The 54531-nt window shown below is 45.0% G+C and overlaps 1 protein-coding gene across 1 annotated transcript; it reads left to right on the top strand.

Moving 5' to 3' along the window:
* The first annotated feature begins 11312 nt into the window (after positions 1-11312).
* LOC137421506 (molybdopterin synthase catalytic subunit-like) lies at positions 11313-50536 on the top strand. Its single transcript, XM_068107631.2, has 5 exons — positions 11313-11445; positions 35615-35768; positions 44056-44179; positions 47472-47537; positions 50422-50536. The coding sequence occupies exons 1-5, from the start codon at positions 11325-11327 to the stop codon at positions 50425-50427; spliced, it is 471 nt and encodes a 156-aa protein (XP_067963732.1). The 5' UTR covers positions 11313-11324; the 3' UTR covers positions 50428-50536.
* The last annotated feature ends 3995 nt before the right edge of the window (positions 50537-54531 follow it).

The raw sequence follows: 54531 nt of genomic DNA, 5'->3' as shown, positions 1-54531 counted from the left end.
ACACAAAATTTGATGCAGTAGCGTTGTTCAAGTTTTTCCGTCATTTTGTCAAAAACGAAAATCCGACGGCACTCACTTACACTTCCTCACTCATCGGCGGTCTGCCGGCGAATGACAGCTTCTGCAGGTGGGAAAAAATTCACACGTGCGCATTAGGATCACCTACATACGTGCACCAATCAACGCATCCCTAGCTTCATTTGTTTACGCACGACAAATTAAGATCGCATACTTTTTGAACACACCTCGTATATATTGTTGCGGATATGAGGACTGTATTTTTTTTTTGATTGTGTGCTGTATTATTATTATTATTGTTTATTCTGCGCCCCCCTACCTCCGGAGCTGTGTAAAGGTGAAAGGGCATCCCATAATTAGTCCACAAGCATACACGTCAGCCAAATAATAGAATACCCCTGTTTGATAGTTATCTCTTATTCTGTGTTTTAGAGTAAGGCTGTGTCTCCCATTAATTGAAGTACTCCATTGCACCAGTGAAAGAGAATAGATCCCCTTTCATTCCCATCCCCAAAATCCCCATTTCCTTCACATCCCCTTTCGTCATTGCCGAGCCTCGATTGCCAATTACCTCCCCTCCAATAACCGCCATTGACCACGAGGCAGGGTCGGAGAAGAAAGGCGTGTCTCCACCTCGTCATAGAGGGGAAGAGGGGCGTGCCCGCCCGTCGTCATCAAGGGCGGAGCGAGAGGGTCGCGTGACCAACCAGGGCCGAGGTGAGCACACCGATGGGCGTGTCCTGAAGGCCGGCGGCTTGATCGCTAGAGGCGCTATAAAGGCGCGCGCGCAAGAAGCGTTGAGTGAGTCGTGAGTTGGTCGTCAGAGGAGGGTCAGGGGTTGCGTTGGTTGCGGTGGCAAGAAGTCGGTGGTGAGAAGTGGTGGCGTCGAGTGGTCAGTGGTTGCGTTGGTTGACGTTGAGTTGTCGATGGTGAGGAGACACCAGGGCCAAGAGAGAGAAGGTTCCAGGTCAATTACCAGCAGTTGCGCCAGAGACGGCAGACGCGCCCTGAGGTGAGCCAGAGAAGCAGCTTTGGCTCCACAAGCAGCGTTGACTCCACCAGGCAGCTTCAACCAGGCAACAATTCCACCAGGCAACAATTGCACTGTGTCTCTGATTCTTCTGTATATTATTTTATTATCTTTCCTTCTCCTTGGTTACTTTGAGCATGTAAATAGTAGGAATAAATTTAGTAGTATTTCCAACCTTTTTGTCTTCTTCTTCTTCTTCACATCCGTGTCGCCTTTGTCTTTTCCCTATTGAATAGCTGCGGTGCGATCCGGCCAACGTTTGGGTGGAATCGGGTTCTAATCGGGGAATAACTGTTCGGTCGCGGAGCCTTCGCTCGGCAAAGTAACATCTAAACCGCGATCAGTAACAATATATATTGTTATGGATATGAGAATTGTGTTTAATTGTTGAAATATCACCCTCCTTCCTCCATTTGGTGTATAAAGGTCAAAGGTCGTGCCCGTAGTTATTCCATATACAATCACGTAGCAAATCATAGATTTCCTTTTTTTGGTAGTTATCTCCTTATTATGTGTATTAGATTAAGGCTTTGTCTTCCATTAATTAACATTCCATTGCACCGAATTCAAATAAGGTCGATTCCCTTCACATTACCCCTTTGTCATCAATTGCCAACTGCATTGGGCGGTTTTCTGCATTCGCCGCTGCTGCTTTGGGACCATGTTTTTCGCTGCAAGACTCCATTGAGCACGAGGTCATCTCGGAGCGGAAGGTGGGAGGAGTCAGCCCAGCGCCAGGAACAAGGCGTGGCCTTGCCAACGCCTCCTCTGGGGGCAGGATCGGTGGGCCCTCGCGGCCAATCAGGGCCGAGGTGAGCTCGCCGAAGGGGCGTGTCCTGGAGGCCGGTGGCTTGATCGCCCCAGGCGCAATAAAAGCGCGCGCGGAAGCCTTTGAGAAAGTCGGAGAGAGAGCATCCAGGCGGTCAAGTGCTTGTGGCTTGATTCTCACCTCTTCCGCAAGCGACTCGACAGATTGGGCAAGAACAGTGCTGCAGTGAGTCAGAGGGAAGAGAGAGATGCGGCAGATGAGTCCAGAGGCAGTACCACGAGCAGTACCACGCAGCTTTGACTCCACCAGGCAGCTTTGACTCCACCAGCGGAGCTCGAACAGCAGCAACAGCTTGAACCGGCGGAGCTTGTACCGTGGCAGCTCGCACGACCGCAGCTTGGGCGTTGACGGCGGTGCCGACCGTGGCCGCGGAGGAACGGAGCTGCCGCTCCCGGCCCGACCGTGACCCAGTTCCCATGGACCTTCCTCTCCCTCCAGCTATCCACCTCCAGCATTCGTTCCTGCCATCATCCCCCGTGTAAGTGTGCTCGTAGTCTGTCTTTGTTCTGTCCTGGGTTAAGTAAGACTGTATAATATAAGCTAATAATTGCACTGTGTCTTCTTCTTCTGTAAATTCTTTTATTATCTTTCCTTCTCCTTGGTTATTTTTGGTCTTGTAAATAATAGTAATAAATTATATTTGTTCTTCCTACCTTCGTCTTATTCTTCACATTCGGTCGCTTTAGTAAGTTCCTTCATTGAATACCTGTGGCACGATTTGGCCAACGTTTAGGATCGGGTTTAGTACTGTTAATGGCTCGAACTTCGGGTTGCTAAAACCGCTCGGCAACTAGTCCATCTAAAACCGGGGTTCGAGCGGTACTTGTCTCCCTGGTCTGCGGAGGGACGGATAAAGGTATTCGGGATAAACCCTGGACCCATAACCCTGATCCGTTCCATCCTGCGGGAGAGCGTTATAAGTACCAGGACCGGGGAGACGGCCAGTTTAACAGGACAAGGGGCTAATCACCCCTTGCTAATGGGAGAGCCGTCCCCCGTATCCGTAACTATATATATACTAGCGGGGTCACCCGTGGGAATCCCACGGGCATGGATGTGTGTGACATTTCGACATATTGAGTTATATGCTGCACATTCATTTTTACAAAATGGTTACTGGCAAGTCATCAGATCCAGAAATGGTGTGAATTTAGTTATTTCACATAACTAGGGCATTGCCCGTACTATATCTATATCTAAAATTATATCCCCCCCCTCTATTTACATGAAATGGTTTGGTCCAAAGCGAACGGCTTGCGAGTACGGTGACAATCCCCCCCCTCTATTTACATGCAATGGTTTGGTCCAAAGCGAACGGCTTCCGGAGTTTGGTAAAGAAATCGCCATCGCGTGCACAAACGCGCAGGAAAGCGAATGAATCGCAAATTCGGTTTTATTAGTTTTAAAACATAGTTTAACGCCAACATAGTTTGCAAACGTGAAATAAATGAATACGCTCTCAAATGTGCCATCCGAGGCAGAGTGTGTCCTCCACGTTCGGCACACGCGATCGTTCGCTGCTCTCTGATTGGTTCAATCGTTTTTTGGACATAGCTCGGTAAGTAATTGTCCGATTAATATGAAACCTTGAAAAGGCACATCCTCGGGTCCCCAGCAATATACCTGGCAAGTTAAAAGTATATCGGACCCGTGGTTGTCGAGAAACAGCGGTCACAGACAAACAGACGTACAAACGTACAGAGATTACTGGAATTATAGATAGATATGTGACCCCTCACTCCTCTCCACCTGACACTCTCCTGTCTCCACCTGACACTCTCCTGTCTCCACCTGACACTCTCCTCTCTCCACCTAGCACTCCTCTCCTCTCCAAACCCTCACATCCCTCTCCTTTCCAATCCCTCACCTCTCCAATCCCTCACACTCCTCTCCTCTCCAATCCTTCACACGCCTCTCCAATCGCGCCTCACACTCCTCTCCAATCGCGCCTCACACTCCTCTCCAATCGCGCCTCACACTCCTCTCCAATCGTGCCTCACACTCCTCTCCAATCGTGCCTCACACTCCCCTCCAATCACTCCTCTCCAATCGTGCCTCACACTCCTCTCCAATCACGCCTCACACTCCTCTCCAATCACGCCTCACACTCCTCTCCAATCGTGCCTCACACTCCTCTCCAATCGCGCCTCACACTCCTCTCCAATCGCGCCTCACTCGCCTCTCCAATCGGCTTTCCCCGTCTCGTTTCTCTCCTTTTTCTCCCGTCTCGTTCTTTTTCTTGCTCCAAATCGGCCCGTCGGAATCGGAAATCGACCCGTCTCGCCCGTCGGCCCGTCGGAATCGGAAATCGGCCCGTCTTGCTTTTGTGCTTGTGCGTAAATAAATTGTGTTCATGACACCATTTCTGGTGTTGGGCTAGCGGCTAGGGTGCCGGCTTAGGATCCTGGGTTCGAATCTCGGTCGATCGCCGAATTAATGCCAGGGGGGTTGACTCAGCCTGTCATCCTTCCGAGGTCGGCTAATTGAGTACCAGTTCACTGGTAATTCCCTGTTTGTCGTTGAAGGTGGCAAAAAGGGTTGGCGTCAGGAAGGGCATCCGGCCGTAAAACATTGCTTCAAAAAGGGGACAAAAAAACAACAACTACCACGGTCCCCGAAAAGGCCAACCCCCGCTTTGCGGGGAAAAATGGCCTCTAAACGGTGGTTTTTACACCATTTATGGATCTGATGACTTGCCAGTAACCATTTTGTAAAAATGAATGTGCAGCATCTAACTCAATATGTCGAAATGTCACACACATCCATGCCCGTGGGATTCCCACGGGTGACCCCGCAAGTTTGCATTGACGTTCGTCGATGGACTCGTTCGCCCGTCTCATTCGTTTTCTTGCTGCATCCTGTTCAAGTCTGCGTTCTTCATCGATCGTCTCATTCATTTTGGAAATAGAAGTTTCCACGCAGCGCATGAATTGTCACGATCCTCAAGAGGAATTTGTCTCGTAATCATCAAATGATAAATGGCAAGTAAATTATATTGTGGAAAATTAAAGATTTCAAATAAACCTATTTAAAGTGTATTCGCACATAACTAATTTTAAAAAACGAAGAAATATCTCTCGGTAATTTCCTGAAACATATTTTACTTCCGGCTAATAATGTTGAATTAAATAAAAACGAAGAAATATATGTCGGCATCATTGTTGACGTTTTTGTGACGACTGTCATCAAACGAAAAAGTAATATATCTTAACGGAAAAGCAAAAGCGAATTTTTAATATATATCGACACGTTGCCGTCGGTGTCATGTTGGGCGGTGTATGATACACCATGACGCGATTTTTAAAAATATATCTCTGCATTTTCCCGCGTGTGTGGAATGTTCTCAATTATTGCTGACACCGAGTCCAAAACCATCGATAAAAATGAAATCATATGGTGAGTTAGATTGGAGATAAAGGCGTGAGAGAGACTCAATGGCCTTGAAGTTGAAGTTACAGGCGTTTGAGAATTCATTTCGTTCTATAAACGGCAACTTTCATTGGATTTCCTTCCCGTTTTTTTTCAACCGAGTCGAAAACTATGTTAGCGACTGTGAAAAATGAAATGATATATCGAATTTTTAATATGTATCGACACGTTGCCGTCGGTGTCATGTTAGGCGGTGTATGATACACCATGACGCGATTTTAAAAAATATATCTGCATTTTCCCGCGTGTGTGGAATGTTCTCAATTATTGCTGACACCGACTCTAAAACCATCGATAAAAATGAAATCATATGGTGAGTTAGATTGGAGATAAAGGCGTGAGAGAGACTCAATGGCCTTGAAGTTACAGGCATTTGAGAATTCATTTCGTTCTATAAACGGCAACTTTCATCGGATTTTCTTCTCGTTTTTTTTCAACCGAGTCTAAAACTATGTTAGCGACTGTGAAAAATGAAATGATATATCGAATTTAAAATAGATATCGACACATTGCCGTCGGTGTCATGTTGGGCGGTGTATGATACACCATGACGCGATTTTAAAAAATATATCTCTGCATTTTCCCGCGTGTGTGGAATGTTTGTGGAAAATTAAAGATTTCAAATAAACCTATTTAAAGTGTATGCGCACATAACTAATAAAAAAAACGAAGAAATATCTCTCGGTAATTTCCTGAAACATATTTTACTTCCGGCTAATATGTTGAATGAAATAAAAACGAAGAAATATATGTCGGCATCATTGTTGACGTTTTTGTGACGACTATCATCAAACGAAATAGTAATATATCATAACGGAAAAGCAAAAGCGAATTTTTAATATATATCGACACATTGCCGGCGGTGTCATGTTGGGCGGTGTATGATACACCATGACGCGATTTTAAAAAATATATCTCTGCATTTTCCCGCGTGTGTGGATTGTTCTCAATTATTGCTGACACCGAGTCTAAAAGTAAAACCATCGATAAAAATGAAATCATATGGTGAGTTAGATTGGAGATAAAGGCGTGAGAGAGACTCAATGGCCTTGAAGTTACAGGCCTTTGAGAATTCATTTCGTTCTATAAACGGCAACTTTCATCGGATTTTCTTCCCGTTTTTTTTCAACCGAGTCTAAAACTATGTTAGCGACTGTGAAAAATGAAATGATTTATCGAATTTGATTTGAAATAAAACTGGGGGAGAGCAAGACACCACGGGCCTACAAAACAGGACTCAAAGCTATGCGAGTTAATAAAATGGTGGATATTTGTTTATAGCCACTCCCAGAATGGGTGGAGCTATGGGTGGAGCTACTCTGCAAACCGAGTAAGCCACACCCCGGACAGACACCCAACAGATAGACAGACAGACAGACAGAATCATCTACGGCTATTATAATATAGATATATATATAGATATATAGATATATAGATATATATATAGATATATATATACACAAAGAATTAAGTTAAGCACCCCCCCCGTTTTTTTACAACCTCGCACATTACAAGTTTGTTGTCGTCAAAACAGTGTAATATACCCATGATATTGCTATATTTTCTGGAGAAGTGATATTATGGTCACATAAAAACATAACAATCATGCCGTTTTCAATATTTTATTCTGAATAATTTAAGGTGAAATTTTTTGGGAATTTTAGGCATATTTTCACCTCAATTTAAGTATGGAGCTATAGGTCCATCACGGACAGTGTGGATGACGTTTATGTTTTCTAACGTACAGTCGTTGTTCTGAGAAGACCTCTAGCGATCTTTGCGTCAATAACGTGTGTAGGACCCACGTGATCGGATCACTGACTCAACCAATCACTTTTTTTCACTTTGATCACTCAATTTCATCAATGGGTAATTGCTAATGTCATACCAATCATTATTTGATCTCACATACCTTAGAATATATGCCAATGTATACATATACACAAAGAATATATATTAGGGGGTGCTTACCTTAATTCGTTGTGTAGGGGTGCTTAACTTAATTCTTTGTGTATAGATATATATTTGACATTTACCACCAATTTTTGTTGGTTGAACATTACTTTTTCGTTTTCTCTGATCTCAATATGGCAATGATTATAAAAATGATTCTCTCCAGTGTTGTCCTCCCCAATATCAAAGGGAGTTCAATTCTTGTGCTTAAACAATAAATAAACAAGAAGACGTCATGCGTAGCACGATACTTGCAAAATCCGCCCCCCCCCCCAACCCACCCCAAAAAAGTTTTCCAATGATACAGCAAATTGACCATTTCATGAAGATTAAAATTTACAATCTTGATCAAAGCTCGGGTCAACAGGATGAAAAGTGACGATTTTTCAGATGAAAAATGATGATTTTGGAAGGTTGACCTTGAGTTGATCTTTGATCTTTTGACCTCAAAAATAATTAGTTTCCCTATTTGGTGACTCAATGTGCAAATGCTGTTCAATTTTCAAGTCAATCGGATGAAAATTGAGGATATTAAAAATTTGGCGTATGTTGACCTTTTGGCCTCTGTTGACCTCAAAAATAGATGGTGGTTGAATTCAGTGACCATATATATAAATCCTCTTAGAAGTTCAAGTCAATCAAATGAAAATTGGTGATTTTAGAAATTTGGCCTATGTTGACCTTTTGGCCTGTGTTTACCTAAATTATAATACGTGGTTGAATTCAGTGACCAGATATGCAAGTCCTCTTCAAATTTCATGTCAATTGGATGAAAATTGGTGATTTTAGAAATTTTGCCTATGTTGACCTTTTGGCCTGTGTTTACCTAAATTATAATACGTGGTTGAATTCAGTGACCAGATATGCAAGTCCTCTTCAAATTTCATGTCAATTGGATGAAAATTGAGGATTTTAGAAATTTGGCCTATGTTGACCTTTTTGCCTATGTTGACCTCAAATATACTTGGTGGTTGAATTCAGTGACCAGATATGCAAGTCCTCTTCAAATTTCAAGTCAATTGGATGAAAATTGAGGATTTTAGAAATTTGGCCTATGTTGACCTTTTGGCCTATGTTGACCTCAAGAATACTTGGTGGTTGAATTCAGTGACCAGATATGCAAGTTATCTTCAAATTTCAAGTCAATTGGATGAAAATTGAGGATTTTAGAAATTTGGCCTATGTTGACCTTTTGGCCTATGTTGACCTTTTGGCCTATGTTCACGTAAAATATAATTTGTGGTTGAATTCAGTGACCAGATATGCAAGTCCTTTTCAAATTTCAAGTCAATTGGATGAGAATTTAGGATTTTAGAAATTTGGCCTATGTAGGCCTTTGGCCTTTTGGCCTATTTTAGAAATTTGGCCTATCCTTTTGGCCTATGTTGACCTCAAGAATACTTGGTGGTTGAATTCAGTGACCAGATATGCAAGTCCTCTTCAAATTTCAAGTCAATTGGATGAAAATTGAGGATTCTAGAAATTTGGCCTATGTTGACCATTTGGCCTATGTTGACCTCAAACATACTTGGTGGTTGAATTCAGTGACCAGATATGCAAGTGGTCTTCAAATTTCAAGTCAATCGGATGAAAATTGAGGATTTTAGAAATTTAGCAAATTTGGTGACCTTTGGCCTATGTTGACCTTTTGACCTATTGACCCCAAAAACAATAGGCTTCTTGCTTTTGACCAACTCTACCACTTGGTGAAGTTTCGTGAAGATTGGTTGAAAATTGTGACCTGTAGGCCAGTGACAAACAAACAAACAGACAGACAGAACCACAAGCACAACCGACCAATATACTGTACTTGAAAAATCTTCGATTTTGCAAGTAATAAGTACATAGATGACAAATATCCTACTTACACCAAATTAAATGATCCTACCGGGTTGGAGCAGTGCCTTGGCCTGCATTAGGACTGGAGGGCAGCCACAGTGCTGTAATGCCAAAGGCAGTTTAACAGCAAAAGACAAAACTGCACATGATGTCAGCACAGACGCACAGCTATCGTTAACACGTGATGGTTAATTTGATGCAGCTGCCATCATGAGTGCTTGCTTGTAATTTGCAAGTGACATCAGGTCAACACCACTTCACTCTCTTCGTGACTGCATCTTAAATGCCCCCTATTGTATGACGGATGACTTAGAACTTCCCATCCATCACGGCTAGACTAGCATCATATTTGCCCGTTGAGGGTAGGCATGATCGTGCAGTAAAATCATGTTTTGAGACGGCACACCTGGTTGTCTTTTGCGTATTTCTTGTTTCGCTTCATTGTGGAACAATTTATTGTCTTTATTTATCTATATAAATTTATTAAATTTATTGGAACAATTTATCGCTCTTGTGTTGCACATTTATTTATTTATTTTCTCATATTCAATACTTTCCGCATTAATTAAACTGCTACAGTCGCAAAACAGTATTGCAGGGGTGGATTCAGGAATTTCAAGATGGGGGGGGGGGGTGCATGAAACTATAGCGCTGGGGGGGTGATAAAGGGGGGGGGGGGTTGTCCCCCAGGGAAAAAAAAAAAAAGATCGTCAGAAATGGCATTTCGTGCATTCTTGGAAGTTTCTGCAGTTCCTTGTGTTCTTCCCTGGTCCAACAGATTCGCACCGCCTGCACCCTCATCCTGGATCGAAGGGGGGGGGTGCGCACCCCCTGCACCCCCCCCCCCCTGGATCCGCCCCTGTATTGCCATAAGTTTATGGCTGATGACTGAACTTTGTATGTTTTTTTTTTTGTGTACCAAGTCGAGGCTCGTGTAAGATCTAACACATATAACAATAATAAACGGAGCGGATATAATAGGGGAGGGGGGGGGGGGGCACAACAACAGTAGAGAACAAGGACATTGGCAGATCTGTGGAAAAGAAAGGGCTGGGGAGGGGTAAACGGGATAAACAGGATGGACACTACAAGGACTTTCAGGAAAGAAAACAGGGAATCTGAAGGAGGTGCATTTAGGGTGGATTAACGGGGGTAGAAAAGATGAAGGTTTTGGATGGGGGTGATGGGGTTTTTCATAAGAGATGGTGGTGGACAGCTGTTTTGAAGACCCGGAGGAAGAAGTGGAATTGAAGAGAGTGAGGGAGTTTGTTCCAGAGGAGGGAGAAAAGAGGAAAGGAGTGAAGGTGAATAGAGTGTCTTGATTTTGGCAGTTTCACCATAAGAGGGTTGCTGGCAATTCTTGTGCGTCCTGTAGGAATATTTGGTGGAGAGAGCACAGATAGAGCTGGGGAAGCTCGGCCAGAGAGGAGTCGGTAGAAGACAGAAAGACCACCAACCTGCCTGCGGTGATTGAGTGAAAGGCCCTCGGAGTTAGCTTCATCGCGGGAGATTCCAATGATTCTAAAATATTTGGTTTGTACAGCGTGAAGACGAGCTAGGTGTGAGGCAGGAGCACCAGCCCAGAGCAGTGCTTCATCAAACGGTAGTGGTGTGGAACAAGAATATCTCCCATGCCAGCTCAATTTGACAAATTGTGAACCCACCTCTCATCATATGTCACAATCTCTTCAATAAATCATCTCGCTCCATCTGGTAGCATTCCAATAACTCTATTGCATTGACCACACGATTTGCCTTTTCTTCAAACATGAGGTCCTTGGGTAACATGAGGTCCTTGGGCAACATGAGGTCCTTGGGCAACATGAGGTCCTTGGGTACCATGAGATCCTTGGGTACCATGAGATCCTTGGGTAACATGAGGTCCTTGGGTAACATGAGATCCTTGCACAAACCTTATTGAATTTCAAGTGACAATACATTATTGTTTTCACACTGCCATCCAATTCTTATCAAACTATTCTCCAAAATTTACTGTTCGGCATGCCTAATGTTCGCATGAGTCATTGCATATACATTTCAGGATATAACCCTTATTTTTACGGGTTCTTTAGTTAAAAAATAGTCCACATCAATATTGAACCACCCTCATAAATCTATCTATTGTTTATTTGATCGTTTTGATATCTTTGTCTTTCCTCAAACATATATCTGATTGTTTTGCGTTTTGGTTGTTGCAGTAGATCCGTTCTTTCGTTGGAAATCGTGATGGCAGCAAGCAAAGTGCCTGTGATGGATCACGTGACATTGTCCCACGAACAGCTGAACGTGAATGCAGCTGTGGAAGCTGTGACGTCACCGTCATGTGGGGCTGTTTCTTTATTTGTTGGTGTGTATGATGTAATCCCAAACATAGGCTGCCATGCAAGTTATGGCCTCTTGATGTTGATTGTCCAGGTTCAATTTTATTACCAAAGCATTGTGAATTATGTTTCACAACATCTTAGGGTCAGTGTATTTGTATGCATTATAAACTTGACTAGAAGAGACATGTGGAAATTGCACGTAATGTAAAATACGACTTCAAGTCGTCCATTTTCCCAACTCCTTCCTCCACCCTCCACTCCCTCAGTCCTCACCCTCTCCCTCCAAACCCGAAGGCGTCAATCCTCTGACGGGAGGGGGAGGGAAGGGGGTAGGAGAGGGGGAGGGGAGGTGGAGGAGGGAGGGCGCGCGAATCGTCGAATCAGCGCGCTGCTCTGCCACCGATTCAGATTTCGTGTATAATATTCCTCGCTGAAAAAAAATATGGATCTAAAGATGAAAGAAAAAAAAAACCTATGTGGTGTGAATGGCAATGTTCCTCGCTGAAATGTGAAAAAACGCAATCACGCGGCAAGGAACATCACGTGATCGCTCTGAGCGATCGATTGCAACTCTGCATCGTGTCGTGGGCGTGGCCAACATGGCCTCATGCTCCCAGGTGATTGGCTAACTCGAGCTCGGGAGAGCCATAATGCGCTACGTTATGGCAAAAAATATGGATCTAAAGATGAAAGAAAAAAAAACCTACTGTCTTTGTCTTTCCCTCGCGGTCCCCATGTGCTGTCTTTGTCTTTCCCTCGTGGTCCCCATGTACTGTCTTTGTCTTTCCCTCGCGGTCCCCATGTGCTGTTTTTGTCTTTCCCTCGCGGTCCCCATGTACTGTCTTTGTCTTTCCCTCGTGGTCCCCATGTACTGTCTTTGTCTTTCCCTCGCGGTCCCCATGTGCTGTTTTTGTCTTTCCCTCGCGGTCCCCATGTGCTGTTTTTGTCTTTCCCTCGCGGTCCCCATGTACTGTCTTTCCCTCGCGGTCCCCATGTGCTGTTTTTGTCTTTCCCTCGCGGTCCCCATGTGCTGTTATTGTCTTTCCCTCGCGGTCCCCATGTGCTGTTTTTGTCTTTCCCTCGCGGTCCCCATGTACTGTCTTTCCCTCGCGGTCCCCATGTACTGTCTTTGTCTTTCCCTCGCGGTCCCTATGTGCTGTCTTTGTCTTTCCCTCGCGGTCCCCATGTGCTGTTTTTGTCTTTCCCTCGCGGTCACCATGTACTGTCTTTCCCTCGCGGTCCCCATGTACTGTTTTTGTCTTTCCCTCGCGGTCCCCATGTACTGTCTTTGTCTTTCCCTCGCGGTCCCTATGTGCTGTCTTTGTCTTTCCCTCGCGGTCCCCATGTGCTGTTTTTGTCTTTCCCTCGCGGTCCCCATGTACTGTCTTTCCCTCGCGGTCCCCATGTACTGTCTTTGTCTTTCCCTCGCGGTCCCCATGTACTGTCTTTGTCTTTCCCTCGCGGTCCCCATGTACTGTCTTTGTCTTTCCCTCGCGGTCCCTATGTGCTGTCTTTGTCTTTCCCTCGCGGTCCCCATGTGCTGTTTTTGTCTTTCCCTCGCGGTCCCCATGTACTGTCTTTCCCTCGCGGTCCCCATGTACTGTTTTTGTCTTTCCCTCGCGGTCCCCATGTACTGTCTTTGTCTTTCCCTCGCGGTCCCTATGTGCTGTCTTTGTCTTTCCCTCGCGGTCCCCATGTGCTGTTTTTGTCTTTCCCTCGCGGTCCCCATGTACTGTCTTTCCCTCGCGGTCCCCATGTACTGTCTTTGTCTTTCCCTCGCGGTCCCCATGTACTGTCTTTGTCTTTCCCTCGCGGTCCCCATGTGCTGTTTTTGTCTTTCCCTCGCGGTCCCCATGTACTGTCTTTGTCTTTCCCTCGCGGTCCCTATGTGCTGTCTTTGTCTTTCCCTCGCGGTCCCCATGTGCTGTTTTTGTCTTTCCCTCGCGGTCCCCATGTACTGTCTTTCCCTCGCGGTCCCCATGTACTGTCTTTGTCTTTCCCTCGCGGTCCCCATGTACTGTCTTTGTCTTTCACTCGCGGTTGTCAGCTCTTTCACGAGCCTCGATTCAGTATAGAAAAAAAAAAAAAAAAAAAAAAAAAAAACGCAATCGCGCGGCAAGGAACATCACGTGATCGCTCCGAGCGATCGATTGCAACTCTGCGTCCTGTCGTGGGTGTGGCCAATGTGGCCTCATGCTCCCAGGTGATTGGCTAACTCGAGCTCGAGAGAGCCATAATGCGCTACGTTATGGCAAAAAATATGGATCCAAAGATGAAAGGGGAAAAAACCTATGTGGTGTGAATGGCAATGTTCGTCGCTGAAATGTGAAAAAAGGCAATTGCTTTTCGCTCTGAAATACGTGCGAACGCGTAACTGAGTTAATGGCGGCAAGGAACATCACGTGATCGCTCTGAGTGAATCACAGCGCTGCTCTGCGACCGGTCAGATTCCGTGCATAATATTCCTCACTGAAATGCGCTGAGGTAAAAATATGGTTTAAAAATATTATGAAATCAATTTTTAGTTCGGCCATGTTCTTACCAGGCTCAATGGCCATGTCTGTGCCAAATATCAAGTACGTGAGCCTCTCCGTTTAGGAGTCTATCGGTAACATTACACACACACACACACACACACACACACACACACACACACACACACACACACACACACACAAACTGTGTTTTATATATATATATAATAATAATAATAATTCATTTATTTTGTATAGCGCTTTTCATGAAGCCCAAAGGCGCTTTGACAGAGTGCAAAACATAATGCATAACAAAACATGAAAACAACAATTGCAAAAAGACAAGAATCAATAGGGAAATATTTAAAGCAAAAGGAGGGAGAAGGAGAAGTGATAGTCAGGGGTTAAATGCTGTGGGTTGAATGTTGAATGCAGTGCTGAACAGGTGGGTCTTGAGTGATGTTTTGAATGTGGTGAGTGAGGAGGAGTCTCTGATGGTGTGAGGTAGTGAGTTCCAGAGGGTGGGAGCAGCGATGGAGAAGGCCCTGTCCCCCCAGGATCTGAATTTGGTCCGGATGGGGGGGGGGGGGGGGGGGTCAGGAGGTTGGTACCAGCAGAGCGGAGGTTGCGGGTGGGAGTGTGTCTGGAGAGGAGGTCAGCCAGGTAGGATGGGGCCAGGTTATGGAGGGCTTTGTAGGTCAAGAGGAGGATTTTGTACTGGATTCTCTGGGAGATGGGGAGCCAGTGAAGCTTGTAAAGGACGGGGGTGATGTGGTCACGGGTCCGGGAATGGGTGAGTAGACGGGCAGCGGAGTTCTGAATGTATTGGAGTTTATTGGTGATTGTTGAGGGTGAACCATGGAGGAGGCTATTGCAGTAGTCCAGACGGGAGGTGATGAAGGCATGGATGAGGGTTTCTGCAGCCGCGGAGGAGAGGGATGAGCGGAGACGGGCGATGTTTTTCAGGTGAAAGAAGGCTGTCTTTGTGATCTGTTTAGTGTATTTGTCGATGGAGAGGGTTTGGTCAAAGATGACGCCAAGATTCCGGATGAGAGGGGAGGTGGATACTGGGATACCGTCGATGTTGAGGGCAACGTTATGGGTGGATTTTGTGAGCGTTTTTGGGCCAATGATGATTATTTCAGATTTATCACAGTAAAGTTTGAGGAAGTTGATTTGAAGCCAGGATTTTATTTCAGAGATGCAGTTTGTCAGGATAGAGTGGGTGTCGGTGGAGGCGGACTTGGTGGAGATGAAAAGCTGGATGTCATCGGCGAAGCAGTGGAATTGGAGACCATGACGGCGGATTAAGTGACCGAGGGGGGACAGGTAAAGGATGAAGAGGAGGGGGCCAAGAACTGAACCTTGGGGGACACCTTGGGGGAGGGGAGCAGTGGGGGATTTGCAGTTATTGATGGAGATGAACTGGCGTCTGTCAGAGAGGTATGATTTAATCCAAGAGAGGGCAGTGCCGGTAACGTTAAAGGTGGATTCAAGTCGGGTGAGGAGGATGGTGTGATCGATGGTGTCAAAGGCAGCGCTGAGGTCGAGGAGGACGAGAATGTTGAGGTTGCCAGCGTCGGAGGAGAGGAGAAGGTCGTTGGTGATTTTGAGGAGAGCAGTTTCAGTACTGTGGTTGGAGCGGAATCCGAATTGGAATGTTTCATACAGGTTATTGGCAGAGAGGTGATGTTTGAGTTGAGCGGCTACAGCACGTTCCAAAACTTTTGACAGAAAGGGTAGGTTGGAGATGGGTCTGAAGTTATTTAGGGTGTCAGGGTTTAGACCAGGTTTTTTTAGAATGGGGGTAACAGCAGCAATTTTGAGGGATGGTGGGACGATGCCTGTAGACAGGGAGGAGTTTATTGTTGCAATGATAAGTGGAGAGAGAGCAGGGAGGGAGGCCTTGACAAAGCTGGAGGGGATGGGGTCAAGAGTGCAGGTGGCAGTTTTCATTCCTATGAGGAGTTCAGAGAGGTCAGTAGGGGAGACCGGGGAGAATTGAGACAGGGGAAGGCAGGATAAGGGGGGGCAGGTGTTTGGAGGGGGAGCGGGTGCGGCGGTGGTCAAGCTGTTGTAGATGTTGTCAATTTTGCGTTGGAAGAAAGAAAGGAAGGAGATGCAGTTGTCTACTGTGAATGACTGGGTGGTGGTGTCCAGGGGGCGGAGGAGTTTGTTTATTGTCGAGAAGAGTGCTTTTGGGTTTCTGGAGCCAGAGTGGATAATTTGAGAGTAGTAGGCGGAGCGGGCGCGGGAGAGGGCATCTTTGTAGTGTTGTAGGTGGTCCTTGTAGGCTTGGGAGTGAACTGTGAGACATGTTTTATTGCGGAGTCTTTCAAGTTGGCGAGCACGAATTTTCATCAGGCGGAGTTCAGGGGTAAACCAGGGAGCAGAATGGGTGAAAGAAACTGTTTTGGTTTTTACAGGCGCAAGCTGGTCAAGGCAGGAGGAGAGAGTGTGGTTGTAGTAGTCAGTGAGTCAGTATATATATATATAATAATATATATATATATAATAATATATATATATATATATAATAATATATAATAATATATATATATATATATATATATATATATATATATATATATATATATATATATACACAAAGAATTAAGTTAAGCACCCCCCCCGTTTTTTTACAACCTCGCACATTACAAGTTTGTTGTCGTCAAAACAGTGTAATATACCCATGATATTGCTATATTTTCTGGAGAAGTGATATTATGGTCACATAAAAACATAACAATCATGCCGTTTTCAATATTTTATTCTGAATAATTTAAGGTGAAAATTTTTGGGAATTTTAGGCATATTTTCACCTCAATTTAAGTATGGAGCTATAGGTCCATCACGGACAGTGTGGATGACGTTTATGTTTTCTAACGTACAGTCATTGTTCTGAGAAGACCTCTAGCGATCTTTGCGTCAATAACGTGTGTAGGACCCACGTGATCGGATCACTGACTCAACCCTACGTCTCATAGACCCTGTAAGCCGTCGTATGCGTTGCTGTGGCAGGTTGAACCCCCTCGAGCACGTTTGGGACATGTTGGGACGACAAATTGCGAAGATGGTCCCTCCAATAGCCAATCTGGATGAATTGGAACGTGCATTACATCGGGAATGGAACAACCTGCCACAGCAACGCATACGACGGCTTACAGGGTCTATGAGACGTAGGGTTGAGTCAGTGATCCGATCACGTGGGTCCTACACACGTTATTGACGCAAAGATCGCTAGAGGTCTTCTCAGAACAATGACTGTACGTTAGAAAACATAAACGTCATCCACACTGTCCATGATGGACCTATAGCTCCATACTTAAATTGAGGTGAAAATATGCCTAAAATTCCCAAAAAATTTCACCTTAAATTATTCAGAATAAAATATTGAAAACGGCATGATTGTTATGTTTTTATGTGACCATAATATCACTTCTCCAGAAAATATAGCAATATCATGGGTATATTACACTGTTTTGACGACAACAAACTTGTAATGTGCGAGGTTGTAAAAAAACGGGGGGGGTGCTTAACTTAATTCTTTGTGTATACATATACGTATATAAATATTGTTACTGATCGCGGTTTAGGATGTTGTTTGCCGAGCGAAGGCTCCGCGACCGAACAGTTGTTCCCCGACTCACCCGATTCACCCAGAACTTTGGCCGTATCGCACCGCAGCTGCCCAATCTGGAAAAGACTAAAACGACGAAATGCAAAGAGGAAAAGGAATAAGACGAGAAGACGGACAGAAGAGTAATTGGATTTATTATACACACAAGCAAAAAGAAAGCAGTCACGTTTATTTACAACACATAAGACGCAGGTGACACAGTGCAAATACTAGCTTATACAGACTTAATTAAATACCCAGGGACAAGACACACAGAACAAACTCACGTACACAAGAAGGGTGGAAAGGCAGGAGGTGGATGGCTGGAGGGAGAGGAAGGTCCAAGGGGGTCCTGCAGCACGATCGGCGCGTTTAGCAGCCGCCGTTCCTTCGCGGCCCTGCTCAAAACCGCCGTCCAGGCCCCAAGCGGCTGTTGGGTGTTGTTGCTGCTGTGGCCGCCGCTTGCTTTGCCAGGACTCGTCTGACTCGTCTGGTCCAAACCCTCAACTCAACAACACTCTTGCACGTCTCCCTGTCCAACCACTCTTTCTCTCTTGGTCCAACCACTCTTTCTCTCTTGGTCCAACCACTCTTTCTCTCTCTTGGTCCAACCACTCTTTCTCTCTCTTGGTCCACTCACTCCTCACCACCGACTCCCCCCGCTTCTTGCGCGCGCGCCTTTATAGCGCCTCCGGCGATCAAGCCGCCGGCCTTCAGGACATGCCCATCGGTGTGCTCACCTCGGCCCTGGTTGGTCACGTGACCCTCTGGCTCCGCCCTTGATGACGACGGGCGGGCACGCCCCTCTTCCCCGACCCGAGCACATGTTCAATGGTGGTTTTGGAGGGGATGTAATTGGCAATCGAGGCTTGGCAATGACGAAAGGGGATGTGAAAGGAAATGGAGATTTTGGGGATGGGAATGAAAGGGGATCTATTCTCTTTCACTGGTGCAATGGAGTACTTCAATTAATGGGAGACACAGCCTTACCCTAAAACACAGAATAAGATATAACTCTCGAACAGGGGTATTCTATTATTGGCTGACGTGTATGCTTGTGGACTAATTATGGGATGCCCTTTTACCTTTACACAGCTCCGGAGGCAGGGGGCGCAGAATAAACAATAATAATAATAATAAAGCACACAACCAAAAAAATACAGTCCTCATATCCGCAACACTGCACCCTCCTCCTCTTAGGCACGTCCCGGGCCTACAACTTTTATTTAGTGTGACACGTAGGTGTAGTTCCCTCTACTTTTAACCTGACCCTGAGTGCGACAGTTTTAAAACATAAATAAATGTGTCCGCTGCTCCATTGCACCCTGCCTAACAGACTTACGCCCACAGTTAACCGAATTGCGGAATGGTCTTCAAACTATACACTGACGGTGGGGAGCATTATTTACAATGACGCTATTTTTATTTACAAAACTAACCCAGGACCTGTGATTGTTCTTTCTGGGGGGGAGACAGTCTGCTCTGCATCAATGCACCATGAAAGCACCCAAAAACGCACCAATACACACCCAAGCACCAATCGGTGCAGTCACCATTGTTCATCAATGTTCAACAATAAAAAATAAATCAACAACCCCTAACCCTGCAGGTGATCTCTTGCTCTTCGGCTCCCTTTGCTGGTTATTATTATTTGTTCTTCCAGATGTTGTCATTCTTTCATTTTCTTACTGGCGGCCTATTTGCAATAAAGTGTGCCCAATGTGTCCATTTTTATTTATTTTATTTATGGCCCACAGGGCCGACTACGTGTGGTTCACCTGTGGGGCATCGGTGCCCTGTGGCCAAGGTCCGCCAGCAAGATTTCGGGCCCTCATGGCCGGTTCCAGCAGAGGGGCCATGTCCCAACCCATGGGGTCCATAAGTGGTGCTCGGCCACAGACATGTGGTCCATAATGTGGTGCATCGATGCAGACAGCTGGTTCTGGGAATTCCGGGCGCACAATGGAGGACTCACGCACGCTCCCCTCGGCACCCAATGGCGCACAGGTCATGTGGGAGACAAAAGAGACAATTGAGCGAGGGGTAAGGTCACAAGGGTACACATCAATAAGGCAATGCAAGGCGAAATGCGTACGGAGGGCGAAGTGAGAAAGCTCGTCCCTACCGTACGTCACCCCCCTGTCACCTACGCTACCCTTGCCCTTACCCCATATTTACAAAATCTACCCATTTACAAATTCGTCACTACTGTCACGTCTTCCCCATATTTCTCCTATACCAAATTCGTCTCCACAATCCCTCTACTTCAAAATTTGCCATCACCAAATTCATCATCAATCCTCATAAGGAGGAAGAGATGGAACATCAAAGCACAATGTCACACCCACGTCATGATGCGTCTCACAATCCAAAACATTTGCATCAAAAATAATTAAACATGGCATGGTGCGGAGTACCTGTCACCCCAGGTGAGTGGATGCAGATGGTGCGAGGAGATCCTTCATCCTAACTATCCTCTAAATGATTTTAACACACTTTACACTACCCGGGGTCTCTCCCTGACAATCCATTGGCCACTTACACTATGGGTTCTAACAACCAATTCCCATTGACCAAACTGTGGTGCTTCTCAATTTGGGGTCTCACTCCCCCGATTCATCTCCCGGTGCCCTCGCACAATTTCTGGGCTGCGACGTGTAGCTCTCCCAGCAGGTCTACCCACCTGCACACCTCCCCCACTGTAGTTGCCACCCGAGCTTACCTAGCTCCTCACCCTAACCTATCCAACTGGGGAAGACCCCTCCTGGTTCTGTCACCCCTTGGTGCCCTCTGGCACTGGGCTACCCGGGTCCGTCCTCCGGATCCTCGGGCCCCATCCACAACAACTACCGGCTCCCAGAGCCCACCTGCGGCCTCACCTGGCCGACATCCTCACAGTGGTGGAGTGCCCAAACCAACTACACACACTAACAGGCTACACGCCCAGCCATTTCCACCACACTAATGCACCCATCCAAACATCATTCTTCCACCCGCACCACAGATGCCAATATCCAACCACAATTTACCTATACCCTCTACCTAACACTTACACTACCCGCCCCGGGTATTCGTGATGGGGGTCCACTCTTCCCCCATTCACACCTTCGCACCATCCACTCCACTCCACAATTTCCACCATACTCACTCCACGACCATCCATTCCAATACTCCACATACTCCACACTACCATTTATTCCATACACCTGTCCTCCATTCACCTGTCGTTGCACACCTGTGCAATCATACCTGGTGCCACCTGCACCCTCCTCCTCTTCCTGGACCAGTTGGTCAACACAACACACAATCACCACTACTCCCTCATACACTGCTCCATTCACCTGTCCAGTTGCACACCTGTGCAATCACACCTGTTCAATCCTCAAACACACGGCATCATCTCAGCTAACTACTCCCCTCTGAAACTTGCGCTTCCCAGTCGTCCCTTTAAACTATTGCGCTCCCTCGTCATTATAATCCACACTAATCTACCTGCGTCCCCACTACAGGTATCCTTGTCACTACCTAACCTTAACGTTGCCTAATGTCATCTTCTAGGTCCCTACACACGATATCCTAACCCACCCGGGCTAGTTTTCACTGCCATCAACCCCATAAACTAGTGCTCCTTTGCCCCCCATCTGTGAGGGATGGTGGATTTGCCATCCCACCACATCGGGGAGGTCCTACTATCAATTTCGCTCGTCCAAATCCAACAAATCAAAAATTTGCCATTTACTGCTTATCACCGTACCAATCATAAAATTTTGCCTTTTTCTAATTTTGGGTCCAAAACACTAACCTCATCACCCGTCTACTTATTAGATCCTCTCGGTGCGCCAATTCACGTCTACAGCCCGGCTTCGTACAGCCGAGCAATGAATGCGGGTTGTTTTGTGCCAGCGGCTGGATACGTCCCGCATTCGGGGCAGGGACGGGGGCTTACCCGGGCCGAGATCCCACGCACCACCTCGGCGTGGAGCCATCCAATGTCCCGATCTCGACCTGCCGGCACGTCTCAACAAAAAGTGGTCGCCATGACGACCCTTCCTATCGAGCTGCCCGCTCCGCCTAGTGGAGCACGGACGCGGCCGTTCCAAGCGAGGCCCAGCGTGGATTGCGTACGGCGGTCCTTTCGAACCCGCCGTGGCTCGGATCCCCGCTGGTTCTCGCGGCACGCGAAGCCCGGCACGCACCGAGGGCCCGATTCGGCTAAAAGTCGCTCTAACCGCTAACCCGGTTACCGTCGATGCCTCACCTGCATGCTTACACACATACGCTACCCCTTTCTTGCTCATACCTCCAGCTGTTCCCATGCTCCTCGTACCTTTCCTTACACACCTCGGTACACTCATTCCGCTCACAGACTTGGTCACACACCTGACCACCGAACACCTTGGCACACATTCGTCGCTCGCACACCTCACCAACACACCTCTTCGCGCCCCCTCCTCGGTCACCTCCTCTGTGACAATCACAGGTGTGCTTTCACTCGCACACCCAACCACGTGCCTCACGACCAACTCAAGTGTGCATTCCCACACACGCTCTACCATTCCAGGTGTGCATCCTTCCATTCCAGGTGTACATCCTCGCTCACCTGTCATAACCAACTCACGCTCCGTGTCACTCTCACCTCCACTCTTGACAGCGCACTCACCCTTACTCTCGACAGCACACTCTTTCCTCATGCACCCGTCCGTTACACACCTTTCTCGCGCACACTCTTGCGCACACTCTCCCGTTACATCCTCTGTAACACTCACCACAGGCGTGCATTCTCCCTTACTCTTGACAGCATGCGCTTTCCCCATGCACCAGTCCGTTACACACCTTTCTCGCGCATCCTCTTGCGCACCCTTTTTCGTTACTTCCTCCGTAACACTCCCCACACCGCGCTTCCATGTGCTCCCTCGCACACGCGCTACTACCGACTCACTCTCGACAGCACACTCACTGGTCGGCGCGCACTTTTTCCTCACACACCCCATGGTCGGACATTCTCGCACACCTCTTTTTTCGCACACCAGACCTGTCGCACACTTCACCAACGGCCTTTCACGAACACCCGGATCCAAACCAATCCCCAAGCCGACTGACTCTCCCCTCACATCATATACATTGCCACTCACCTCCGTACCTCGTCGTCGCACCTCCTCTGCCACCTGCAAACTTTTTATTTGGTTAGTGAGAACCTCATCATGATTTGAACACAGACCTTGTACATATTCCATGACTTCCTCCTTTATCTCCCTCTTAGTTTCTGTCCGTCCCTTCTTAATTTCACTCACCCCCTCTTCCACTTCCTCTAATTTTTGCTTCACCTCTTTTATTTCCCGGTGCGTCTCCTCAATTTCGTCCTCTAAGGCTACCGTGACCGTCTCTATGTGCTTCCTCACCTGCCGGTCCTTTGTCTCCATTACCTCTGTCACCTCGTCCAACCTCATTGTCAGCCCCTCACGTACCATCTGACATTCCTTTTGTGTTGCTATTAATTCGTTTTTAATGTCCTTTTGTGTCGCTTTTAAACCCCCGATGATTGCAGTGTTCTTTTCCACTTTGTCCGCTAGTTCCCTTTGTCCGACTGTCAGCTGCTCTACTTCCTCCGTCAGGTCCTCTATGCCCCCTTGTAACCTAGCCGTATTATTCCTCACCTCTTTCTCCATACGCTTCTCACCTCGCTTTACCTCCTCGCGTAGCCCCGAAACCTCCTCACCTACACCTCGTCGTATCCCCTCTTTCATCTCCTCCATCTCTTTTGTAGATGCCACCCTCATCTGTCCCAATTCATCCCTCTGAGCATCCAGTTTACTTTCTAACCCGATTTGCACCTCCTCTATCTGGTTCCCCATTCGTTTGATTTCCCGGGCAGATTGTTCCCCTATTTCCCGCAATTTGTCCTCCATCCTATTTTCTAACCCCATTAACCCATTTTTCACCCCCTCTAACTGATTCTCCTGGGCAGCCATTCTATTTTCCACCCCCGTTAACCCATGTTTCACCTCTTTTATCCCGTTGTCTAACCCCTCAAATTTATCGTCTAACTTCCCAAATTTCTTGTCTAATTCCCCGATTTGATTTCCTAGTCGCTCCCCCATTCTGTTTTCCATTTTCTCACTATCAGCCCTCCTTCTGTCTTCCATTTCCTCCATTTCCCTGGCTCTTTTTTCGTTGTCGCACTTCGACTCTGCCATGTATTCGCTAAACCGTGCCATGAACTGCTGCATGTCAAACGGCTGCATGTTAAAGCCCGCTGATACAGCGGGCTTGGCTACCGCGCGCTCGTGCGAGGCGCCTTTTTGCGCGCCTGAAACCTCGTGCGCGAGAGCGCCATTTTGTGCGCCTGATACCCCCTCAACCACATTGCCAATGTTCTCCTCCTCTCTTTCATCCACATACATTTCCCCGAGGTCCTGGGTCGATTCTACCCCGTCTATCTCTCCCACCGGCATCCCGTCGCCTTGACCAGCCATGGCGCGATTTCAAAATTCGGGTTTTGTAAAACAAAAGCAATTTCGGTACTTTGTAATTTTGAGCGCGTTAAGCGCGCTTCGGGTCCAATCCCACTTCCCGACACCAATTGTTACTGTCAATAACACAATTGGTGTTCCAAAATTTGGGCCTAACAAATTTAGTCCCAGGTCCGAATCCCAACTCCTGACTACCAATTGTTACTGATCGCGGTTTAGGATGTTGTTTGCCGAGCGAAGGCTCCGCGACCGAACAGTTGTTCCCCGACTCACCCGATTCACCCAGAACTTTGGCCGTATCGCACCGCAGCTGCCCAATCTGGAAAAGACTAAAACGACGACGAAATGCAAAGAGGAAAAGGAATAAGACGAGAAGACGGACAGAAGAGTAATTGGATTTATTATACACACAAGCAAAAAGAAAGCAGTCACGTTTATTTACAACACATAAGACGCAGGTGACACAGTGCAAATACTAGCTTATACAGACTTAATTAAATACCCAGGGACAAGACACACAGAACAAACTCACGTACACAAGAAGGGTGGAAAGGCAGGAGGTGGATGGCTGGAGGGAGAGGAAGGTCCAAGGGGGTCCTGCAGCACGATCGGCGCGTTTAGCAGCCGCCGTTCCTTCGCGGCCCTGCTCAAAACCGCCGTCCAGGCCCCAAGCGGCTGTTGGGTGTTGTTGCTGCTGTGGCCGCCGCTTGCTTTGCCAGGACTCGTCTGACTCGTCTGGTCCAAACCCTCAACTCAACAACACTCTTGCACGTCACCCTGTCCAACCACTCTTTCTCTCTTGGTCCAACCACTCTTTCTCTCTCTTGGTCCAACCACTCTTTCTCTCTCTTGGTCCACCACTCCTCACCACCGACTCCCCCCGCTTCTTGCGCGCGCGCCTTTATAGCGCCTCCGGCGATCAAGCCGCCGGCCTTCAGGACACGCCCATCGGTGTGCTCACCTCGGCCCTGGTTGGTCACGCGACCCTCTGGCTCCGCCCTTGATGACGACGGGCGGGCACGCCCCTCTTCCCCGACCCGAGCACATGTTCAATGGTGGTTTTGGAGGGGATGTAATTGGCAATCGAGGCTTGGCAATGACGAAAGGGGATGTGAAAGGAAATGGAGATTTTGGGGATGGGAATGAAAGGGGATCTATTCTCTTTCACTGGTGCAATGGAGTACTTCAATTAATGGGAGACACAGCCTTACCCTAAAACACAGAATAAGATATAACTATCGAACAGGGGTATTCTATTATTGGCTGACGTGTATGCTTGTGGACTAATTATGGAATGCCCTTTTACCTTTACACAGCTCCGGAGGCAGGGGGCGCAGAATAAACAATAATAATAATAATAAAGCACACAATCAAAAAAATAGTCCTCATATCCGCAACAATATATATATATATATATATATAATAATATATATATATATATAATAATATATATATATATAATAATATATATATATAATAATAATATATATATATATATAATTATATATATATATGTATGTGTATATATATATATATATGTGCATATATATATGTATGTGTATATATATATATATATGTGCATATATATATATGTGTATATATATATATATATATATATATATGTGCATATATATATATGTGTATATATATATATATATATATATATATATGTGCATATATATATATGTGTATAATATATATATATATATATATATATATATATATATATATATATATATATATATGTGCATATATATATATATGTGTATATATATATATATATATATATATATATATATATATATATATATATATATATATATATATATATATATATATATATGTGCATATATATATATATATGTGTATATATATATATATATATATATATATATATATATATGTGCATATATATATATGTGTATATATATATATATATATATATATATATATATATATATATATATATATATATATATATATATATATATTTATATATATATATATATATATATATATATATATGTGCATATATATATATGTGCATATATATATATGTGTATATATATATATATATATGTGCATATATATATATGTGTATATATATATATATATATGTGCATATATATATATGTGTATATATATATATATATATATGTGCATATATATATATGTGTGTATATATATATATGTGTGTATATATATATATATATGTGTGTATATATATATATATGTGTATATATATATATATGTGTATATATATATATATGTGTGTATATATATATATATATATGTGTATATATATAGATATATATCTATATATAATATATATATATATATATATATATATATATATGTGTATGTATATATATATATATGTGTATATATATATATATATATATATATATATATATATATATATATATATATACACACATGTGTATATATATGTGTGTGTATATATGTGTGTGTATATATATATGTGTATATATATATATATATATGTGTATATATGTATCTATATATATATAAAACACAGTTTGTGTGTGTGTGTGTAATGTTACCGATAGACTCCTAAACGGAGAGGCTTACGTGCTTGATATTTGACATAGACATGGCCATTGAGCGTGGGACGAACATGGCCGAACTCAAAATATTTGACGATCCATATTTTTTATTCATATTTACCTCAGCGCATTTCAGCGAAGTACCCGCTAATCTCAGCCGGTTCCAGAGCAGCTCGCTGATTCGCTCAGAGCGATCACGTGATGTTCCATTCCCGCCGCCAGACTGATTCGCTCAGAGCGATCACGTGATGTTCCATCCCGTCACACGTCACTTCACCTTTTATGCGATCGTGTTTTGTATCGATTTTGTGCGATATGAATTAAATGACTTTGAAACAGCTGTGAAACGTCTTTCCACAACCCTTACGTAACCGATTGGAGCAGTTTCTTGCCGCACAAAACGAGATCCGCGAAGCGAGTTGGTCGAGTCGTGCTGACCAAGATGGCGACACGGCGGCTTCACTTTTCACGGAGTATGAGCGTTCTATATATTTTCAATTCAGTGCGCCCGTGATTTGTGGCATAGACATGATCATTGGGCCTTCACGGTGTAATATGTGCGAGGCTTTTGTCCGAGTGAGCTTGATTCGAGAGAGCGAATGTACGGGTTGGGAATGTACGGGTCTCCCTTCCCCCGCCCGGCAACGCCGGTACTGGAGGACGTCACAGGATCGGTGAGTCTCCAAAATCCGCTTCGTGCTGTTGCGAATATGCAGGACTATGTCCGATTGTTGTGCTGCTCTCCGACCATGAGAACTGCAACGTCATTGTTGACTGGCCATCCCCTTCCCTCCCCCTTCCCTCCCCCTTCCCCCTCCCCCCTCCATCCCCCCTTCCCTTCCCCCTCCACCCTACCCCCTCCACCCTACCCCTCCCCTTCTCCCCTCCCCCTCCCCTTCTCCCCTCCCCCTCCCCTTCTCCCCTCCCCCTCCATTTCCCCCCTCCCCCTCCCTTTTCCCAATCCCCCTCCCTTTTCCCCCTCCCCCTCCCTTTTCCCCCTCCCCCTCCCTTTTCCCCCTCCCCCTCCCTTTTCCCCCTCCCCCTCCCTTTTCCCCCTCCCCCTCCCTTTTCCCCCTCCCCCTCCCTTTTCCCCCTCCCCCTCCCTTTTCCCCCTCCCCTTTCCCCCTCCCCCTCCCTTTTCCCCCTCACCCTCCCTTTTCCCCCTCCCCCTCCATTTTCCCCCTCCCCCTCCCTTTTCCCCCTCCCCCTCCCTTTTCCCCCTCCCCCTCCCTTTTCCCCCTCCCCCTCCCCCTCCCTTCCCCCCTCCCCCTCCCCCTCCCCCCTCCCCTTCCCCCTCCCTTCCCCCTCCACCCTACCCCCTCCACCCTACCCCCTCCCCTTCTCCCCTCCCCCTCCCTTTTCCCCCTCCCCTCTTCTCCCCTCTCCCTCTCCCCCTCCCACTCTTCTCCCCTCCTCCCCCGTTCCCCTCCCCTCCCCCGCCCGGCAATGCCGGGTACTTATGCTAGTATGTATATGTATGTATATGTATATATATATGTATATATATATATATGTATATATGTGTATATATATATGTATGTATATGTATATATATATGTATATGTATATATATATATGTATATATGTATATATATATGTATATATGTGTATATATATATATATATGTATATATATATATGTATATATGTGTATATATATATATATATGTATATATATATATATATATATATATGTATATATATATATATATATGTATATATATATATATATATATATATATATATATATATATATATATATATATATATATATATATATATGTATATATATATGTATATATATATGTATATATATGTATGTATATATATATATATATATATATATATATATATATATATATATATATATATATGTATATATATATATATGTGTATATATATATATAGGCCTTCAGGCGTTGTATATATATATACAAGGCCTTCAGGCCTTCTCCAATGACATCCAAGGAGAACATTCTCACCACCAAAGCTTTGCTACTTGTAGAGTGTAGACGATGCTACTTCCCGCACTGTGCAGATGCAAGACTGGTGCGATAATACAATACGTTTTGCCACCCCTTAGACCACCCTACGTGCAGAAATTGATTATGTAGTCCTGGCCCACCGACAGTCATGTGAGCCTTAGGACGTGACCTCCACATGACAGGAATCCGTGCCTTGAGGTAGCCGTGCTCTCGTGGGTCAGTAGGAGCATCATTTTCGGAGAACGTTTAACAATCAAACGTACAGTAGATGCAGCGATTCCTTGTATACGTTAAATTTGTGCTGTTCCTTCACCACGCTAATGTCTTTAAATAATGTCTGTCTACACCGCTAAGATTACACTCTGTCGCTGCTTCTTGATGTGAGGTGTGATTGGCGAAGCAGTCGCTGGTCTCTTTGCACTCGTTATGCATGACGTGGGGTTTAACGGCGACTCCTCAGCTCAGTTTATGAAGAAATTTGCAATGAAAATTGTACCGCTTTACACAATGGCCGCTCTCGTTCAAGCCGGTGCAGAGGGATACTGCACATGTGCAGTGGAGTGAAAATGCGTCTCTGTTAATCAGCCTCTGTTAAAAGCTCGAAGTAACCACGCACACGGTTTCAATGTTTTTCTTACAATAGCATTTGGTAAATTTGGGTGTGCCGGTGTCTTCTGATACCTCTAGTAAGGGAAACATATGAAAATCTGTTAACTAAATTGTTACCAAAAAATTTCTTCATCAATATGTTTGTAAAGGTGTGTAATAACATGTGTTAAAATGTTGAAGGTCAACTCCCGTGGGAAACCCAGAAAAAAAGCTGTTGAATTCGGGTACCGAAAAATTATTTTCGAGAATTTTTATTTTTTTTAATCGGCCCTTAAGTAACTTATGAGGGGTCAAATAAGGGTTTTTCATGATTCTGAGTTGATTGTTAACATTTATATTTCACCACACACTCCTTTGTGGAAAAATAATTTCTAAATATATCTCATTTTCTACTTTGCAGGACATGGAGTCTAGCAATATGGATGAAGACGTTACTCCACCTGTGCTCAATTGCTTCATCTGTGCACGCTCAGATACACCAGCTGAAAGGCTCATACAGGCAACTCCAAAGGGATACTCAACTTTATTGAAACAAGCAGAAACTGTCGAAAATGTTAGTTGTGGAACGTATGAAGGAGGCTCAAAAGGAAGGAAAACTGAGGTACCACCAGAAGTGTAAAAATGATCTGTACAACAACTTTGTTGCAACCACCAAGAAGTCAGCTCAAGCATCAAAGGCAGAGAAAGAGTCATCAAAGTTGAAGAGAAGACGCACTACTTGTGAGTTCAGTTCATCAACTGGCTGCAGTTCTAGAAGATCACAGTCAGTTGACCTCCTGTATAAGGATGTATGCATTCTTTGCAACCAACCAGCCCAGCTCTACAAAAATAATCCAGCACAAGCTAGAAAGAAATACAGAGTGCCAGATAATTTGACTACAGATACACTGAAGGCAAGCTTGCTGAAGACAGCACGGAGTCGCGGGGATGACTGGGGCACTGAAGTCACTGGACGCCTGGAAGGGATCAACGACTTGGTAGCAGAAGAAACACTGTACCATTTGCGATGCAAACTTATGTTTGCGAGAGGTGACAGTTTGTCCAAGACTGATGAGGAAGGAAAAAGGAAGAGAGGACAGAGGAGTATTGATGAGGAGCGAGAGGCAGTTTTTATTGAATTCTGCGAATGGTTAGACTCAGAATTAGAGCATGGGGTAATGAACATGGACCAAGTCCATGAAAAGCTGCAGGAGTTTGATCAGTCACCAGAGAAGAGCCTTTCTTATTCAAAGCATTGGCTAAAGATAAAACTTCTAGAGAAATACGAAGACACCTTGTATTTCACAACACAGGAAAGAAGGGCAGATGTACTCTGTCTCAAAGATGGCACCGACAATATTCTGCGAGTGCATCATGCTAATCTTGACCATGGAGATGAGAAGACTCAGATCATAAAGACGGCACTCAAGTTCATATCCAATGATATTGCCTTGATTGATTTAGGTCCAAAGTCATACCCCACCACACACAGTATGACTGACATCGATAGTCAGCTGACACTTGTTCCTGCAAGCCTTCAGATGTTCTTGAGACCGATTGTCAAGACAGACGAAAGAGTTGCCGTTTGGGGGCAGAATTTTATTAAGGCCTGTCGACCTCGGTCTGGAGTATTGCCACACCAAATGGGGCTTGCCATACAACTTGATCATAGATTTGGGTCAAAATGGATGCTCAACAAGTTCCACCGGCTGGGATACACTGAGTCTTACACAGAGACACAAAACTACAAATACTGCTTCCTTAATAGTAGGAGTGGAGATGATGTTCCAGATACTTCTGGCACTCTTGACACCATTGTGGAGGAAACCGATGAACAGATCAATGATGAGGTTGCGGTTGATGCTGCGCTTGAGGATCAATCAGTGATGACAGCCAAAGTGCCAGCCAGTGAAAGTGAATTGTCAAGTAATGATCAGGTGGTCTTTATGAAGGTTGGGGAAACAAACAATGCAGTCACTCAGTTTGTTGGAGACCATATAGATTTAAACATTGTCTCTATTCACGGAAACACTTCCTTTCACTCAATGGGTTGGATCGAAGTCACCTCTCCGGCACCACCTTTGCCAGATCCACAGACAACAGCAGCTTTCCCCCGGGTGAAGTTGAAGGCACTCGACAAAGCTAAGATCCTGAGAGGAACTGAAGTAAAGATTATTCCATTTACGAACAGGAAACAGATAGGAACGAACGCGATCATGTTTCTCCCCCTCGCTGAGCTTTCCTCCTCCCTGGCTCATGATCAGCCACTCCTCACTCCAGGTGACACACTCTGGGCAGCGGGGTGGGTGATCAAAGCCAACTGAACCCCAGTGACTATGGATGGACAATAGGTGTGCATGGGTATGAGCCAGTTCCAACACTGGACCCCACGGCTCCTGAGGAGCTATTGCAGTTCACGAGCTGTAATTGTCATGGAGATTGCAGCAACCGGCGATGCAGCTGCAAGAAGAATGGGGTCACGTGCATCTCGGCCTGTGGAGTCTGTAATGGCATTACATGCAGAAACTGCAGTCATGATGTTGAGTCTGAAGAAGACATAGACAATGACTGTTGAAACTTCTGACATTGTGAATGAGAAATAACTCTTGAGTATTATATATGTATGTGAAATAAAAGCTACTTTGTGTGTAAATGTAAAAGTGAAAATATAAATGTTAACAATCAACTCAGAATCATGAAAAACCCTTATTTGACCCCTCATAAGTTACTTAAGGGCCGATTAAAAAAAAAAAAAAATTCTCGAAAATAATTTTTCGGTACCCGAATTCAACAGCTTTTTTTCTGGGTCTCCCACGGGAGTTGAACTTCAACATTTTAACACATGTTATTACACACCTTTACAAACATATTGGTGAAGAAATTTTTTGGTAACAATTTAGTTAACAGATTTGTGAAATATCTCATAAAATGCCCTTACTACTCAGGGAGATGGATGCCCCTGCCTTGCATAACCCCAGGTCACCTGTGAGCAAGGTGTAGTACCTGTCAGCCCCCCTTACCAGGGTAACGGTCTGCAGCCATGCGGTTAAAATGGCAGATGGCTCTGCACATCTGGTGGATGAGAGTCCAGTTGACTCCAAGAGCACGGGCGGAAGAGGGTGAATTCCCCAACGGCCATCAGAGAGATGGAGAGGAGTGGCGACCCCCCACTCCCCCCCCCCCCCCCCATCTATACCACACACTTACCCGTGTGTACCAGCCATAGAAAGGCAAAATGATGGCAAACACGCCATCATTGCGCGAGGAGACTCCACATCATCATTTTGCAAAAATCGACTGCAGATTTTGAATTCGAAAAACGTAAATAATGTCCTCGGACAAATTTCTAATGACATGGGTTTTATCTCTGATTGAGAGCATGCCACATAGTTATTTGGGCAGCGCGTAAGTTAACAGACCGCTGTCTCGATCGCTGAGGCGGATCGTTACAAGGCCCGTGGCTGTGACACCTATCGGCTCAAAATCCGTTTAACTATCACTTTGGTAGTTTTTTTTTGTTGTTTTTTTTGTATACAAGATCGAGGCTCGTGAAAGAGCTAGCATTAATCTCACAAAAAGTCAAACCGACACAAACCGACACATAAAACACAAAATAAGGGGAGCAGTAGACAAGATGGGGAGAGAGGGGGAAGGACACAAAGACAACATTTGAGAGCAGGGACATCGAGTTTTACAATTAAGGGAAAATGTATAGGGAGTGCATAAGCGATTGTGACTATGACCCTCCGAGGCGTCTTTGCCTTCGCATAGTGGAGAGCGCCAAAATGGCAGCCTTAAGATTTTTTTCATTGGGATCAAAACGTGGGTGGGTGGAGTCTGGCCAGCTGTCCAACCAATCGGTGGGAAGGATTGTTACAGAAACACACAAGAACCAACTTTATAGGACATTTTTCCCTGCAAAGCAGGGGTTGGCCTTTTTTGGCACCGTGGTCCCCTTTTTTTGAAGCAATGTTTTATGGCCGGATGCCCTTCCTGCCACCAACCCTGTTAGTCGCCTCTTGCGACACACAGGGAATTAGCAGTGAACCGGTACTCAATTTGCCGACCTCAGAAGGATGACAGGCTGAATCAACCCCCCTGGTGTTAATTCAGTGATCGACCAGGATTCGAACCCAGGATCCTAGGATCCCAAGCCGGCACCCTAACCGCTAAGCCAACACCAGGCTACTACAGAAACACACAAATACACATATTGGCTGGCTGGTTATCATCTTTCAAAAAATTTGGGGGAGGAAAAATCCATTTACTTTGATTTTCCCCAAAATTCTAGCTGGGGTACTACAGGAAGTCACCCTTGCCCCTTTACTTTATTTGTCATAGTGCTCCATTGGGGTTACAAATAGAATGAAGAAATATTAGAAGAGTCAAACCGCAAGTTCTTAATGATCTCGAACTTTGCCGATGACGTAGCTTTATTGTCAGAAGAAATTGAACAAATGCAAGAACTTCTCAAGACTCAAAACAAGCTGCAGTAACATAGGGCAACCAAGTAATGCCGATAAAATTGAAGTGATGGCATTCGACCAGTCCAGAGAGGTCTCACTCGTATCAAACGTTGGAATAAAACTCGATACAGGAAATGACTTCCTGGATTAACACAAATGCTCAGGATATCAAACAAAGGAAAGGAAATCTCCTGGGAGTAACTCAGAGATCCCTCACATCTAAGGTGATGTGTGGAATGGTAAAACAAGTTGGTGCCATGAGGTATACGTTGGTGGAGTTTGATGTAACATCACAGCTTAGGTTAGTACAGCATAGTATATGTCAATACACGTTTATGTTGTTAATATGCCTTCATGGTTTTCTTGATGACCTATTCTTAATTTCTATTCAAAAAAACAAAAAATCAAAAATTGATTTATTAATGACATTATTTAATTTGTGTAATCACTCCACTCACCCCGACCTCTGACCACACCCGGTTTGACACACAAGGTGACGATGTAAATGACGTTCGGTCTCCCTGTCTGCCTATTGCAGTCACGCGATGCCCTCTCACATTTGGAGGATACTTAACACTGGTTGCATAATGCTTGAGCATTCCTGGATGAAGACCCTGCGGCGGTTTATTCATTAGACTTGAACCAACTTGCCTGCTGGGCAGCTATCCTAGTTTGTGGTTTCGTCATTTATTGAATGCCAGCACGATTACCCGGTGATGTTATAATTCTGTTGGCATTTCGAATAAATCAATTTGTTGTTTTTTTCCTATTTGTTGTAGGTGCCTAAAACCCTCCCCTACCTCCAAGCAATAAGGTAAAAATAACAGGTAAAAAATAACATGGACATGGCTAGGACTTCCAGGAAAGAAGTATTTCAAAATCCCGAAAGTATTTCAGAAAAGTGGATCTGGGGTGAATTAACAGGGGCAGAAAAGATCAAGGTTTTGGATGGTGGAAGATGAGAGATGGTGTTGAACAGCTGTTTTAAAGACCTGGAGGGAGGAGTTGGATTGAAAAGAGTGTGGCAGATGGTTCCAGAGGCGGGCGAAAAGAGGAATGAAGGAGTGAAGGTGAGCAGAGAGCCTAGATTTTGGCAGTTTAACCAGAAGAGAGTTGCTGGCAGATCTTGTGCGACCTGCAGGAATATTTGCGGGACAGAGCACAGAGAGAGCTGGGGGAGCAAGGCTGGAGAGGAGTCGGTAGAAGACAGAAAGACCACCAACCTGCCTGCGGTGAGTGAGTCAAAGGCCCTTGGAGTTAGCTTCATCGTGGGAGATTCCAATGATTCTGAAAGCTTTGGTTTCAACAGCGTGAAGCCGAGCTCGGTGTGAGGCAGGAGCACCAGCCCAGAGGGGAGAGTAGTATTCCATTGAGCTACTTCGCACGACGGAGGATGCCCAGTCGGTGACTGGCTTTGGAGGCCAGCTTGGAAATGTGGTTTTCCCAGGAAAGATCATGGCAGATAGTGAGACCCAAAAGCTTGAGTGACAGAACTTCTTGGAGAGGATTGTTGAGAAAGTAGATGGGAGGGTTGCCCAGTCGGTCTTTTCGGAGAGACATAGAGTGTGAGATTTGTCAGGATTGAAAGACATGTTCCACTTGTTTGACCAGTCTGATTTTGTCCAGGTCTGCAGAGAGTGAGGAGGCTGCACACTGCAAAAGTTCCATCTGAAGATGAGCATTGTTCAATTTCCCAGTATTTTCTGTGGAAGCAGCCCAGTCGTGTCAACAGCTAACTGTGTGAAATGTACATCCGATGTCTCAAAAGGCCGAAGAAGCCAAAATTCTCAAAAGCTGAATGATGTTGCTATGGAAATTTGTTGAAGGGTTAACATAAATTTAGTAAATGAAGTTTTGTTTCACAATATGCATTTGGAAATGCCAAATGTGCAGAAAGGACAAGGTTTGACATCGATAACGGAGATATAGAATGCGAGTTCCAAATGTAACCCAAAATGCTTATTCTAAGTGTAAAATGAAAATGATTACATTTACCTTAAGTGCTTCAATGTGCGTTTATGCAGGTATGACCCGAGATAATTTTGAGGGGCGCGGGGTTGTCAGACTGGAGTATGAATCCTATGAATCAATGGCCCAAGCTGAGATGAAGAAGATCTGTGTCAGAGCACGATGTATTTGGCCTTCTGTGGGAGGCATTGCCGTGCTTCACCGCCTTGGGTAATCCAGCGCACCTGACAGACACCACTCTTTTTTTATTATTCTTTTGGCATGCATATTTTCCACAGTTACGGATTCGTCACTTCCGCTGTTGTGGTTTTCACCCACTGGACATGTTTCTGATATTATGTATTATTATTATTCTCAAAAGGTTTATTATTCAGGAACAGCTATCTAAAGTTAAAAAGGTTAACTTTAAATGATACAGGAAATCGTGCACCGGAAAACGACGAGCGAAGAAGAGGAGGTCGTGAGGAAAAGGTCGAAGAAGAAACGTGTCTTGAAGCTCCGTTGCGAGCGTGGTCGAGCGAACGGCGTCGAGGGAACTTTGAGTCCGTGAAAAGAATCTCAGGCGATTGGTGATATCGCTGGAGTATTGTGGAGCCTGCGTAGTCGGGTATCGGCATTGAGATTCCGGAGAATCCTTGCCTAGAAGCTCCGGCTCGAGCGAGAGCCGTCCGCCATTTCGCCCCGCGCGCTGCCTTCATCGGAAAAGGTTTTTGTCGCGTCGGCTGGGCTTATCCTCCGGTGGTTTGCCGGGGACGGCTGTGCAATAAAGCGGCGTTTGAGGAGTACATGGCGATCCGCTGATTGAATGGCAAACGTGTACGTCGGCGTGCGTCTTTGGAGATTTTCCATTCTACCGCGAGTTTGCTGGGTGTTGGACCACGTGACTTCTGTGTCGCTTCGACCGTCTACGCCTCGATTGCTCTTGATCGGACATTGTTCCAACGATCGCCGGAGCGAATCAACTTCGGCTTGAAGGTTATAGAGACATTGAAGAGGTTCTTTCATGTACTGGGAACAGTGAGTTCAATTACTTTAACAGATGGTACCATCCTAAGATATTGATTGTATGGTGGCTGGCTATCATGGTTGTATCATTATCCCTGTGTGATTTTTAATATATTCTTTTTGTTGATAACCATTGGTGTGGTTTCGATCCTGATTTTGACACGGAGTAATATATTTCTTTTCTGCCGTGGCTCCTCCCGGGGTTCGGGGGTATACCGAGACCAGGGGGTCGGGGAGGAGCACGTAACAGAAATTGGGGGCTCGTCCGGGATCTAAAAATCCTCTAAATTTAGTCCGGGAAAGAATTCCCTAACATTCCCAGAATTCCCAAATTTGGAACTTTTTCCAACATTCCCCAAAAAAATTCAAAAACCAAAAAAAAAAAACAATATATATACAGACTTGGCATTTAATATGGAATCTTTTTTTGTGGGGGAGAACTTACTTTTCAAGATGACTTAGAACCAAATGTTAATTGGAATTACGTTGAAATTATTCTAGATTTTGTTAATGTGACCTTTAAAAGAAACAAAAACCACATTTGACATTTCGAAGCAAATAAATTGATCCTTGAAAGTGATGTAAACTGATATCGAACTCAATTCACGGACAGTACTGTGTTAAACTTCTGTACATTTTCCAGAAGTATCTCTTTATTTTGCACATTAGCCAAAAAATTTTTTAACAAAAACAAAAGTTAAATTACGACTGGGATTACGGACAGTAAAATGACAGTTCAGTACTTCGTGTAACCCCCACGAGCATTCAGGAGAGCAGGGACACGTTGAGGCATGCTGTTCATGATATTTGCCAAGGTTTGGACAGGAATCGCTTGCCATGCAGTGACAATAGCCTGCTGTAATTCACGCACAGAGGTGGGCTGCTGATCCAAGTTGTCGATTTGACGCGTTAATTCTGCCCACAAGTTCTCTATCGGATTCATATCCGGGGACATGGCAGGCCACGCAATATGCTCCACACCACGGTCAGCAAGAAAGTGTTGGATCATGCGAGCACGATGAGGCCATGCATTGTCATCTTGGAAGACAAAGTTTCCTCGAAAGGCTGCACAAGCAAATGGAAGCAATGTTTCTTCCAGAATGGCCCTGTACTTGAACTGGTTCAGGTTTCCATTCAGAACAACCAGGTCAGTTTTGCCACCTGCATGAAAAGCAGCCCAAACGGTCACCCCACCACCTCCAGCTTGGACTCTTGGCACTGTACAATCTTCATTGTAGGCTTCATGCACTTGTCTGCGCACTCTGACGCGGCCATCTTGATGATAGACCAGAAATCTAGACTCGTCACTGAAGATCACGTGATTCCAGTGTCCTGGCTGCCATTGACGGTGCTCTGTGGCCCACTGCAATCTGCGCTGGCGGTGTCGTCTGGTCAGGCGTGGCTTTGTCAGGGGACGCTTGGCCTGATAGCCTGCTTGAACCAGTCGTTGGTTGACGAGCCTTCTGGATACAGGCACATTTGTCAGTTGCTGCTACTCGGCACTCAGCCCTAAGCCGATTAGCTGACTTGGTACGGCCATTGCGGACTAACCGGTGCAGCTGGCGATCATCCCTCCCTGTGGTTCTGCGGTGACGTCCTGGCCTCGGTATTGGAGTAGGAACACCCCTCTGAGCATTTCGTTTCAGGATCTTTGACACCTGACCCTGAGTGATGCCATACTGCCGAACAATAGCATGCTGTTTCATGCCGGAATTTCGTAAAGCCACCACTCCATGACAAACAGCATTGTCGAGTTGACAGACCATCTCCAGAGGAAGCGGCAATAACTTTTGTAGACGTGCAGCAGTTGTTTTCCACTATTACAGAACGCAACAACCCTTATATACCCGATTGTGAAGCCAATAGTCAAATGTACCTGTCCGTACATTTTGTCACGCCACCTGTGATATAATCCTGTTATTGACCTCTTGCTGTGACAGACAATCAGTGACATGGTTCTTTTAACAAATAAATCACCAAAGCGTAAAAGAAACTTACCAGATTGATACACTGAGTTCAGAAAGTAAACCCAAGTCAAGAAAAAAAAAAGTTTCCATATTAAATGCCAAGTCTGTATATTGTTACGGTTTTTAGAACCTTCACGAGTAAATTTTAGTAAATGTTTCCCTTTTAAATGTTCCCCTGTAAATATCCCCATCAATTGGCTTGTTAAAGATCACACCCTAGTTAGTCCATGTACAACACGTAGCGAACCATAGGACCTCTCCGTAGTTATTTCATTATTATGTGTTTCAGTTAAGGATCTGTTCCCAATAGTTGAATCTGCGTTGCATTAATCAAATAAGATAGGCCCCCTTCCGTCCATTTTGCGCTCTCCCTCTCCAAATTGTGATACTTCGCTTGCCAGCCGCGTTTGCCGCCATTGCATTGGGCTGTTTTTGTTAGCACCACGCCGCCATAAGCCAAGCGTTGCATTGGTCAAGCGGAGGAAGAAGGGGGCGGTGCCACAAGAACAGGGTGTGGCACGTCGACGCATCATCAGAGGTGGAGTCAGCGAGCCCTTTGCCGGCCAACCAGCGCCGCGGTGAGCCAACCGGTAGGCGTGTCATCGGAGCCGGCGGCTTGATTCCTACACGAGCAATAAAAGCGGCTGCGAGGGACTGCTTGAGAGAGACGAGTGAGAAGGTACAGATGAGAGGAGAAGGAGCTGGAGTGCGCTACGAACTGGCATCTCCCCCATCTCGTTCAAGAGAGAGCGCGTTGGCACGAGCCATTTATTACATACGGAGCATCCCAGTCCCACCGCTATATGCAACGTCCGCTCGCGGTCAACGATACGCGCTCGCTGCCTGCCAGGGTTTTCCCGCCACGACGCGAGTCGACTCCTGGAGCCGGACCTCGACGCCTACCGTCTGCCTGGGCCTTTTCATTCCTTCCAGTCATTCCTGGCTGCTATTCCCCTTTCGTGTAAGTCTGTGTGTTTGTCCTGGGCGTTGATAATTTAGACTGTTTTAAGGTTTGCCCTGTGTATCTGCTTTTGTCCTACTTGTAAATGCCCTTCTTTCGTTTCCTCTTTTAGTATTGAAATAAACCTGTGTTCTTCCTTTACCCTTTTTGGTTCTTTGGCTTCCTCTCATCCGGTCGCTTTAGTCTTTTCCCCATTGGTACCTGTGGCACAATTTGGCCAACGCTCAGAATCGGGTTAGTCGATTGCTAACGGCTCGAATCGCGGATTGCTAAACCGCTCGGCAAATACCATCTTGTCCGTGGTTCGAGCGGTACTTGGCTCCCTGCTTTGTGGAGGGATTGGTAAAGGTATTCGGGAGAACACCTTGACCAATAACCCTGACCAATTTCACCCCGCAAAGGAGTGTTATAAGTACCAGGACTAGAGACGGCCAGCTTAACAGACCAAGGGGATTAACCCCCCCGCCCCCCTTGCTAAGGGGAGTGCCGTCTCTGAGATCCATAACAATATATATATTTATTTTTTTACATTTCTTGTGCGAAGGTTAACATGTGTTAACAATAGTCACCATTGAGTTTGATGCAGAGAAGTTTGCAGTGACCCCTCGTGAAGCACAGTTCAGAGCGTTAGTAAAATCGGACCTCTTGAAATTGGCCAAACATTTTAGCTTGGAGGTCCAAACTAATATGAGGAAGGCAGAGATGCAGACAGTGGTGATACAATCTATGGTGGATTTAGGAACATGGGAAGAGATAGCCTGGGATTGGTTACCCGAGGAACCAGAAGATGTGGAGCTCTGGAAACTGGAGTTGCAATTGCAGAGCCAGGAAAGGTTAGAAGAGAAAAAAGCACAAGAAAGAGCAGAGGAAAGGAAAGCAGAAAAGGAAAGAGCCGTACAGGAAAGAGAACTCCAGGAAAGGTTAGAAGAGAAAAAAGCACAAGAAAGAGCAGAGGAAAGGAGAGTTGAAAGAGAACTCCAGGAAAGGTTAGAAGAGAAAAAAGCAGAGGAAAGGAGAGCTGCAAGGGAACTCGAAGGAGAGGAGAGAAAAGCCGACAGGGAGTTAAAGGACCGTGAAATGGCGCTCCAGCAGGAAATTAGACTCGAGGAGCTGGATGTAATGAAAGAACGGGGAGAGGTACCATCCATGCCGACTGGTTCGACACCTAGTCAGAACACCTGGGATGTTGGCAGACAGGTGAGGCTGGTTCCATCCTTCAATGAAAAGGAGGTAGCCAATTTTTTTTCACACTTTGAGAAGGTGGCTCAACTGCTAAACTGGCCTGAGGAGTCCTGGACCATATTAGTGCAAAGTGTTCTGGTGGGTAAAGCTCAAGATATTTATTCGGGCTTTACCGATTGACCAATGTGCAGATTATGAGGTATTGAAGAAAAACATTCTCAAAGCCCATGAATTGGTCCCGGAAGCTTACCGACAAAAATTCCGGAATGCCAGGAAGAGGGAGAGTGAGACCCATGTGGAGTTTGCCAGAATGAAAGAAACCATGTTTGATAGGTGGTGTGATTCAAAAGGGGTTGCGAAAGACTTCGAACTATTGCGACAATTGATCCTGGTGGAGGAATTCCAACAGTGTGTCCACGAGGACATTAAAGTTCATCTGGAGGAAAGGAAAGTACCAAAGCTGTATGAGGCAGCAACCATGGCAGATGACTATGCCTTAACCCACAGGATGGGGTTCCACAAGCCTACTTCTCGCCGAGACCTAGCCAGGGGAGCTATGGTACATCAGGGGCGGAGAACGAAAATTCATGGGGGCGGCCTCGAGATGACTATGAGGACCACTCTGATACCACGACTTCAAGAAATCAGAAGACAACAGTTCCAAGGCAGACGTATCCTCCGGGGAGCTCGAGGCAGACCACGAGGTTCTCCTCCGGGCCTACTTGCGCTTTTTGCCATAAACCTGGACACTTGATGTCCCACTGTTATGCTCTGGGAAAGGAAAATCAGGAGCGGAGTTCGACTAGTACAACTCCGAATGCAATGGCAAATGTGAAGAATCGCCCTCAAAACGGTTACCAACCATTTATTTCAGAGGGGTTTGTGTCCTTGGATGGAGACTCGACTAACCAGAAACCGGTTAGGGTCTTGAGGGACACAGGAGCACATCAGTCTTTGATGCTTGAAGGCATTTTGCCAGTGTCAGAGGAGACGGCAACTGGTGATAGTGTTCGTTTACAGGGGGTTGGTGGCTGTGTTAGAGCTCCACTTCATGTCATCCATTTGGAGTCTGATTTGGTGTCAGGACCGGTCACCGTAGGTTTACAAGCCACTCTTCCTGTAGAGGTAGTATCTTTGGTTATCGGGAATGATTTGGCCGGTGGTCAAGTTTATGGTAACCCGATGGTTGGTAAAAAGCCCAGCAAGGACAATAACACCGCACCAGTTAGGGATGGCGACAAATTTGACAAGTTATTTGTAGGTGGATTGAACTTCAAAACAAAGAAAGAAGTTCTGACCTCTGTTTTCAGCAAATATGGATCGCTTTTGGAAGTGCTGCTGATAAAAGACAGGGAGACACAAAAGTCAAGAGGGTTTGGCTTTGTCACGTTTGAAAACTCAAAGGACGCCAGAGATGCAAAAAAGGATCTGAATAGCAAGGAGTTGGAGGGTCGGACCATAACAGTAGGGAAGGCATTTCATAGGTGTCGTGGGGGCTACAGAAGAGGACAATGGAGGAGTAGTGTTGGTGGTGGCCGCAATCGATATTATTATGGAGGCTCCCAGAGTTATGGCAGCTCCCGAAGGAAGGATTATTAGAGTAGTGGCCGAGAAGGAGACCGCTATTCATGTGACTACAGTGACAAGCGGTCCCATCGTAATTATTGTGAAAGTTCGGAAAAGTTGAAGCACTGAATGCTGCGAAGCCGCCGAGCCAAGATTCCTACACGGATTAACCGTGAACGCCACGTTCCTAAAGGCGTCCATGCAGTGAACTTCCCTACACGGATTAACCGTGAACTCCATGTTCCTAAAGGCGTCCACGTAGTGGACTTTCCTGCACGGACTAACCATGAACTCCACGTTCCTAAAGGCGTCCATGTAGTGAATACTTCCAGGCCTCACCGCCCAACCACCATGGAACCTGGCTTTCAGCTCGGCCTCCCGGGAAAAGTGTTGTAGATTTGCTTGACTTTGGATTTTGATTACTACCCCTTAACCTTCATTCAAAAGAAACGAAAAATAAAATCAGAGGGGGATGAGATGGAGTTTGGCTTTGCAGGAGTCCAACTGGGAAATTGAACCTGTAAAGGGCAGGGACAATGTCATGGCTGACGCTTTGTCCAGAGTCAATTAACTTTGGAAATCTCTGTGGGTTGTGTGAAATTTTGTTGCTTTATTTTTGAGATGTTGATAATTGCTGCTCACGGGAATTGGTGATTTGGGTTGTGAGTTTATTCTTGTTTGTTTAAAGAGTTTGCATGCAAAGAAAGTTTTCGGTATGTTCAAACTTTCTTTCTTGAGGGGGGGGGGGGGGGGAAGTGTTACTGATTCGTCACTTCCGCTGTTGTGGTTTTCACCCACGGGACATGTTTCTGATATTATGTATTATTATTATTCTCAAAAGGTTTATTATTCAGGAACAGCTATCTAAAGTTAAAAAGGTTAACTTAAAATGATACAGGAAATCGTGCACCGGAAAACGACGAGCGAAGAAGAGGAGGTCGTGAGGAAAAGGTCGAAGAAGAAACGTGTCTTGAAGCTCCGTTGCGAGCGTGGTCGAGCGAACGGCGTCGAGGGAACTTTGAGTCCGTGAAAAGAATCTCAGGCGATTGGTGATATCGCTGGAGTATTGTGGAGCCTGCGTAGTCGGGTATCGGCATTGAGATTCCGGAGAATCCTTGCCTAGAAGCTCCGGCTCGAGCGAGAGCCGTCCGCCATTTCGCCCCGCGCGCTGCCTTCATCGGAAAAGGTTTTTGTCGCGTCGGCTGGGCTTATCCTCCGGTGGTTTGCCGGGGACAGCTGTGCAATAAAGCGGCGTTTGAGGAGTACACGGCGATCTGCTGATTGAACGGCAAACGTGTACGTCGGCGCGCGTCTTTGGAGATTTTCCATTCTACCGCGAGTTTGCTGGGTTTTGGACCACGTGACTTCTGTGTCGCTTCGACCGTCTACGCCTCGATTGCTCTTGATCGGACATTGTTCCAACGATCGCCGGAGCAAATCAACTTCGGCTTGAAGGTTATAGAGACATTGAAGAGGTTCTTTCATGTACTGGGAACAGTGAGTTCGATTACTTTAACAGATGGTACCATCCTAAGATATTGATTTTATGGTGGCTGGCTATCATGGTTGTATCATTATCCCTGTGTGATTTTTTAATATATACTTTTTGTTGATAACCATTGGTGTGGTTTCGATCCTCATTTTGACACGGAGTAATATATTTATTTTCTGCCGTGGCTCCTTCCGGGGTTCGGGGGTATACCGAGACCAGGAGGTCGGGGAGGAGCATGGAACAACAGGCAGAAAAGGTTGGTGCCCTGTCGAGTGTATGAGAGGAGAACGACTAATGTATACCTTTTTATCCACTTTCTTGCAGTGTTGTTCCAATTGCCGAAGCCAGTGTTGTGATTGCCGTAGCAGCACCACACCGCCAAGCTGCTTTCAAAGCGACGGCCTTCTTGATCGACACTCTCAAAGCGACCGTACCCATTTGGAAAAAGGTTCCTGGCTTCTGGAGTAGACCTTCTGGACCCGTTTCCTAGGCAATCACTATGAATTCATAATAAATGTTGCTCAAGTCAATCATTTATTTATTTATTTCTTCTTAAGCTGGAGGAGCAGTTATTCACCCTTTGAAAAATTGATTAGCTCTTAATTATCTGGTGGATAACCTTCAAAGTGGGAGGAGAGAATGATAAATAACATGCACCTTTGCTGATCATAATTAACGTTTGTATATACAGACTTGGCATTTAATATGGAATATTTTTTTTTCTTGACTTAGGTTTATTTCTGAACTCACTATATCAATCTGGTGAGTTTCTTTTATGCTTCGGTGATGTCTTTGTTGAAAGAACCATGTCACTGATTGTCTTTCGCAGCAAGAAGTCAATAACAGGATTACATCACAGGTGGCGTGACAAAATGTAAGGACAGGTACATTTGACGATTGGCTTCACAGTCGGGTATATAAGGGTTGTTGCGTTCTGTGTTAGTGGAAAACAACTGCTGCACGTCTACAAAAGTTATTGCCGCTTCCTCTGGAGATGGTCCGTCAACTTGACAATGCTGTTTGTCATGGAGTGGTGGCTTTACGAAATTCTGGCATGAAACAGCGTGCTATTGCTCGGCAGTATGGCATCACTCAAGGTCAGGTGTCAACGATCCTGAAACGAAATGCTCAGAGGGGTGTCCCTACTCCAATACCGAGGCCAGGACGTCCACGCAGAACCACAAGGAGAGATGATCGCCAGCTGCACCGATTAGTCCGCAATGGCCGTACCAAGTCAGCTAATCGGCTTAGGGCTGAGTGGCAGCAACTGACAAATGTGCCTGTATCCAGAAGGCGAGTCAACCAACGACTGGTTCAGGCAGGCTATCGTGCCAGGCGTCCCCTGAGAAAGCCACGCCTGACCAGACAACACAGCCAGCGCCGATTGCAGTGGGCCAGAGAGCACCGTCAATGGCAGCCAGGAAACTGGAATCACGTGACCTTCAGTGACGAGTCTAGATTTCTGGTCTATCGTCAAGATGGCCGCGTCCGAGTGCGCAGACAAGTGCATGAAGCCCACAACGAAGATTATATAGTGCCAAGAGTCCAAGCTGGAGGTGGTGGGGTGACCGTTTGGGCTGCTTTTCATGCAGGGGGCAAAACTGACCTGGTTGTTCTGAATGGAAACCTGAACCAGTTCAGGTACAGGGCCATTCTGGAAGAAACATTGCTTCCATTTGCTCGTGCAGCCTTTCGAGGAAACTGTCTTCCAAGATGACAATGCACGGCCTCATCGTGCTCGCATGATCCAACACTTTCTTGCTGACCGTGGTGTGGAGCATATTGCGTGGCCTGCCATGTCCCCGGATATGAATCCGATAGAGAACTTGTGGGCAGAATTAACGCGTCAAATCGACAACTTGGACCAGCAGCCGACCTCTGTGCGTGAATTGCAGCAGGCTATTGTCACTGCATGGCAAGCGATTCCTGTCCAAACCCTGGAAAATCTCGTGAACAGCATGCCTCGACGTGTCCGTGCTCTCCTGAATGCTCGTGGGGGTTACACGAAGTACTGAACTGTAATTTTACTGTCTGTAATCCCAATCATAATTTAGGTTTTGTTTTTGTTGAATTTTTTTTGGCTAATGTGCAAAATAAAGAGATACTTCTGGAAAACGTACAGAAGTTTAACACAGTACTGTCCGTGAATTGAGTTCGATATCAGTTTACATCACTTTCAAGGATCAATTTATTTGCTTCGAAATGTCAAATGTGGTTTTTGTTTCTTTTAAAGGTCACATTAACAAAATCTAGAATAATTTCAACATAATTCCAATGAACTTTTGGTTCTTAGACATCTTGAAAAGTAAGTTCACCCCCACAAAAAAAAAATTCCATATTAAATGGCAAGTCTGTGTGTGTGTGTATATATATATATATATATATATATATATATATATATATATATATATATATATATATATATATATATATATGTATATATATATAGATATATATATGTATATATATATATATATATATATATATATATATATATATATATGTATATACAGTATATTTATATACACATACTAGAAAAAGCCTGTGAAACATGATAGGTTGGAACAGTTTGTTCGAAGGTGCAGCCTCGTGAGTGTGCCAAAGTCAAGTCTCAGCCTAGTGTCAGGTGTGCTTCTATCTTCTTTATTTATTAGACATCATAGGGATGTCTGTCATAGACATCCCTGTTTGTCGTAAAAAGGCGACAAAAAGGGTTGGCGGCAGGAAGGGCATCAGGCCGTAAAACATTGCTTCAAAAAGGGGACCAAAAAACAACAACAACCACGGTCCCCGAAAAAGGCCAACCCCCGCTTGCGGGGAAAAATGGCCTCTAAAGGTGGTTTTTTTTTTTATAGGGATGTAAATGAACACTCATTTGACTCTGCGCACATTGCACATTACATGCAGCGAATTTCACCTCCTTGCGCCTTCTTTTTTTTTTTTTTTTTACGTTTCTGTACACCGCCCTTAAGGCTCGTTTTGCAAGCCGCCGTCTACAATTCCAATACAAGAGACATAATTACTCTTTTATGAAAAATGTTTTTCGAGTTTGTTTTGCCCTCAAAAATAGACCACAGTGAACACACATTCGTGTTAAAAGATTGGTCTTTAAAACCTACCCTTATGAAGGGGGACAGACATCTGTACAAACACACAAACGGACATTGTGATTTTATACATTAGATATATTGCAACTTAGTTGGACAGGATCTCGACTTGATTATAATCTTTCAGATTGATGTTTCCCAGGTAGGACATTGTATCAATGAGTGCACCATCCCTTGGATGGACGTTAATTTGAGATCCCTCTGCTTGCATCAATTGCTGGTGGATGACAAAGACCCCCAATGTCTTTCAACAAAGGGGAGGTTAGTTTCTGCCATTTCTAGATGATAAAAGAGTACACCATTTTCATATCAGATCCTTCCCTCACTCTGCCGGAGTGCAGATGATCCACGCAGAGTAAAAAGGTTTTTCTGGTTTTAGTTGATCCAGTGTTTTTAAATTTCCACTTACTCTTATTGACCACATCATTTTTTTCTCCACTGTGATGTAAGGAACACCTTTTAAAAACCTACATGCCATTCTGTGTGTAACTAGTTTTCAATTAAAATTTACATGATAAGTGATATAAACCAGGTTGTACATTTCACTTGATGTACATTTCATTAACTTTGCTTGTTGAATGTTGTGCTTCGTGGCGTTTCTAATTCTTTCTTTTTTTTCTTCTATTTCTGCAGGAGGTGTATGAGAAGGGACAATGCATGTGGAAAGAGAATAAGGAATGTTCATGGAGCAAAACTAAAGTGAGAAAAGCTGTTTTGATGTAATCAATGTTGAGGGAGCACACCTACAGTGCCTTCAGAAAGTATTCACACCCCTTCACTTTTTTCACATTTTATTGTGTTACAGCCTGAATTTAAAATGGATTAAATTGAGATTTTTTTTTGTCACTGATCTACACATAATACCCCATAATGTCAAAGTGGAATTTTGTTTCAGAAATTTTCACAAATTAATTAAAAATGAAAAGCTGAAATATCTTGTCAAGTATTCAACCCCTTTGCCCTGACACTCCAAATTGAGCTCAGGTGCATCCAATTTCCTTTGATCATCCTTGATATGTCTCTACAACTTGATTGGAGTCCACCTGTGGCCAAGTCAATTGATTGGACATGATTTAGAAAGAAACACCTTTCTATATAAGTAGGTCCCACAGTAGACAGTGCATGTCAGAGCAGAAACTCGACCATGAAGTCAAAGGAACTGTCCTTAGTACTACGAGATGGAATTGTGAGGAGGAATAGATCTGGGGAAGAGTATAAAACAATTTCTAGAGTGTTGAAAGTTATTAAAAGCACAGTGAGTTCCATCATTAGGAAATGTAAAGGAAATATGGAACTACCCAGACTCTTTCTAGAGCTACTGGGTAAGAAGGACCTTGGTCAGGGAGGTGACCAAGAACCCATTGACCAATCTGACATAACTACAGAGTTCCTTGGCTGAGATGGGAAAGCCTGCCGGAAGGACAACAGTCTCTACAGCACTTCACAAATCTAGTCTTTATGGGATAGTGGCCAGATGGAAGCCACTCCTGAGGAAAAAGGCACATGACGGCACACCTGGAGTTTGCAAAAATGGCACGTGAAAGACTGAGAGCAAGAGGCAAAGTTCATCACCCATCTAACACCATCCCTACCTTGAAACATGCTGGTGTGGTGGCAGCATCATGCTATGGGGATGCTTTCAGTGACAGGGGCTGGGAGACTTGTAAAGATAGAGGGAACAATGAATGGAGCCAAATACAGGCAAATCTTTGAGGGGAACCTGCTTCAGAGTGCAAAAGACCTTCGACTGTGGCGAAGATTTACGTTCCAACAGGACAATGACCCCAAGCATGTAGCCAAAGCAACACTGGAATGGATTCAGAACAAGAACGTGAAAGTCCCAGCCAAAGCCCCGATTTGAATCCCATTGATAAATCTGTGGAAAGACTGAAAGATTGCTGTTCGCCGACGCTCCCCATCCAACTTGACAGAGCTTGAGCAAACCTACAAGGAAGAATAGGAGAAACTCCCCAAATCCAGATGGGCAAAGCTTATACAGACATACCGAAGAAGACTCGAAGCTGTAATCCCTGCCAAAGGCGCTTCTATGAAGTATTGACTCAGGGGTCTTAACACTTGAGTAAATTAGGTAGTTCTGTATTTCATTTTCAATGAATTTGTAAAAATTTCAAAACGTTATGTTTTCACTTTGTCATTATGGGGGTACTAGCAGGAGTACCCGGCATTGCCCGGTGATGTTGTAATCGTGTTGGCATTTTGAAGAACTATTATTATTATTATTATTTCTGTTTTGTGGGTGCCTGAATCACTTCCCTGCATCCACTAAGGAAAATTCACATTTAATATTATAATAACACACACACACACACACACACACACACACACACGCACACACACACACACACACACACACACACACACACACACACCCGTACACTACTAATCTGGGATAATTTGATATGACCTTTCACGTAGCTACAAAGGCTCAGGTACCATAGAACGATTTAAAAAAAAAACACAAAAAAAAAAAATCTAACTTGTCTTTTCATAATTAAAAAGATTTTTTTTTGCCGAAAACACTCCCCGGCACTCACTGATGAACCTCTGAAAGTTTTTTTTCCCATACTCATTCGAGTCTCATGTAACAGCTAACATATAGAACATATAATTAACTATAGGGGGAGAGGTAACTCATAGGGGGAGAGAGACGGAAACAACACCAGTGGAGAACAGGGGCATCGGGAGATCTGTGGAAGGGAGAGGGCTGTTTGACGAAGATCCGCTCGGCCATCTCTGAGAAAAATGGCGATACCCAGACAGCCAGACAAATGGCTCCTCTTATACTATACATTATGTGTAGTTCGGTGATAAAACTATCTCACTTTAATCATTTTTAAATTCAGGCTGTAACACAACAAAATGTGAAAAAGTCAAGGGGTGTGAATACTTTGTGAAGGCATTGCATACGCAAACCTAGTTCCTTGTCTAATCTCCTTCCCCTCAGATATTCATTTATATTCTCTGCTGCCCGACCCACATCACCATAGTCTTGTCCCTACTCATTTTCAGTCCATGTTTCCTGAATGCCTCCTTCCACTCCCCCAGTACTTCCTGCATCTCCCGCTTACTCCCCGCCACAACAGCCAGATCATCGTGAACATCCGCCTCAAACCGATGTTCACGCTGAACTCCTCCGACACCTCGGTCAATTCAAACTCTTCCCTTCACTCCCTTGTACATCCCTTGTACTTTGCTTCCGGCACTCCCATCCATCTGTCTCACCATCACCGTCTCTTTCGGGACAGTGTCATAGTCCTTCTCCAGGTCCACAAATGCCAATGCCATTTCACCTTGCACCTGCAAACCTCTTCTCTACCAGCTGTCTCAGCACGAACATCCCATCCATCATCCTTCTACCCTTTCTAAACCGCTGTCACTCTTCGCCAATCTTTATCTCAACACTCGTCCTTATTTTCCGGCTATATAATTCCATAAAGGAAAAGAGCAAGGATGTCACATAATGAGAGTTTGAACTGACAGTTCACATCGCTCACTCAGCAATACAGCAAAATATCTTTATTTAATTACAATGGTTACGCTTATGGTTTTATGTCTTTCTCAGGAATGAAAAACTTTTGCGTTTTCAACAAAAGAAACTCACCTTGCCAATGGAGATCACCTTTATTATTAATTTGGATTTCTTGTAATGGAAGGACAATAAAATATTGTGTCATCAATGTGTTTTACGACCCTGAATGTACTTGTCATGTGGCTGAATCGATTTATTTGGTGTCAATGCATTATAGTTTACCAGCTGGCAGGTAGCTTTGAGGTATGGCCACTCATCTTTGAGTTGTCTAGTATGGGTTTAAGTCTTGGTCCAGCTATAAACTGTATTCCAGGTGACCGCATTCAGGGCGAGGCATCAATGCCTACGCGTACATCAAAGGGACGTTAAGACCGAGGACCCGTCTGCCAGTGCTTGTTGGTGGATGGTAGGTAACATCACCGACACCATGGCCAAATTTCAAATTCCTGCCACCCTCGGTCTAATGTCAGGCCTGGCCAGCCAGTGAAAAACTTGGGTCGAAAACGTTACATGACCAAACCCAGAAGGAGCTGGGAGTAAGTGGTGCCATTTAAGAATTACTACTAGTAGTGAGGTATTTTCGATTCTTGTAGGCACACTAGCCTCTGAGCCATCTGACCTGGATTCAAATTTCAGCACAGCTACAAACTGTCATCCTGGACATCTATTGGCGATACCTCTTTGTGGTGGTTGTACCCCCAAACGCAAGTCGGGGGACAAATCTTCCCTATTATTCACTGCTGCCCGGATTCATCAGGGCATTGTTGTCACTGTCAGAGTGCCGATTGGTCCTGATGGACCGGCCTTTTCCCTCTTGCCTTTCCCTCTCTCTCTAACTCTGTCGTGGCCCCGACTTCGTGAAGGTGGGGGTTCACCATCCCAGATGTGGGGGGTCTCTGGGTCGCTCCTCGGAGATCAATCGCTGCCTCCGTGCCGCGGGCTTCTTCAAGAGAACCATCCGGGTACTCAATAAAGCTCCACCAGGCTAAACAGTTTGTTTTGTATCCCACTGAAAGGCCGGATCTGCATCCGGAGCTTAACTAAAGTCCAATCGGCTTGTTCTTGTCACCTACCCAACTCATCCACCAAATTTTGTCATAATCCACCTACAACTTTTTGAAATATCATGCTGTATATCGTTTTTGGCCGTTATCATAGTGTATGTGTTTGTCGTTAAAGGCGGCAAAAAGGGTCGGCATCAGGAAGGGCATCCGGCCGTAAAACATTGCTTCAAAAAGGGGACCGAAAAACAACAACAACCACGGTTCCCGAAAAAGGCCAACCCCCGCTTGCGGGGAAAAATGGCCTCTAAAGGTGGTTTTTTTTAATATCGTTTTTGGCCCCACTTATCAAAGGTGATCCAAGAATCACTTGAAAAAATTAAACAATTCTCATATCCGGATCCTGATCTTCACCAAAGTCGAATCAATTCGACATTGGCAGATGGCAGTGTGAAAACATTTTGTTACCTAGGAGACATGCTGAATGGAGAAGGTGGATCAGACTCCGCAACGGTTGCTAGAGTGAGATGTGCATGGAAGAAGTTTCGGGAACTGAGTGGCGTGCTGATGAGGAGGGGAGTGTCGTTGAAGCTGAAGGGAAAGGTGTATGCTGCATGTGTGAGAAGTGTTATGATTAATGGGAGTGAGACATGGGTAATGAACGTAGAGCAGCAACGAAGGCTGGAAAGGGTGGAAATGCGAATGGTTCGGTGGATGTGTGGAGTATCGTTGAGAGAGAGGAAGACAAATGATGAATTGCGAAAGATGATGGGAATAGAGCCTGTGATTGATGCTGTGAAGAGGAACAGGTTGAGATGGTTTGGTCATGTGTTGAGGAAGGATGAAAGTGACTGGGTGAGAAGAGTGATGGAAATGAATGTTGAAGGAAGTAGAGGACGGGGAGTACCGAGAAAGACTTGGCTAAAGGTGGTCGAAGAAGAAATGCGGGCAAGGGGGTTAACAAGGAGAGATGCAGAAAATAGGGCAAAATGGAGAAGATTGTCATGGGGACCGCAAGGCTAACCCCCGCTCTTGCAGGGAAAATGGCCTGAAAATGCCTGTTGTTGTTGTATTAGCAGACACCTAAACTGTCCACTAAGTTTCATACAAATTCGTCCATAACTTTTTGAGATATCCTGCTCACAGACAAACAGACAGGGATGAAAATATAACTTCCGTCCACCTTCGGTGGAGGAGGTAAAAAAGACTCAGAACCACAGAATGGACCAAACCGGTCATGTGCACTTAGATCTGAAATACCCACCCAGGGTAGTTGAAGTGACACAAGTCTGCAATAGACCACGAGACACAGGCATTAAACCGATTCAAATGACTGTGAACAATATGGATGGGCAGATAGGATTAATTAAAGAATCCTAAAAATCGGCTGTGTGTGTAATGTGGAAATATCAGATCTCCTGTCGATTGGCTAATCGTGGTCATGTGAGCTCCTCGACGAGACATGAATGATGTCGCCCTCGCCGAGCTTGTTTTAATGTAATGCTGGTCCTGCTCCATGTGCGTGTTTGGTTCAGTGTTTTGTGAAATACCATATACCCTTGTGACTCAAACGGGATTGTGAGATCACACGAGAGCTTGCCACACAGCAATGGTCTGACGAATAGAGCAGTTCACTGCCGTATATAAAGTTTGGCCAAATGAACAGTAGGCGCCATATTTCCCCCAACAAGCTGGGACCCATTTGGCATGCAGTACAAGATAGATGAGAGCCGAGGTGCATACTCATACTCATATGTTTATTGCTTCAGATCTATGCAATTTACGAGTATGAAATTTGGTGATATCAAGAATAGAGACATTTTTTTACCTTTTGAATACCAGCCAAAGAAGATATTTCAGTACTTTTCCTGTATTCGCCGATTGAATTGTGTACATGCCGGCTGGGTTTTGGTTACGGCTAAATTCAGAGTACTATGGTAGAGGATAAATGTTGGTTCTGGCTCACCTTCGAATTAACATGTAAGTGAATGGGGAAAGTGCATTGAAACGCACTAAATCGCCCTTTTTTCCTCTTTTCTAAGCCCATTTGTCTACTACTAAAACACATTGAAGTCAATGGTTTGTATTTAGCTTATTAACTCTCCCCATTTTTCATTATACTCGTACAGAGACCCAACGAATATTTGTGTTTCATTTTTAGGTAATAGCTTAATTCTCTTAAAAGAACAATCACCATCTAAAATATTGATAAATATGGCATTGGAATTTAACTCCTGGTTTAGGTATCGTCGTTGAGCTGATATGAAATGATAAACTTCTCTTAATGACCTTGTCTGAAATCCCCCAGTGCCACATACCATTTTGAGATTATAGTAAATTATTTCCCCCCCAATCTCTTGGCAACCATCAAAGTTTTCTGACCACTCTAGGATATTACCTCCCAGAGCCTCCAACTTATTCGTATTTAAATTTATTCGCTTACTTATGTTTTTAACTCAACTGGACTACCGTCCAGTTGAGTTCATCACATACTGAACCCTCCAGCGCCCGTCGTCTGTCGTCGTCGTCGTCGTCGTCTGTCGTCCATTAACTTTTCGACGTTAACACTCCAGCGTCCACAAATATCAACCGATTCTGATCAAACTTGACAGGCAGCATCCTTACCCTAAGGACCAGGTTGGTATTACATTTCAGCCCGATCCGTTGTAAAATGGGCGGACTTAGGCGACCATTTTGGTTTTGGTCATGAAAACGACGTTAACACTCCAGCGTCCACAAATATTAACAGATTTTGATCAAACTTAGAATGTTTAACCCTTGCCATACAAGGTAGGTTGTTATTGCATTCCAACCCAATCCGTCACAAAATGGCCGCCGTAGGCCGCCATATTGTTTTCAGCTCCAAAACGACGTTAAGACTTTAACGTCCACAAATATTTATGGATTTTGATCAAGCTTGGTGTGTGAGACTCTTACCACACAAGGTAGGTTGCTATCGCATGTCAACCCGATCTGTCACAAAATGGCCACCATAGGCCGGCATATTTTTTTCTGCTCTTAAGAAAAGCACAAGAATTTAGGACTTTAAAGTTGTCCAGTCAGTTCAGTTGAGTTCTGCTTCCCTGGAAGCTCTAGTTTGTAATTCTTGTGCGTAAAATGAACCCAAGATTTCTTCCCCATT

This window comes from Myxine glutinosa, chromosome 2 (assembly GCF_964187855.1).
Source record: "Myxine glutinosa chromosome 2, kmMyxGlut1.1, whole genome shotgun sequence".
Taxonomy (NCBI): Eukaryota; Metazoa; Chordata; class Myxini; order Myxiniformes; family Myxinidae; genus Myxine; species Myxine glutinosa.
This window is presented reverse-complemented; position numbering and strand designations above follow the sequence as displayed.

Coding starts and splice junctions, on each gene's coding strand:
- LOC137421506 (XM_068107631.2), top strand. CDS start 11,325: ATGGCAGCAAGCAAAGTGCCTGTGATGGATCACGTGACATTGTCCCAC. Junction 35,769..44,055: donor GCCGTGCTTCACCGCCTTGG/GTAATCCAGCGC, acceptor ACTTTCTTGCAG/TGTTGTTCCAATTGCCGAAG. Junction 44,180..47,471: donor CCGTACCCATTTGGAAAAAG/GTTCCTGGCTTC, acceptor CTATTTCTGCAG/GAGGTGTATGAGAAGGGACA.